Here is a 71,008-nt window from a genome sequence, read left to right on the forward strand (position 1 = left end):
CCTGAAACTCAATGCTTTGTTGGGGATTAGGACTGATGTTTAAGCACTTTGTGACATCTGCTGATGTAAAAAGGGCTTTATAAATAAATGTGATTGATTGATTGATGTTTTTCTTCAGAGGAGTCTGATTCAAGCAGAATATGAATCTCCACTGGGATTCTCTGCCTCTAACCCTATTACGGGGGCTGAGTCACTGGCTTACTGGTGCTCTTCCATGCCGTCCCTAGGAGGGGTGCGTCACTTGAGTGGGTTGAGTCACTGACGTGATCTTCCTGTCTGGGTTGGCGCCCCCCCTTGGGTTGTGCCGTGGCGGAGATCTTTGTGGGCTATACTCGGCCTTGTGGTGGTTGAAGTTGGTGGTTGAAGATATCCCTCTAGTGGTGTGGGGGCTGTGCTTTGGCAAAGTGGGTGGGGTTATATCCTACCTGTTTGGCCCTGTCCTGGGGTATCGTCGGATGGAGCCACAGTGTCTCCCGACCCCTCCTGTCTCAGCCTCCAGTATTTATGCTGCAGTAGTTTATGTGTCGGGGGGCTAGGGTCAGTCTGTTATATCTGGAGTATTTCTCCTGTCTTATCCAATGTCCTGTGTGAATTTAAGTATGCTCTCTCTAATTCTCTCTCTCTTTCTTTCTTTCTTTCTTTCTTTCTTTCTTTCTTTCTTTCTTTCTTTCTTTCTTTCTTTCTTTCTTTCTCTCTCTCTCTCTCTCTCTCTCTGAGGAGGACCTGAGCCCTAGGACCATGCCTCAGGACTACCTGGCCTGATGACTGCTTGCTGTCCCCAGTCCACCTGGCCGTGCTGTTGCTCCAGGTTCAACTGTTTTGCCTGCGGCTATGGAACCCTGACCTGTTCACCGGACGTGCTACCTGTCCCAGACCTGCTGTTTTCAACTCTCTAGAGACAGCAGGAGCGGTAGAGATACTCTGAATGTGATCGGCTACGAAAAGCCAACTGACATTTACTCCTGAGGTGCTGACCTGTTGCACCCTCAACAACCACTGTGATTATTATTATTTGACCCTGCTGGTCATCTATGAACATTTGAACATCCTGGCCATGTTCTGTTATAATCTCCACCCGGCACAGCCAGAAGAGGACTGGCCACCCCTCATAGCCTGGTTCTTCTCTAGGTTTCTTCCTAGGTTCTGGCCTTTCTAGGTAGTTTTTCCTAGCCACCGTGCTTCTACACCTGCATTGCTTGCTGTTTGGGGTTTTAGGCTGGGTTTCTGTACAGCACTTTGAGATATCAGCTGATGTAAGAAGGGCTTTATAAATAAATGTGATTTGTTATGGTAGCGTTCCTTTGCTCAGGCGTCGCTGACGTATGCCCGATCTTACAACGTCTGGATAGGTATTTTAAGTTTCAGGTAACCACATCATATGGTATGGCAATCTGATAGTCGATGACACAGTTGATGACGTGGCACCCAACCATTGTTTGATGCATGCAATATCTGAGCAAGGGGACCAAAACAAAAAGCTGCAGCTCAATCAGGCAGCTCTGGTGCTGCAGTGACGTCTCACAAGGACAGGTAATTACAATCATCATGATGTGAGTATGGAAGGGGAATGAGATCACCTTAACCCTTACATTAAACATAGGTGTAGGCTACTTGTTTGCCTATTATTATTAAATCCTTACCACTTGGTGTTCAAGCTCATTATACTGTGTGTTACTATGGATTCCATGTCTACTGTAAAGATGATATATCCACCCTTCAGAAATATTGAATACATTTTAATACCTTGTGGAAAAAAGTATTGTGGAAAAAAGTATTGCAGTATGATAATATTAATAGAGTTGATCATGTTATCGTGTAAGTATCCATTCAGATTAATGAATTAAAGAATTAAAGAAAATAAATGTTATTTTTTAGAACACGAATCTAAGATAGTTTATAGGCTATTACTATATTTATTAATGACTTCATTGCTATTCATTAATTTATTTAACGTTACAACAATAGGAAAGGAATAACATCACATATACAGTGCATTCGGAAAGTATTCAGACCCCTTGACTTTTTCCACATTTTGTTACGTTACAGCCTTATTCTAAAATGGATTAAATAAAACATTTTCCTCATCAATCTACACACAATACCCCATAATGACAGTGTAAACAGGTTTCTAGAAATGTTTGCAAATCTATTAAAAACAGAAATACCTTATTTACATAAGTATTCAGATCCTTTGCTACGAGATTCGAAATTGAGCTCAGGTGCATCCTGTTTCCATTGATCATCCTTGAGATGTTTCTACAACTTGATTGGACATGATTTGGAAAGGCCCAGAGTTCCTCTGTGGAGATGGGAGAACTTTCCAAAAGGACAACCATCTCTGCAGCACTCCACCAATCAGTCATTTATGGTAGAGTGACCAGATGGAAGCCACTCCTCAGTAAAAGGCACATGACAGCCTGCTACGGTGAAGCATGGTGGTGGCAGCATCATGCTGTGGGGATGTTTTTCAGCGGCAAGGACTGGGAGCCTAGTCAGGATCGGGTAAAAGATGAATGGAGCAAAATAGAGATCCTTGATGAAAACCTGCTCCAGAGCATTCAAGACTCCAGACTGTGGTGAAGGTTCACCTTCCAACAGGACAACGACCCTAAGCACATAGCCAAGAAAACTTGGCTTCGAGACAAGTCTCTGAATGTCCTTGACTGGCCCAGCCAGAGCCTGGACTTGAACCCGATCAAACATCTCTGGAGAGACCTGAAAATAACTGTGCAGCGACGCTCCCACATCCAACCTGACAGAGCTTGAGAGGATCTGCAGAGACGAATGGAAGAAACTCCCCAAATACAGGTGTGCCAAGCTTGTAGCACCATACCCAAGAAAACTCAAGGCTGTAATCGCTGCCAAAGGTGCTTCAACAAAGTACTGAGTAAAGGGTCTGAATACTTCTGTAAATGTAATTTTTTTTTTTTCTTCATTATTTTATTTTTTTGCCAACATTTCTAAACCTGTTTTTGCTTTGTCATTATGGGGTATTCTGTATAGATTGATAAAGACAAATTACAATTTAATCCATTTTAGAATAAGGCTGAAACGTAACAAAACGTGAAAAAAGTCAAGGGGTCTGAATACTTTCCGAATGCACTGTATGCAGCTTCCATTCTTTATTATAACCCAGGGCTTTCTAAGGGGAGATTTCTCTCATAACTCATTTTGTCCTTATGTTCCTTTTGTCATACCAGGTCCACTGACAGCATATCACACTCAACTGATGATTTATATAAACAACAGCAAGCGTTTCCCAATACGTCCAGAATGTTCTAGAAAGGAGATGAACCAGATCGATCCTTCTAGAACTAGAATGAATATGGTAACGTTCCTTGACTCGACGTTTGTTGTTTTACTCATCGTACTCAACACGAATTAGCCTTTGATTTGCTGAGCTTTCCTCGATTAACTAAGCTGAACCAATCATACACCAGTGCGCATAAAGCCAGAAATATTACTGAACTATATGGGTAAGCACTGGGGTTGCCATGTATGCATGCGGAGCTTAGAGTAACACACAGTTTGGTTATAAATCAACTTTATAACCACTTTTATATTGATCAATTATCTAATACACAGATCTGTATTTAACAAACAATAGAAAACATTCTAAAGTAAACTGCCACAAAACATTTTTGATCTCAGGTCTTAGCTTTCCTTGAACATAATCTGGCAACCTAGCTCCATATTGTGCAGGGGCGGTGCTCTCGTCTCACAGTAGTTTCTGGAACCTCATGGTTATACCATGGACAAAGTGAGTAACAACTGTCATAAATATTCCGGTCAAAAACTGTATTTATTCTGCAATATTTACAGTATTGTCGCACTGTTTGTGTATGGTGGTCAATTGTAACGCGTTTGTCCTATTTGAAGATTGATAGCTAGCTAGCAAACTAGTTAAATGTTTCTATCTCGTTTTACTCAATGCGGACTTCATTGTTACTAGCTCGCCATGTAACGGTAGCTAGTTGGCTGGCTAGCTAGCTAACCGGTAATGTTAGCGTATTAACTATCTAGCTAACCGGTAATGTTAGCACATTAGTTAACAAAATAGCTTTCAATTGTAGTTGGCTAATTTGCCGGCAAATATGTTTGGTCCAGAACCGTGTGTATTAGTAGCCAGGCGATTAGTTAACTACCGGTAGTTAGCTAGCTAATCAACTATTATAGCTAGCTAGTTACCTAGCTAATATTACATACGCATGGTCTGTCGATCATCAGAAAAAAACAAAGTTCCGTCACGAATGACTTCATGCTGTGAAATGACTAACATTGCTGCTAGTTAACTTTTTCACGTTTACTAACATGACTATCTAGCTAGCTTTTCCAATTAGCTAGCTAGCGTACTAGTTAGTTATCTAACGAACTACTAAGGACGTGACTGGCAAGTTAAGTTAAGCGTTGGGCAGGACTACAAGTCAGTCAGCAATCAAACTTGCTAGCTATCATATAGCAGTAGTTAGTTCAACTCAGTTAACCACCTTGAAAATCTTAGTGGTTCAGCTAGCAGTCTATATCCGTTTAGCTGAAACATGGCCAGGTTCTGCAATATGTAATGGCCTCATAGCATGTAGGTGTCTAGGCTTGTTTGGTTTAACCTGACTGCTGGCTCCTAACGTTAGACCATGGCTGCTTTAGGAATCAGATTGTTGTTTATAGAAGTCAAATTGGCCAAATCAAGATGGCAGTATTTCTTTACTTGTCAGTTTAGTAAAAAATCAATATCATGGAAAATCAATATATTTAAACAGATTTGATTACAGTGAATTTATTCAGGTCCCTCTTTCCCCTCAGGTGTCACAGTTGAAGGATCAGGGCAACAAGGCACTGAGTGCCGGGAAGATCGACGAGGCCATACGCTGCTACACAGAAGCGTTGGCCCTCGATCCCTCAAACCATGTCCTCTTCAGCAACCGCTCGGCTGCCTATGCCAAGAAGGGCAACTACGAGAGTGCTCTGGAGGACGCCTGTCAGACCATCAAGATTAAACCTGACTGGGGAAAGGTGAGACGATGTCACAGCGCAGTTGTCCAGAAAGGGTGGCTTGTATTTGCACTAGCTATTGTCAAAAGTGACAAGCCTCATCACCATGATTTGTGCTTGCACAGGGCTACTCAAGGAAAGCGGCAGCCCAGGAGTTCCTTGGACGGTTTGAGGATGCAAAATTGACGTACCAAGAGGGATTCAGACAGGAGCCCACTAATCAGCAGCTCAAGGAGGGGCTGCAGAACATAGAAGCCCGGCTAGCAGGTAGAAATATTTGAACCTGTCACACTTTCACTTACATTATAAACACAACAATGGGATTTTGTTTGCTCATGTTTTGTTTTCTCTGTGTTTTGAATTTCACCTCTTGCCTCACCAGAAAAAAAGATGATGAACCCCTTCTCCATGCCCAACATGTTTGAAAAGCTGGAGAGTGACTCTCGAACCCATGCCCTGATGAAAGATCCAGAGTACAGAGCGCTTTTGGAGCAGCTCAGGGACAAACCGTCTATGCTTGGCTCGTGAGTATGTTTCTGTGGACGCCATTTGTCTTGTTGCACCGCACCTGTACATTTAGAAATTTACTGCATTCTTTCAGTTTTCAGTCCCCTTTCAAATGCAAAATGAATTCAACACCAAGATCATCTTGTCTGACTGTAGTAATAAGTACCAGAACACAACATTCCTTTGTAGCGGTTGTGAATTTCCTGTGATCTATTTCAAGTACACTATGTCTGTCATTCTACCTGTAGGAAGCTCCAGGACCCTAGAGTAATGACCACCCTGTCGGTCCTGCTGGGGTTAGACTTGGCTGGCATGGATGAAGAGGAAGAGCCTACTCCTCCCCCACCTCGCAAACCCAAAGAGACTCAGCCACCCCCTTCCAAGGAGGAAGACTTACCTGAGAACAAGAGACAAGTAAATATATTGCATTATAAGTAATCCTATAGTCCTTCACAATCTGGGACAATGGTAATTTGTGCATGCATCTCCTCTCAGCACCCACACCGATTTGTGGGATTTCTTGCCCTCTCAGCACTGTTTTTAACAGCTTAAATGTCCATTGTGCTTCCATAGGCTCTAAAGGAGAAGGAGCTGGGCAACGATGCGTACAAGAAGAAAGACTTTACCACTGCACTGAAACATTATGAAGAAGCCCTCAAGCATGACCCAACCAACATGACATATCTTTCTAACCAAGCAGGTATACAATCATCATTGTGTATACACACAGAGACAGATAATATTGTGTAAAACAGAGTCTGGTGCTCTCTGTGTGGATAGTCCACTGGGAGTAAATGGATACCAGACTGCAATCTGGTCAGAGTGATGACAGACACAGAAGTTTAATGATGAAACGGAGTATACATGTTTTTTTTGCCAGGTAAGTTGACTGAGAACACATTCTCATTTACAGCAACGACCTGGGGATTAGTTACAGGGGAGAGGAAGGGGATGAATTGTAAGCTGGGGATGATTAGGTGACCATGATGGTATGAGGGACAGCTTGGGAATTTAGCCAGGACACCAGGGTTAACACCCCTACTTTTAAATAAGTGCCATGGTATCTTTTTAATGACCACAGAGAGTCAGGACACCCGTTTAACATCCCATCCAAAAGACAGCACCCTACACAGGGCAGTGGCATGTTTTTTTTTTTAGACCTGAGGAAAGAGTGCTTCCTACTGGCCCTCCAACACCACTTCCAGCAGCATCTGGTCTCCCATCTAGTGATTGACCAAGAACAACCCCGCTTAGCTTCAGAAACAAGCCAGCAGTGGGATGCAGGGTGGTATGCTGCTGTAGTCTGTGTACAGAGGGAAACGGGATAAAATAAATAGAAAATTACTATAATGGAAATCCAATAAACAATATTACATTAAACAGTCATGTCAGCAATTTCTATACGCAAGTTACAATAAGAGAAAATTTAACACACCATAATTCCTCTCGAGAATTAACATTACAGTTACACCAACTGGTAGGCTAATCACATAATTGTACAAAATGGTAAGAGAATTGGTGAAGAAACTTATCCATCTACATACACATTTATTGTATTTACATATAACAATAGCAACAGGAATATTATATAAGTGAAATAAGTATTTTTTTTCTGAATTACATTTGGTCAAAAACAAATATCCCTGCAAATTAAAATGTTTGATCTCCAACAAAGCCAACGAACTGAGAAATGTTTTGTTTTTATGCTAACGAGTGGTTGCTATGGTGAATAATCCAATAATAATTGGTAGGACACATGAAAGGTGCTTCCGAGTGGCGCAGTGGTCTAAGGCACTGCATTTCAGTGCTAGAGGCGTCACTACAGACCCTGGTTCGATTCCAGGCTGTATCACAACCAGCCGTGATTGGGAGTCCCATAGGGCAGCGCACAAATGGCACAAATGGCCCTGCGTCGTTAGGGTTTGGCTGGGTAGGCCGTCATTGTAAATAAGAATTTATTCTTAACTGACTTGCCTAGTTAAAAAAAATTTAAGGATCTCTAAATGAAAAATACTGTTAGATCGATAAAATGTCCTTGTAGATCTAATTAAATTTAGAGGATTCTAAATTAATATCTAAAGGGCTATTATACATTGTGAGTGAATTCTAGAATCTTCCCAACTCAAAGTACCTTGTTGGACTCCCATTTACAGTTGTCTTTAATATGTTAATAGGAGAGGTTAATATTTAATGAGTTAAACTTGTAGTTTTCCTCCATTTAACAAATTATCAAGTTGTATTTATCTCTGAAGTATGTATATGGAAAAAATTGTCATATTTTCTCCATGATAGAACTAATTGGCTTGATCAGAATCATATGAGATTAACTGAGTGAATATCTCTACCCCCTAATCCTGGGTACAATTTTCTATTTCCATACGATTAAGGGCAGATAAAGCAGCATAGCATTTGACCAATTTGTGTGGGTCCTCAGCAAGTCATTTTACAGAATAGATTTGTCCTGCTTTTAAGAATAATTGTTGTCAAAATGATCCATGGAGGTCTTATCTCCCCAGGAAGAGGAGCAGCTACCATAGCAGTAGTTTATGGGGATCTAATAAAATACTATCTCAGCTTACCATCATGCAGACAATGTCATATGATTTTTATATGCGTAGTTTTTATGATCTGTAAAATTTGATTGGATAATGAGGTGGTTTCTAAGGTGTCTGCATTTGTCCGTTTTCCCATCCCAGCTGTGTTCTTTGAGAAGGCTGAGTATGAGATGTGCAGGGAGCTGTGTGACAAGGCCATCGAGGTGGGCAGAGAGAACCGGGAGGACTACAGACACATTGCCAAGTGAGTTCCTCGTCAATTCACTGAAAATAATTACACGTGAGTCACCCTCTAGGGTATAAACTGCTGGGAGTCTGAAGGGGACTGTTGCATACGGTGTGTCCATCAAGGGAGGAGGAGAGATTAGGTCTCCTGAATAAGCAGCCAATTAAATCCTTGTATTCACCATTGCCAGGACACATTTCGGTAACGGTGGGCTCTGCTACAAACCGGGGAAATGGAATGTCAGAGCTTGAGTCATCTGTGCTTAATGTCTCTATCCCTATCCTCCTTTTTCAGGGCCTTGGCTAGGGTTGGCAACTCGTACTTCAAGCAGGAGAAATACAAAGAAGCAGTCCAGTTTTACAACAAGAGTCTGACAGAGCATCGCACCCCTGATGTCCTTAAGAAGTGCCAGCAGGTACAGAGCGTGTTGACCCTATTGAATGAGGACTCAGGGTAGACTATGCTGGGTGCGATAACGGCTCTTTAACCAGTCTGTTAATCATCGTCCTGTCACTCTCACCATCCCTTCTGTCTGCAGGCGGAGAAGGTATTGAAGGAGCAGGATAAGCTGGCCTACATCAACCCAGAGCAGGCCTTGGAAGAGAAGAACAAGGGCAACGAGTCCTTCCAGAAAGGTGTGTGTCTGTGAAATGGAGGATCTACAGCGGTTGAAAGTATTAATTGTTATGTGTCATGCCTATTTGTACTCTTAGTGGTAAGGTTTCTCTAGTTGTCTGCATACCATTTTAGATTCTGGTAGTGTTAGGATATCTGACATGCTGTGTTTATTCTCTGTTCTACAGGAGACTATCCTTCAGCCACGAGACATTACTCTGAGGCCATCAAGAGGAACCCCAATGACGCCAAGCTCTTCAGCAACAGAGCTGCCTGCTACACGAAGCTGCTGGAGTTCCAGCTTGCCCTAAAGGTACAGCACACCTGACTACTGTGGTGCCATGCATGTACATGAGCTTTATCCTCATTACTAACTAATAAAGTGGATATCATCACGTGTTTATCAGTCAAAGGACTAGGACTGATATATTTTTTTCTCTTTTTAGGATTGCGAGGACTGTATCAAACTTGATCCTACCTTCAGTACGTATTGAACTTTAAAACCTTTTTTACTTTAAAAATGAAATGGTCAGTCCACCATTTAATTGATTTAGCACACACAGGCCTCCTAGCTTTTCTAATAGCAGCCATGTTTACTTTTTGCTCCTACTTGATTTTGGTCATCAGAAAACTGAAGATGAATTGCATCTTAAACTTGACTGCTGATGTGCAATTGTTTGAACTGGATCAAACCTGGGCCCTTTAAAAGCATAGTCTTCATCTAACTTCTCTCCACAGTAAAGGGGTACACGCGCAAGGCAGCTGCTTTGGAGGCCATGAAAGATTTCTCTAAAGCGATGGTTGCCTACGAGAAGGCTCTGGAGCTTGACTCTACTTCCAAGGTACAGTATGACAGATTTACATTGGTGCACTAGCAGGATCTCCTTTACTAACCAACTCTAAAAGAAACTGAAAGTGAAGTTTATTTTGTATGCGGTTTCTATTAAAAATTAAGCCATGGTTTATGGTTCTTCTACCTTGTTTTGTTGGTGTCATTGAGCAGACTGAGGCTAACATTTAAATCATCTCTGTTCCGAGTGCAGGAGGCCACGGAGGGCATCCAGCGCTGCATGATGAGCCAGCACGTGAGGAATGACGACAGTCCAGAGGACGTGAAGAGGAGGGCCATGGCTGACCCGGAGGTGCAGCAGATCATGAGTGACCCAGCCATGCGCATGATCCTAGAGCAGATGCAGAAGGACCCACAGGCACTCAGCGAGTAAGCAGGCCAGCTCCGCAGCTACACATTTTACTCACTATCTACATAATATACAACACATGCACCATAATCACACATTGTAATTGGCCAAATGAACTTGACATTTAGTTGAGTTGTTCTCTCTTTCTCCCTGGACCCTTTCAGTCACCTTAAGAATCCAGGCATTGCTCAGAAGATCCAGAAACTGATAGATGTGGGACTGATAGCCATCCGGTGATGAGTGAGGAGAACAGGGCCAGAACCCATGAAGAACCAACCGCAAGACCACAGAGGATCAAGATGCCATTCCCTTAAGATATAACCCCCCCCTCTCCCTTATACCCTCAAAATGATACTGTATGCCATCTCACCCAAACTTCAACCAACAAAGGGTTTCATTTTCTTTTTCCATTTTTACGGCCTTAATGAAATTGTACTTAGTGTCTTCCTCATCACAACTCTCTGAAACAAATAATTTGATTGGGCAAACTTATCAAACACCTATTACTGGAGCAGCAGACCAGGCTAGAGCTTTGGTTGGCACAATGACACTGCATTCATATCAGTGCTGCAGCTTATAACAAAACAAGTAAAGTTCTATTTGTCTGTTGGGTGTTGAACCATGATGTCAAGGTGCAATATGACTGCTTCATTTTTCACTTCCTTTGTTTATTTTAAGACTGCTGAGATCAGATGGTCAGTCAATATCTGTGTAGAGTGCCTGACTATGATTTCTCCCTTTCTGGACAGGATATCTTTCATAAATTCAGGTCAATGTAGTTGTGCTACTGGTGTACAGGCTTACGAGCTCATAATACTGTGCTTTCCAGATCTTTAGAAATGAATGTTGCGTGGTCATGGAAGTACTGATCTTGGGATCGGCATTGGATTACAGCTGTGGAAGTTAAATGGTGATTTAACTTTTTTGAATATCTCTTGTCATTAAACCCCTTTGACTGGTAATACAGAGCAGAGAGAAGTATCATCTCTAGTTGGCGCTTGTATTAAAGCTTTTCTGCTTCACATGGCGCACAAAAAATCTGCCGGCCAACAACTGTGTGATATTGTTTCTTAAGACCTTTAATGTCATACTCAAGGATGTTTTGTTTGTCAGGTTCTTACAGTAATGTGGGAGGTTGTGTTAAAATATGGTGTGTTAAAATGTACTGTTCCCTTCAAGCTTTTTTTTCTTTTTTCCCCACATTTCACCATAGCCTTGCTATGCTAGAGTTCTTCAGGACTCTGGGTGCCAGTAGAATAAACATGGCAGATTTGAGTCTGTGATTACACAACTAGTCCATTATCAGAAGTGGCACCCACACATGCTGTATGTCAAAGACAAATCCCCAGGAGTGTAATGTACAAGTGAAATTAATCCTGTTCTGCAAAATATATCTGAATGTATTTTTAAGTTCATTTGTGTCTGTGGTTATGTCCTTACTCTTTTCCAACTGGGAAACCCCTCAAAGCATATTCAGATTGTGCTAATCTGCATGGATTTGCAGACTGCTTAAAAAAATACATGTCCCACTTTTTAAACTGAACAAAAATATAAATGCAACATACGCCAATTTAAAAGATTTTACTAAGTTACAGTTCGTATAAGGAAATCAATCAATTTAAACACATTCATTAGGCCTAATCTATGGATTTCACGACTGGGCAGGGTATAGGCCCAGCCAATCAGAATTTGTTTTTCCCCACAAAAGGCCTTTTATTACAGACAGAATTAGACCTCAGTTTCATCAGCTGTACGGGTGGCTGGTTTCAGATGATCCTGCAGGTGAAGAGGGCGGATGTGGAGGTCCTGGACTGGCGTGGTTACACGTGGTCTGAGGTCATGAGACCGTTTGGACATACTGACAAATACTCTAAAATGACATTGGAGGCTGCTTACGATAGAGAAATTAACATTCAATTCTCTGACAACAGCTGTGGTGGACATTCTTGCAGTCAGCATGCCAATTGCACACTCCCTCAACTTGAGACATCTGCACGTTTTTAGATTGGCCTTTTATTGTCCCCAGCAAAAGGGGCACCTGTGTAATTATCATGCTGTTTAATCAGCTTCTTCATATGCCACACCTGTCAGGTATTATCTTGGCAAAGGAGAAAGGTTCACTAACGGACTGAAACAAATGTGTGGCCAAAATCTGAGAGAAATAAGATTTTTGTTAATATGGAAAATGTCCAGGGTCTTTTATTTCAGCTCATGAAACATTACATGTGTTTATATTTTTGTTCAGTATAAATGTATGAGAAGTATTTATCCAATGCCCTGAAAACAAACCTTGACCTTATGACAAGACTTGACATTTTTATGCATCTTAATCTTGATCTATTTTGATCGTAATCTCATGATTTGCCTCTAATTAACCACTAGAGGGCATTACTCACCAAGCCCTCAGGAGTGTCTCAAATTCACCCTACCTACCCGTTCACAAACTAGCCAAGTTCTCATCAAGATATAAAAAAATGGTAGCATACATATTTTAGATGGCAACTAATCAAGTTGTTCTAACTATCCCAATTCCAATATGTGTTTACTAGTTGATTTTATTTGTACAGCCTATGCAAAACGATTGTCTCACATGTTTCTCAGAAACAATATCTGATGATAAACTCCCCCTTAAAGAAAAATGGCATGCAAAAGCGGAACAGTTATCGCTCTCTTGACATTTGCTCACACACAGGATGAGACCGCAGCAACTAAGACGTTGTGAGAGAGACGGGAGGAAGTAACAGGCAGATTTCACAAGCTGCAAAGAAAGGCAGAGGCAGAGGGCACCTGTTTGACTGAAGAAAATTAGTTTGGGACTACAACTAGGTAAGGGAACAACAATTTCCTGTCAGGGCAGAGAGTAGAAATATGCTATAGGAAATTAAGACAGGGTGATGTTGAGGAACAGACTGAATAGTTAATTACTGATGTAACATTATATTATGCCTATGATAGCCTAAAAGTAAAGAAAGGACAGATAGAAAAGATTGGATAGGAGTATGGGTGTTATTGAACAGATGATTGAGAAAGGGGTCATTCATTTACAGGAAGTAATACGGTTTTGGTTTCCTATCTTATAATTACAACATAATGAGGTTTATGCTAGTACTTCATTTCAATATATTTTAATGTGGGGGTTTGCTAAGAGGGTCACGTGCAGAGCAGACAAGATTTTTCCTGTAGTTTTATTCACTGTATTACCTGATCTCACCCTTTTTTGTCTGATCTAATAACCATACATTGTCTATCAATGTTCAGTATTTCACTTGCAATGAGAAAACAATAATTTTAGCTTTAATTGAAAAGTATTTTAATAATGGGTGTTTCTGTCTTAAATGTGTTAATGCAGATGGATTTATTACCACTATAATACAGCACCTTAAAAATGAGAGTTGATCGTTAGTTCTATGATGTAACATCAGCTATCACAATTAACACCTGATAATTGAGTGATAATTGTTCACTGTGCTGATGAGTGCTATATTTTCCCTCTCTGTAAGTATGGCTGCCTGGGATCTGTCTGTGACAGTGGAGGAGCTTGGCCCAGAGGCCCCACCCCTCAAAGTTAGCGTGACCTCAGACCTGCACATTGGTGGCGTCATTCTCAAAATTGTTGAGAAGACACGTGAGTTCCCTACCAATATACACTTCAACTTCCATCCATCTTGGTAGTATATTAAAGAGAATAGTATATTTAAGCAACAAGGCCCGAGGGGGTGTGTTATATGACCAATATACCACAGCTAAGGGCTGTTCTTAGGCATGACGCAAGTGCCTGGACACAGCTCTTAGCTGTGTTATATTGGCCATATATCCCAAACCCCTGCGGTGCCTTATTGCTATTATAAACTGGTTACCAACGTAATTAGAGCAGTAAAAATTAATGTTTTGTCATACCCGTAGTACATGGTCTGATATACCACGGCTGTCAGCCAATCAGCATTCAGGGCTTGAACCACCCAGTTTATAACTTCAGATTGCATATGAACATCTATTTCATATACAACCGTGGGGTGTAGAGTATTAAGTTATTATTCCTTCATACTCCACAACATCTGTAAGTCAGACAAAACAACATTCAAAATATCTATGCAAATGAAAACAACAGACTGTACTGTATTTGGCTGAGAGTCAAATATGATCACCACCAGGCACCATAGATGTGTTTATATACATCATTGCCAGACACCTCTCTGTCCACTCCAGAGATAAAGAAGGATTGGTCAGACCATGCCCTGTGGTGGGAGCAGAAGCAGCAGTGGCTGCTCCGACCATCTTGGACCCTTGAGAAGTATGAGATCCATGCCGACGCTCGCCTGAGCCTCACCCCCCAGCACAAGCCTCTAAGACTGGGCCTACCCAATGGGACAACCCTGAGGCTTCAGGCCTGCTTCTCTCGTCCAGTCTTCCAAACGGTCATTGGGGTCTGTCATCTGCTGAGTAAGTAAATATATGAAGAAGAGTTCCCACCTAAATAAAGTAAGAGATTCTTCTTATTGTTGCAGATGTTAATCCGTATCCCCTTACACTGCTTCCCTCTGGTCATCCTCAGACCTGCGTCACCCAGAGGAGCTGTCGTTGTTACGGCCAATGGAGGTGAAGAAAAAGAAAAAAGACAAGGAGGCAGAAGAGGAAGTAGTATACGATCTAACAGGCCTTCGGACCTCATCAGGTAGGTCCAGTCGAATTGGAGGTACACTTCAAATTTCTAAATGGCTGTGTAACATTCCATACAGTATCTTTCACTGTACAGCACATACCAAATACTGTGTAACATATCTTAACTGCATGTGTAATAACGACAGGTCCAGCTCACACCCTGTCCAATGGCATGCCTATGCACTTTGCTGACTCACTGCAGACTGAGGCTGTGTATAAGATGTTGTCTGTCAGCCTACCTGCACCTGCTCCTGAGACTATCACCAAGATGCCCCGTCCCACCAGCCTTATGGACAAGGCACAAGTTCACAGCAGGTGCGTGTCTTGTTTATGTGGGCACAGCACACATAGATATGTTTATGTAGGTTACTCTGTGCGATAGAGGGTGTAATTAAATCTGTGTTTTCTTATTTTCTTTAGATGGCTGGATTCGTCTCGTTCTCTGCTCCAACAGGGAGTGCAGGAGCATGACAGGCTGCTACTACGCTTCAAATACTACTGCTTCCATGACCTGGATCCCAAGGTAGGCCTGCACCACACTTTCTGAGGGGCTATCGATTATTTCCTTTGTTTACCTCATGGTGGCCATGAATTTGAATTTGAATCTGTCACTTTATCTACCTTGTCTCCGTCTCCAGTATGATGCGGTACGTCTGACCCAGCTGTATGAGCAGGCTCGCTGGGCCATCTTGCTGGAGGATGTTGACTGCACAGAGGAAGAGATGATGCTCTTTGCTGCCCTTCAGGTAAACAACGACTGATTGAAATGTCACCAAAGGTTTTTCCCTGTCTGTGACACATTGCTTCCCTTCTCTTTCACAATGTTATACGTTTGTGTATGTGCTTTGTGTGTGTACACTATCCTCAGTACCACATTGGTAAGGTGTCTCTGTCAGAGCCCCAGCCGATGACATCATGTCCTGCCATGGATGATCTTGACTCTGCCCTTCAGTGTTTGGAGGTGAAGATGGAAGCGGAGGAGAGCATCACTGCGGACATGCTGGTTAGTGCCTCTGAGTCGGAAAAGGCTATACGGACACTCCTGACCTGCAAACCAATTTTTCATCTCAGAATTGGTTAAAATTAGGTTAGAGTTAAGGTTAAGGGTTTGGTTAAGGTTAGGGTTAGGGTTAAAGGAAAATTCCACTCAAAAACTATCTTTTGGTATTTGTTTCATTAGTCCATTGTTGATATAGTCCCAAAATGTTTTGCATGTCAACGATCAAGTTTTCAAGATATATAACTTTCAAAATGCAGAAATACAGCGGTATGATGCATTTAGTCGGTATGATGCATTTAGCATCATATTGCATCATATGATGCAAAATGCAACCAACCGGCTGTATTTCAGTATTTTTAAAGTGATATATCTTGAAAACTTGATTGCTGACATGCAAAACACTATACTGTAACGGTCTGTAGCTGTGACCATAGCTCATTTGTAAGGCAGCAGGAAAGAAGTTGAATTGCAACTTCACATGAAAACACAAAATAGACACGTGATTTTATCTCTACACAGGAAACAATGACGGTAGCACCAGAGCTGCAGGACTACTTGAAAATCTTCAGGTAAGATGGGTTGACAATGTACATCATTGCTGGCTGGCTGAATGCCCTCTGATTTCAGATCCATCTTTCTGCCGGTGACAACCTTTTCCTGCCTTGGATTTTAGATTGGATATCGATCACGCAAGATATATGAGACTTTCGGATAGTCTTGAGGAGTTTTTATGAGACATACTCACCCACACACTCCCAAGCAAACACACACTCCGATGCAGCCACAGTTATATTGACATGCACACTCACACACATTCAACTGCATACCCTTTCCAAAGTTGCAGAAAAACGTTAGCGTTTTAGTAATACTTGGTTTTATCTCACTTTCTCCGACCTAGACCAAAAAGACTGACACTAAAGGGCTATAAGCAGTTCTGGTTCGCATTCAACAACACATCCATCTCCTACTACAAGAGTAAAGAGGAGAGCCTCAAGGAACCCATTCAGCAGATGAACCTCAAAGGTAAAATGCACTGACATACGCTGTTGGGAAACTGCACACCTAGCTACATGCACATACACTCAGCCCACATTTTCACATACGACCACAACCACACAAGCTGTTACCACTGCAAAGATGTGTACATACAGCATCCATTCTAGTACATAGAGCTTCAGAAATGACATTCGACACAAGATTTCACTTCTGGGTCAATCAATATTATTCTAGATATAATGAATCGCTGATGACTTCAATAAGCCAAGTGAGTCTAACCTGGCCACTTAAGACACTGTTGTGCTCCCCAGGCTGTGAGGTGGCCCCAGACGTTAGTGTGGCTGGTCAGAAGTTCTGCATCAGACTGCTGATCCCTGGGGCTGAGGGCATGAACGAAGTCTACCTACGCTGTGAGAATGTAAGGAACTCAACTCTCAGCTCACTCGGTTTAGAGAATTCTTCCCATGAATGAGAAGCTATTCATATCATCCTATGCAACCTTTTCCTAGGAATAGACTCAACAGCTACATATCAATGTACTAAGTCCTGCTATGTCATGCTCGGCTGTGGTATATTTCCATCTTATGTCCATTAATCTCCTGTCACTAGGAGCTGCAATACAGCAGGTGGATGGCAGCTTGCCGTTTAGCCTCCAAAGGGAAGACACTAGCAGACAGCTCTTTCTCTAGTGAGGTGCAGAATATCCAGTCCTTCTTGGCCATGCAGCGAACCAACCCTGGGGCCAATACTGCTCAGACTGATGACAGCATCAACACATACAGCCTTGTATCCCCACGCTACCACAAAAAGTACAAAGCCAAACAGGTAAGAGTCATGACGATCTGGGGGAAACTCGCATAATATTACAGAATGTATGATAATAGAAGCAACCATAACGTTCAAACTTGACTCCAGTGATTCTAACCATTCCTCTGTTCTGTCAGCTAACTCCGCGCATCCTGGAAGCCTATCAGAATGTGGCCCAGCTCCCTCTAACAGATGCCCTCCTCAGGTTTCTTCAAATCTGGCAGGGTCTACCTGACTTTGGGGTGTCCTATTTTGTGGTGAGGTGAGTACTTGTCCTTTTGTCAAATATTTTCCATCTATCCGCCTTGTCAGCATAGCACTAAATCTTTTCTCACTTAAAATGACCCAAGTTCTACACATTTCCTGTATAATCACAGGTTTAAGGGATGCCGTAAAGATGAAGTCCTTGGGGTCACCAACAACCGTCTCATCCGCATTGACCTCAGCATAGGAGATGTGGTGAAGACATGGAGATACAACACCATGAGGCAGTGGAATGTCAACTGGGATATTCAACAGGTAAGACTGTCTGTCTAATGTGTCTTCATCTATATCTTACTAGGTCTGTCTACTGTGTTGTATCAAATATGTACCAACTAATTATGACTTAAATGTTTATCTGAAGAAGACCTATAAGTGGAATCGAAACCTCTTTTCTTTATTCCAGATGGCCATTGAGTTCAATGGCAATGTGAACATTGCCTTTAGCTGTGTGACTGCAACCTGCAAGATTGTGCACGAGTACATTGGGGGCTACATCTTCATGGCCACACGCACCAAAGAGCAGGCCGAGGTGTTGAACCAGGAGCTCTTCTTCAAGCTGACTGGTGGTCATGAAGCCATCTAAACATCCATGAATATCTGTATCTCAGAATGAATCTCTTCAAGGTTTTATGTTACATGGACATGCAGTATTAGAACAGGTTGTCAGAGTGACCAAGACTTTCAATGGGAAAGTGGTCAGTTGAACACGTTCTGCATAGGCTACCATTTCCACAACTCAGAATTGTATTGTTATTACTCGACCATACAATATGTTTTTCTGACTTTATAAAAGTCAATTTCATTTTTAAATGTTTGTGTGTTCTTGTATTGAAATGTATTCAATAGGCTACATAGATAATATTAAATGAATGGCAAGCAAAAAAAAATAGCTTATTATTTGCTCTGTTGTTGTTAAAAATAATAAGATGTAAAAGGTGCACATTTATCACCAAGGCATAAAGCCTAATGGAAGGATTGAGGCAGGCCATAGAAGTCAGATTTTTTTTGTGGCCGACGGGGGAAACTTTTATCCCGCACTGCAGATGGCTATATCGGTTTTGTTGTTGTTATTATTCCGATTTTTCAGGGGGTTGCTGCAGCACCCTCAGCACCCCTACTTTCCATGGCTATGAGGCAGACCTACATTCACAGTCAGTCACAAAGGCTGTTTTAGGCTTATCTCACAGGAAACCACATAGGTCTCCTGCTACAGTGCATACTGCCTAAAGACCTAAGAGAAACTAAAGTATATGGCAGCTATAGTCTTCTGTAGTGCATTTCATATAGACTGTAGTAGAAGAACACTTTGGAAGAAGACCAACAGCTGCAGAATTTGTGTTTAGGACTGAATAATTCAGCTTTATTAGTTTCAATTTTTATTAGTCGTACATTGAGCTCCAAAGTATGTTTTGTTGTGGTTTTGGCTCTGTACTCCCACACTTTGGATTTGAAATGATACAAGTACTTTGAGGTTAAAGTGCAGACTGTCAGCTTTAAATTGAGGGTATTTTCATTCAAATCTGGTGAACCGTTTAGAAATGAAAGCACTTTTTGTACATAGTTCCCCCCATTTTAGGGGACTAAAAGTATTGGGACAAATTCCCTTATATGTGTAGTAAAAAGTGAAGTATTGTTAACAAACATGCCCCCATAAAGAAAATGAAGATTAAAATAGGTTCAGCCCCTGGTTCGACCGTGATCTTGCAGAGTTACTCCACCTCAAGAATTGCATTTGGCAAAAGGCTTGGCACACGCATACTTAGGCTGACTGGCTCTCGTTCAGGCAAATAAGAAATAAGTGCACTCAGGCTATCTGGAAGGCCAAAGTTAGTTACTTTAAGGAGCAGTTCTCTCTCTGTGGGTCTAACCCCAAGAAGATCTGAAGAACGGTTAAAGACCTGGAGAATAAACCCTCCTCCTCACAGCTTCCCATGTCCCTTAATGTTAATGATGTTGTTATTACTGACATGAAGCACATGGCTGAGCTCTTTAATCACCACTTCATTAAGTCATTTGACTCAGCCATGCCTCCTTGCCCGTCCAACATTTCCTCATCTCCCACCCCTTCTAATGCGGCTATCCCCACTGCTTCTCCCTCTTTTTCCCCTACCCCGCTACAAAGTTTCTCCCTGCAGACAGTCACTGAGTCCGAGGTGCTAAAGGAGCTCCTTAAACTTGACACCCAAAAAACATCTGGGTCAGATGGTTTAGACCCTTTCTTCTTTAAGGTTGCTGCCCTTATCATCGCCAAGCCTATCTCCGACCTTTTTAACCTGTCTCTCCTTTCTGGGGAGGTTCCCATTGCTTGGAAGGCAGCCACGGTTCGTACTTTATTTAAAGGGGGAGATCAAGCTGATCCTATTTCTATTTTGCCCTGTTTATCAAAAGTGTTGGAAAAACTTGTCAGTAATCAACTGACTGGCTTTCTTGATGTCTATAGTATTCTCTCTGGTATGCAATCTGATTTCCGCTCAGGTTATGGATGTGTCATTGCAACCTTAAAGGTCCTCAATGATGTCACCATTGCCCTTGATTCTAAGCAATATTGTGCTGCTATTTTTATTGACTTGGCCAAAGCTTTTGATATGGTAGACCATTCCATTCTTGTCGGCCGGCTAAGGAGTATTGGTGTCTCTGAGGGGTCTTTGGCCTGGTTTGCTAACTACCTCTCTCAAAGAGTGCAGTGTATAAAGTCAGAAAATCTGCTGTCTCAGCCACCGCTTTTCACAGATGGAGTACCCCAAGGCTCAATCCTAGGCCCCACCCTCTTCTCAATTTACATCAACAATATAGCTCAGGCAGTAGGAAGCTCTCTCATCCATTTATATGCAGATGATACAGTCTTATACTCATCTGGCCCCTCCCAGGATATTGTGTTAAATGCTCTACAACAAAGCTTTTTTAGTGTCCAAAAAGCTTTCTCTATCCTTAACCTTGTTCTGAACACCTCCAAAACAAAGGTCATGTGGTTTGGTAAGAAGAATGCCTCTCTCCCCACAGGTGTGATTACTACCTCTGAGGGTTTAGAGCTTGAGGTAGTTACCTCATACAAGTACTTGGGAGTATGGCTAGAAAGTACACTGTCCTTCTCTCAGCACATATCTAGACTTGATTTCCTCTATCGTAATCACTCCTCTTTCAGCCCAGGTGCCAAACTAACCCTGATTCAGATTACCACCCTACCCATGCTAGATTACAGAGACATAATTTGTATAGGTAAGGTAAGGGCAGGTAAGGGTTCTCTCGAACGGCTAGATGTTCTTTACCATTCGGCCATCAGATTTGCCACCAATGCTCCTTATAGGACACATCACTGCCCTCTGTACTCCTCTGTAAACTGGTCATCTCTGTATACCTGTTGCAAGACCCACTGGTTGGATGCTTATTTATAAAACCCTCTTAGGCCTCACTCCCCCCTATCTGAGATATCTACTGCAGCCCTCATCCTCCACATACAACACCTGCTCTGCCAGTCACATTCTGTTAAAGGTCCCCAAAGCGCACACACATCCCTGGGTTTTCAGTTCACTGCAGCTAGCGACTGGAACAAGCTGCAACAAACACTCAAACTGGACAGTTTTATCTCAATCTCTTCATTCAAAGACTCAATCATGGACACTCTTACTGACAGCCGTGGCTACTTTGCGTGATGTATTGTTGTCTCTACCTTCTTGCCCTTTGTGCTGTTGTCTGTGCCCAAAAATGTTAGTACCATGTTTTGTATTGCTACCATGTTGTGTTGCTACCATGTTGTTGTTATGTTGTTACCATGCTGTGTTGTTGTCTTAGGTCTCTCTTTATGTAGTGTTGTGTTGTCTCTCTTGCCATGATATGTGTTTTGTCCTATATTTACATTTTATTTATTTTTAATTTTGAATCCCAGCCCCTGTCCCCGCAGGAGGCCTTTTGGTAGGCCTTCGTTGTAAATAAGAATTTGTTCTTAACTGACTTGCCTAGTTAAATACAGGTTCAATAAATAACATATAAATAAAAAGTTAACATGACCTTTATGAATTATGATGCATGTATGTGGTTCATGTTTTTTTTTTTTTATTACATACTGTTTCAAAATTCTAAAAAAGTGACGTTAGTTGATGAAGATTATCTCATAGAACAAAACGTCTCCTACGCCTGTGTTCAACACAGACCTTATTGTCGTCATTTATAACATAAAACTACAAAAACGCCATTAATTTCTACATAGGTTTTATCTAAAGAACCATGACTGAAGTAGAGCCTACAAAAAGACGCCATTAACATATATCTCTATAATGGCACAGATACAAAGATGAGTCCTCTATCTATGTCCATTCCCCCATAACTCCTTGCGCGCTTCTATGTTCACAGATGACCAAAATGGCGGATTTGTCGGTGGGTACTCGATAATCCCAAATTGTTATACAATTACAACGTTTATATGTAGATGTGTGCCCTCGACTTTCATTAATATACATTTTCAATATATTTTCTTTCGACAGGTCGATGTTATCGAGGGCTGTCGGCTCCCTGTTCTCCGAAAAAATCAGGAAAACGAAGACGAGTGGCGTGAGTTGTCTCTTGGCTACCGCTAGTAGTGTAGCTAGCGCTACGCTAGCTGCATAATAAAACAACTGTCATGGCTGAATGTTTGAAAACACAAGCGGCTAGCTACGGCTAGTGGCAGATTGGAAACAAATGCGCTGGTTGTTTTACGGGGATTTAAAAATGCTTTCTACTTGTGTGTGAACGCTAGCTAGTTAGCTAACTACGTATTTTGATAGCGTGTGAATGCTGAAGTTACAGTTAGCTAGCTAACGTTATATTCACATGTGTGCGCTGTTCGTATTTACAATTTAAAGTTACCAACGTTAGCTAGATGGCGTACTTGGCTATCTAGCTAGTTTCCTACCTAATGTATAAATTGGGACAGCGAAGATGCTCATTGCTTGGATAGGTATCGATATCTGTCATGTCGTGTGATGTTTTTCTTTGCAGCCCTGGCTGAAATTCTCAGTGTGAAAGAGATCCCTGGGAGAAAACTCTACTATGTCCACTATATTGACTGTGAGTAGCCTATGCTTCATGTAATTCAGAGTGAATGTGATTGTAATGTTCTGACATTGCCATCGGTGATCTTCACAGTAGAAGCACATGTACCAGTATGTCTAAATGTGGAAAACATTTGACTAGATGTATACGTGTTTGTGTCTCTGCTTGTGTTTAAAGTCAACAAGCGTCTGGATGAGTGGGTTACTCCGGAAAGGCTTGACATGAAGAAGCTACAGTTCCCTAAGAAAGAGGCTAAAACACCTACTAAGAACGGGCTTCCGGGTTCACGGCCCAGCTCCCCAGAGAGAGAAGTGGTAAGAGCGGCCGGAACTGGCCCCCAACATCCCCCCAGCCGGCCCCCCCAGCCGCAAGCCCAGCAGAAGTCTCTACCCACCAAGACTTCTATACCAGACTTTCAAGTGCTGCAACAACAAGTTCAGGTTTGGCAGTAGTGTCTTAAGCCCAGTCCTGGGAATTGTACCCTGATACTGACAACTAACATTGTCATTGTAACCTAGATGTTTTTAGTTTTTTTGCAGTTGTGCTTAATACTGAGATTTTGGACAGCCATCTTGTTTAAACCTGTACACTAAAGTACAACCTATTTTGTGAATACCATCATTTGGTATATAGTCTTTTGAAGCTATGATAATTTATTGAAATTAGACAGTTTGAAATTATTTATAGACCTTTGTTAAATGAAAATGCCACAATTGGTGCTTCATAAATTATTTCAAAGATCTTATAAAATGAAACGTCAAGTGGCTTCATTCAAGATTTCTGGTCTTGGCTCTGTGAGGAGACAGAAGTGGCAAAATGAAGCACCAGGGGGATGTATTTCTTCTGTTTTATGATATATACATGCATTTTAGCCAAAAATAATAATAATGTAACTACATATTTGTACTCCGATAATGGTTGTTGACCTTTATATGGTCATTCATTTTTTTATTTTTATACACTGGCTTATAAAGTAATTCTCAGGCATGTGCAAACCACATGTTTATTTTCAACTGCTTGAATATATGCTGTCTTGACTGATTATGCTTCTATTACAATATTTAATGGAAAACATGATTAGTTCAGGTGAAAAACACAACTCAATGCTTGTGGAGTTTTGTGTGACTGTCAGTTAATCCCCTTCCTCTCTTCCTTTCTGTTCAAAATCAGAGGAAGAGTCTTGATCTCAACCTTCAGACTGCCACAGCACCTTCCAGAGGCAAAACCCTGCCCACACCGGTACAGCTTCAACTTACCCATTCTACATAGATCCATGATTAACTACTGTTTTGTCCACAAAGTCAGAATGGGTTCATAGCTAAATTTGAATAGTAACAACAACCAAATTTAGACTCACTCCAGCTATTTTTGAACTTACAGATGTATACTTCTAAAATCAAGGAAAAACATATTGCGAGTAGATCAGTGCTCAGACTGGTCGATCTCCAACACATTCCTAGTCGATCACCAAACATTCTGTAAAAAAAACAACGATCAAGCCTTGCGTTCCTATTATTTTTATTTTTTCCCACACTGATTGCACTAGGTGCACTTGATTCAGCAGCCCTAGCGAAGGTAGAACCTACCGGGTAGGTCCAGAGAGAAAATCAAGTGTACCTATAGGCCTACCGCTGGCCAAACAGAACTCAGATCATGTCTGCACAGTTTCCTCGAGCCATAGTCTAAAAAGAAGCCTCGAACGCACAGCAAAGTTGATACTGTGAGATTTCAAAACTTTTAAAACCTTGACAAGAGAGACGAATACAGCAAAGAGCTGCTGTTTTTGAGTAAGTTGTTGTTCAGCACTGTCAACACTTTTATAAGCCATAATGCGTATTCTCCCTACTTCCACTCACGCTACAACCAGCACTGCAGCTGCAATGAATGAGTACAGTAAAGTGTTCCGATAAGCTTGCGTTATTATTAGCGGCTTGTCTTTTTTTATTTTTTATTGTGGAATATTTCACTTTTTCTGGTCATAGGAGTAACAACATTAATTGGTGCATGAGGCAGAAATAATGCAGTGTGACTTGAGTATCGCCATCAGCTGGAAGACCATGTCCCTTTTCTCAGCAGAGGGAGGGAGAGAGGAGGGAAGGTGGGTCAGGTAAGGCAGCCTCACCGCTCCTCCCTCCCGTCAGACTGAACATCAGATGCAGGCCATCAGTCCAGTAAAAAAAAAAAAAAGCTAATTATTATGCTCACTCAACTTGTTGTGTTACTTGTGAGACTAAGCTATCTATTACCAGTGTTTAAATGTAATTTCAAAATGGTCTGGGAAGAGCATTGGTAGGGCAAATGAAGCATAGCCAATATGCGGTGGTAAAGGAATTGGGCCTATAGCCTACTGCACTAACATCATTGCTACAGAACTGTTTTTAATTGGTTAATGTTGCATAGGCTTTAAAAAAATCTGAGTGGTGATCTCGGCTTGCATTTTGACTCAAAGGTTTGTGACCTCTGGATAATATGATAAATGATATTGTTGACTGGGGTTTTCCCTCCGGCCCTAGAATATGACTGGTAATGTAAAAGATGGCTATAACACCTTGGTTATGCTTGTGGTGTGGTTGGCATTTGAAATTCCATCAACATAATCTTAAGAGATTAATTCAATGTCTTGGGCAGACATGAAAAAAACCCATTCCATGTTTCGCCTCTCATACAGAAGAGGAAAGCAGAGTCTGTGTCCCTGGCAACACAGGTGTCCCCGGCAACCCCCGTGCCATCCTTGCCAGGTTTGGCTGAAGCCTCCCAGGTGTCAGTTTACCCTGCTGTGAGGGACACCAACACTTTCAACCTCAAATCTAATGCCCACGATGATCACGAGCAGCTTACCTCACTCACCACGGTACACCAACATTTTATAACTTTGCCCTTCTGTAATGATCAATCTCTAGCCTCCCACTATTACTGTGTGTCTGTGTTTTGACTTCTTATCCCCTCTTTTCAAATCTTCCCAGAATGGTACTGCCCGTCGCCCCATGCCCAATCAACCAGGCAGGAAGAGGAAGCAGCCCCCCAACTGTGGGGGAACCGATGAGGTATGGAACACTTAAGGGATGATGACCATTTGTTTCTCTAATCGACTCATTAGTTGCTCTTGTTTCAACTGTAGACCATCTCTTCTCCCATCATTCACATTTATAGATTAACACACTTTAGCATTATACTGGCATCAACAATGAATTCTTATGTTTTTGGAAATTGCATCAGCTTCCTTTTTTAGCTGAAACGCATAAAAAAATAAATCAGATTTTCACACAGGATAAAGCACAATAATATCCAGTTAGGGCTAGGGCCCTTACTACATTGACAAGTCTGAGCCGGGATACTGGACTAGTGTTGACTCTTACTGTCCTTGACCTATATGTCTATCTTTCATGGTTATATGGTTTCAGTTAGACAGTCGTCTGTTTCAGAAGCCTGTGATGGCATCAGGACAAGCACATTTTCAACAATTTTACTTGCAGCATTGTAGTGATCGTGTGAGGAAGCAAAATTGGGTTTTACATAATTATTTGTATGAACTCAGGAATGATCAACTATTGTGATTTATTGCCTTCCCCTTTCCGTTTAATGTTAAGATATCCCTCCCCAAATTAACAAGGAACGAAAGAACAGGTCAATATAATTTATGAAGAAATCTCCATGTTGACCTTTAACCATTGAGTTGTCCTGTATTGGTATTATTAGTATAAACGTGAATAATTTTCCGTCCCTCTTAAATCCGTTTCCAAAATCCTTCTAATCTGCTTGTTTTTCTGCTAGATAATTAAGGTTTTCCAGTATAACAACAGCCCTCGATGTGCCAATGTCTATCTGCCGCCAGGAGAGGTCCGTCTCATTTCCTTCTCATTGCCTGTGTGTCTTTGTTTCTGGAATTATTTTAAAGGTTATGGCCTTCGATCAGACCTTTATTTCATATGAGAGCTATTTCTCAGTGTCTGGTTTTGTTTAGCTGTAAAAACTGCCTATGTTTAATCAAGGTTCTAACACAATGCATCAGATATGGAATACTATTGTTCTCTTCCCTTTCCTACTATTTTGTATCAGGACTCGCAGGACAGCTCCGATGGCATCCCCTCTGCCCCTCGCATGACCGGCAGTCTGGTGTCGGACCGTAGCCATGACGACATTGTCACGCGTATGAAGAACATTGACTGCATTGAACTGGGCCGCCACAGGCTGAAGCCCTGGTACTTCTCCCCCTACCCACAGGAACTGACCACATTGCCTATTCTCTACCTCTGCGAGTTCTGCCTCAAGTACCTCAAGAGCCTTAAGTGTCTGCAGAGGCATCTGGTGAGATGCTACATAAGAATATCTCAATGTAATGTGTGTAATACCATCACAAGAGACAGGGTTGATGTGCAGTCATGGTATTGTTTGAGCTACAGAAGACCAGGGGTCAACCAACTAGCTAGGCTGAGCTAAGGGATATAGCTACACTGAGTATACAAAACATGAATGTTCTTTCCATGACATAGACTGACCAGGTGAATCCAGGTGAAAGGTATAATCACTTATTGATGTCACTTGTTAAATCTACTTCTATCAGTGTAGATGAAGGGGAGGAGACAGGTTAAAGATGGATTTTTAAGCATTGACACTATTAAGACATGGATTGTGTATGTGTGCCATTCAGAGGGTGAATGGGCAAGACAAAAAAAATGTAAGTGCCATTGAACACGGTATGGTAGTAGGCCCCAGGCGCACCGGTTTGTGTCAAGAACTGCAACGCTGGTGGGGTTTTCACGCTCAATAGTTTCCTGTGTGTATCAAGAATGGTCCTCCAGCCAACTTGGCACAACTGTGGAAGGCATTGGTGTCAACATGGGCCAGCATCCACTTGACACCTTGTAGAGTCCATCCCCTGACAAATTGAGGCTGTTCTGAGGGCAAAAGGGGGCACAGCTCAACATTAGAAATGTGTTCCTAATGTTTGGTATACTCCGTGTATATGTCCACTACGGGCTTGGATACAGATCCACCATGTTTATGCATGTGATCCCATATTATTCTCCTGCTCTCTCATCTAGACCAAGTGTAATCTTCGGCATCCCCCTGGCAATGAGATCTACCGCAAGGGCACCATCTCCTTTTTTGAAATAGACGGCAGAAAAAACAAAGTGAGTAAAGTCCATGATCCTCCCAGCTGCATGGTTATCCCTTGTTATTCTGAGATTCATTGAGATTCTCGCTTCACAACTCGTTTCTCCCATGTTTGCCAGACATACTCTCAGAACCTGTGTTTACTGGCCAAGTGTTTCCTGGACCACAAGACGCTGTACTATGACACAGACCCCTTCCTCTTCTACGTCATGACAGAGTACGACTCCAAGGGCTTCCACATAGTGGGCTACTTCTCCAAGGTACACTGAACTCCCTTATATCCTGGTATTAGCAGGTAAATATCCACTGCTCACGAATATCAGCAATAATCCTATGAAATAATTCTATAGACATGTTGAAAATACATAAACTTTTTGCAGCTGACTTACCCATGCTTTCTGTGCGCAGGAGAAAGAGTCGACAGAAGATTACAACGTGGCTTGTATCCTCACCTTACCTCCCTACCAGAGGAGAGGCTACGGCAAATTGCTCATTGAGTTCAGTAAGTGACATAACTGACTTTTTAAATATTGGATCTTGGTGTAAATGTGTACAACCATTGTACTTCTACCTCAGTGTCAAAATGATCTGTCGGAGTGTTGAAATGTGGCCATTCGGTATGCTGTAACTAAGGGTCTTATTTCTGTTGGTCTTCAGGTTATGAGCTGTCTAAGGTAGAGGGGAAGACGGGCACACCAGAGAAGCCTCTGTCTGACCTGGGGCTGCTCTCCTACCGCTCCTACTGGTCCCAGACGATCCTGGAGATACTCATGGACCTCAAGCCTGACAACGGGGAGAGGCCTCAGATCACAATCAAGTATGACTGTCCTGTTTGTTTTCTTTTATAGCTCAAGTTGCTTCTGTAACCTAATATCACATTGTCTTGTATATTTCCAGTGAGATCAGCGAGATCACCAGTGTGAAGAAAGAGGATGTCATATCTACACTTCAGTACCTAAACCTAATAAACTACTATAAGGTGAGTGATACTAGAGTGCAGGGGACAGCACTTCAGCACTGTACTTTTAGCTGTTAAGGGAACAATCTTGATCAGCATATTTGAACCTCTTCTCTCCCTATGGTTTCTCAGGGCCAGTATATTCTGACTCTTTCAGAGGACATAGTGGAGGGGCATGAGAGAGCAATGCAGAAGCGTCATCTGCCCATCGACCCCAAATGCCTTCACTTCACCCCCAAGGACTGGAGCAAGAGGGGCAAGTGGTAGAACCCTGTCTGGTTCTCCTGGCCCCACTCTCCCTCTTACCACAGACTTTCCTGAAGCAATCAGGATGGAGAGCACCACAGATCTCCTCAGAGGGAGCTTCAATAGATTTATTTTTTCTTTCCCCTAATTGTCATCTGACCCTTTTTGTTGAAGATTTAAAAATGAACAAGAACTGTTTATTACCCATGTTTCATCTCATTGTTCTGTCTTTGAATGGTCCTAATTTCAGATTGAGGACTGAAACCCTTGGTTTCTTCACCTTCCTGGCACACTGTTGAAGGCACTCTTGGACTAGTCAGAATATGTGCTCATGTTAGTGAAAATCACTCCGTTATTGTTTTGGATGTAATCCTGGATTTTGACTACACGTCCAGTTTCATTGATCCAACACACAATGAGAACTACAGATCTAACTGTGCTTGTAATTGTATATACACTATCCTGTTTTATAAATGATTTTTAAAGTGGTGAAGCATTTCTGTATGTCAAATGTAATGTGCGGGATGCTCAGTACAGAAAATAAGCCATGTCGAACTGTTACAAGAATGTAAATGTGGATACATGTACAGTTCTGTCCTTTTTTTAAACTTGAATGTAAATGAACATGTTTGGCACTGTGTGTGTCATTTAATTTAATTACTATTTGCTGTACATTTGTGTGTATTAGGAATTTGTAACGAATGATTCATACTTTTTTTTTGTGTTGTCGCTAATATTTAGTTATTTCCCTTAATATTTAAGTGCAAATTCAACATTGATTTGTTTTCTCAATTGTATTATCTGAACAGTGTATGGGTTTGTGAGTGGGGGAATGGGTGATAAAAAAAAATTGGGAACACTGAAAGGTTATAAATCTAACAAACATGAGCTTTATATAAAAGCCTCGAGATGGATTTACACATATCTAATAAACTAGGACACTTTTACTGGGTTTCATGACTTTAATGAGTTCTCAAAGGATCAAATCTGAGTTGCCATCACTGATCTGGAGAAAGAAATAAGGGTTTCTTTACTAAGTTTGACCCTTGTTATTTCCCTATTCGTGGTCATTCCCCTGACTGTCCTCCTCTGTTGCCTGAAAAGGACATCAATACAATGGTTTAGGAGCTGAATCAGAAGCCTTATTCCTTGGCTGTTTACACATTTCCAGGTATCTATGGCTGCAGTTACACAGGCAGCCCAATTAGTTGACCTGATTGGTCAAGAGACCAATTTCCTGGTAAAAAGATCAGAATTGGGCTGCCTGTGTACACGCAGCCTTAGGCAGCAGACATCAATTTATATGTACAGTTGAAGTCGGAAGTTTACATACACCTTAGCCAAATACATTTAAACTCAGTTTTTCACAATTCCTGTCATTTAATCCTAGTAAAAATTCCCTGTCTTAGGTCAGTTAGGATCACCACTTTATTTTAAGAATGTGAAATGTCAGAATAATAGTAGAGAGAATGATTTCAGCTTTTATTTCTTTCATCACATTCCCAGTGGGTCAGAAGTTTACATACACTCAATTAGTATTTGGTAGCATTGCCTTTAAATTGTTGAACTTGGGTCAAATGTTTAGGGTAGCCTTCCACAAGCTTCCCACAATAAGTTGGGTGAATTTCGGCCCATTCCTCCTGACAGAATTGGTGTAACTGAGTCAGGTTTGTAGGCCTCCTTGCTCGCACACGCTTTTTCAATTCTGCCCACACAGTTTCTATAGGATTGAGGTCAGAGCTTAGTGGTGGCCACTCCAATACCTTGACTTTGTTGCCATTTTGCCACAACTTTGGAAGTATGCTTGGGGTCATTGTCCATTTGGAAAACCCATTTGCGACCAAGCTTTAACTTCCTGACTGATGTCTTTAGATGTTGCTTCAATATATCCGCATAATTTTCCAACCTCATTATGCCATCTATTTTGTGAAGTGCACCAGTCCCTCCTGCAGCAAAGCACCCCCACAACATGATGCTGCCACCCCCGTGCTTCACGGTTGGGATGGTGTTCTTCGGCTTGCAAGCCTCCCCCTTTTTCCTCCACACATAACAATGGTCATTATGGCCAAACAGTTCTATATTTGTTTCATCAGACCAGAGGACATTTCTCCAAAAAAGTGTGATCTTTGTCCCCATGTGCATTTGCAAACCATAGTCTGACTTTTTTATGGCGGTTTTGGAGCAGTGGCTTCTTCCTTGCTGAGCGGCCTTTCAGGTTATGTCGATATTGGACTCGTTTTACTGTGGATATAGAGACTTTTGTACCCGTTTCCTCCAGCATCTTCACAAGGTCCTTTGCTGTTGTTCTGGGATTGATTTGCACTTTTCGCACCAAAGTACATTCATCTCTAGGAGACAGAACGCGTCTCCTTCCTGAGCGGTATGACGGCTGCGTGGTCCCATGGTGTTTATACTTGTGTACTATTGTTTGTACAGATGAACGTGGTACCTTCAGGCGTTTGGAAATTGCTCCCAAGGATGAACCAGACTTGTGGTCTACAATTTTTTTTCTGAGGTCTTGGCTGATTTCTTTTGATTTTCCCATGATGTCAAGCAAAGAGGCACTGAGTTGGAAGGTAGGCCTTGAAATACATCCACAGGTACACCTCCAATTGACTCAAATGATGTCAATTAGCCTATCAGAAGCTTCTAAAGCCATGACATCATTTTCTGGAATTTTCCAAGCTGTTTAAAGGCACAGTCAACTTAGTGTATGTAAACTTCTGACCCACTGGAATTGTGATACAGTGAATTATAAGTGAAATAATCTGTCTGTAAACAATTGTTGTAAAAATTACTTGTGTCATGCAACGACTTCCCAAAACTATAGTTTGTTAACAAGAAATTTGTGGAGTGGTTGAAAAATTAGTTTTAATGACTCCAACCTAAGTGTATGTAAACTTCCGACTTCAACTGTAAGTCATTTAGGTCTTCAATGTTTTGGGATCTCCACTTATTAAACCGGCAAAGGACAAACATGTAACAGCTCCTTTACATTGTGGTGGAATACTTCACTTTCCTCAAGTGAGTAGGTTTGAAAATGTTGCAACAAAGACACTCCAATGCATGTCTGATACTCCTACTATGTTCTTCAAGAGCAAACACCCTTTTAATTGTACATCTTTGACGCCAATTGTGATACAATTCCAATGGGTCAGACGTTTACATACACTAGTTGACTGTTGAAAAACGAGTTTTAATGACTCCAACCTAAGTGTATGTAAACTTCCGACTTCAACTGTAAGTAAAATGGAGCTATGTTGTACTCCACTCCAGAAGTTTCTGTCTACAGAGAGAATGTCTACAGAGAGAAATGCTCTCACCTCAAAGAAGGTGTCAATGAGGCGCTCCAGAACACAGCCCTGGGAGCGGAACGTCTGCTGGTTCTGATCTATGGATGCCAGCAGTCTGAGGTAGCTGGTGATCAGCTCTATCTCCCTATGGACCAGTCATGTTGGGGCTCTTGTTAGATTGCGACTACAGCACATAGACTAGTTTGTAAAATGGCTTGGCAAAACAGGCTTTTCTGTTTGCATTGTGAACCAAATTGACAGCTGGCTTTTCTCCTGTTTTGTGTTCGACATACTTTCTTACCTCTTTCCATACTTATTTTCACTATAGGTCAATTTCAGGGCCTCTTCATAGAACTCCTCATCGGTCTGTGGTTCAATGGGCTGGGGCTCTACAGACAGGAGGAGAGGAGACTGGTTCAGTCCTGTCTTTATGCTGCTTATTGTTTGTATTTTGCCTCACCCACAAGTACATGTGGTAGCCTTTTGAAAAATGTAGGACCGACCGACCGACCAACCAACCAACCTAACTTCTTCATTGACTGCATCTCACTCTCATATATATCCTGGAACTAAAGTAGAACAGAATGCAGTGGTATGTTCAGCAAAATCTACTCCAGTATCTGTCTTTTTTGCCTTGTTGTTTGTCATGGTCGGAATACCTTTTGGATCTTTGACGCCATCCGTCTCTTGATTGTCATCTGGAAGTTGTCGACGAGGACAGCAATGAATAGACTATGCAGAGAAAATTACAATGTACAATTAAAAGGGTGTTTGCTCTTGAAGAACATAGTAGGAGTATCAGACATGCATTGGAGTGTCTTTGTTGCAACATTTTCAAACCTACTCACTTGAGGAAAGTGAAGTATTCCACCACAATGTACAGGACAAGGAAGATGATAATATGAGGTGCACCTGTCATTTATAGAAAGTTATTTATAGAAAGTCTTGACCACAAATAGTTACATCATGTGATGATTGATGATGCCCAACTTCTAGACCATGCATGACACACACACTGTAGTGTTCCCTCCCTCACCGTTGTCCCGGCTGGTAGAGTAGATGAAAGCCCAGTCATCCAGCGTGAGTAGCTGGAACAGAGTGAAAATTGTCCGAAACATGGTGCCAAAGCGATGCGGGTCAGACTCGTTGAACATCTCTCGGAAAATGACAGCAAACATGAAGAGGAATGTGAACATGAGGATGATGATGGCCCCCATTGACTGGAGAGACTGGAGACAGGTGGACACAATGGACTGGAGATTTTGGAGAAAGCTGTCAAGGAAAGGATGACATGTTACTGAACCATGATGAAAGATATTAGATGTTGATGTATTAATATAGGTTATGTACTTGGGGTGTCAGAGTTCATCCATTGAAGTGCTATCAAAGGAAATCAAACAGAGGGGTGGTCGGTCTGAATAATGAGTTAATGCTGAAAAACACTCATGCATCCTACCGGATGGTACGCAAGACCCGGAACGCTCGGATGGCCCGGACCCCTTTGAAGAGCTTGAGGATGCGGAAGATTGTGGATGCCTGACCTCCACTGAAGTTCCCTGTAGACTCAATGAGTGGCAGCAGGAAGTCAATGAGGCTCATCGTAATGATGAAAAAGTCTGAGACAGGCAGAGAACAGAGGGGAAAAATAGAAATGAGATGAAACAGTAGGAAACTGATCCCAAGCCAATGCAAACAGCTACCTACCCAGGTCATTCCAGGGGTTTTTGAAGTAGAGTCGACCCCAGACAAGCAATTTCAGCACACATTCCATTAAATAGATTGCCAGAAAAGCGGAATCCAAAGCTGAGAAGAACCACCCTGGCATTGGGAAACAAAACAGATGTCATTAACACACTTCAACCCATGCATGAGCTCTTTATGCAGGAGAATAGAGAACTTACTAAAAGTAGATTTTAAAAAGTCAATGTATTTTCCCTGTTTCTCACACCTCCTCTCACAGTCACACTTTCAAATGTCTGGGCCACCAGGGTCCCTGTGTTGAGCACCACCACAAACAGGATGAACTTGTCAAACATGGGGTCTTCTGTGAAGGCCACAATGATCCTGAACAGCTGATGCATCCAGTCCTGCAGAGCACCCCATGCCCTCAGCCAACCTTTTCTAGAGTTTCGCTGCTCCTGGATCCTCCGCTGCTCATCTGAGAGAAAGAGAGAGAGAGGAGATGGGGGAGAGATGGAGGGAGGGGTGGATGCACACACCACAGGAGATTGGTGGCACCTTAATTGGGGAGGATGGGCACGTGGTAATGACTGGACGGAATGGGTAGAATGGTTTCAAACACATCAAACATGTTTGACTCTTCTATTTATTCCATTGCAGCCATTACAATGAGTATGCTCTCCTATAGCTCCTCCCATCAGCCTCCTCTAGCACACACATAATTAAAGTGGCCGTTGAGAATTGTAACTTTTCCGGAACAGTTTGCCCCTATGACGATAGTAGTCAGTATACCATACTTCACATACCTTTTTGGATGAGCCTCTTCAACATTTCACCATCTAAGGCCGCACATGTTGAGAACACTCGCTTCTTGTGTGGCTGCTTGGCGGCTACAGATGACTTGTGGTGGCTGGTTGAGCCTGCATAATAGATAACGAATGATGATGCTCATAGACATACAAATACACAGAAGTACAGAGAGATTTGATGACAGTGTGGATTATAAATATTGGATTCTGAAGTCCTTCTTCCATGTAAAAGTAAATCGTTGTGATTGGGCGGGGGGGGGGGGGGTCTTGCCCTTTCCAGCCACTGTCTGCCTGTATGATGGTCGATTTTCCATCTTGCACTCCAGGCTAAACACACACTGCAGAGAAGAGTACCAGAGAAGTATAATGAAAACATGTAACATCAAACCTGTAATCTCTTATTGTAACAACCTGTAAAGCTACTGACCACCAAAATGGTCATAGTGGAGAACCTTGAGCACGTTCTGATGGCAGCACAATGATTTATTGTATTGTTAGACTTAGAGGAACTTTAGTTTTCCAAAGGAACATTACTTCATGCCATCACTACTTTATCTTCACAACAATTCCCAGTGTCATTAGCTACAAACACTTCTAATTAAGGCATCTGTCAAATATTCATCAATACAAACAAGTCGCTTAGCATTTACCGGATTGTCTCTGGAAAAATAAAACCTTCGGCATGGAGGAATGGTACAGAATGCCACCGGAATACATCTGTGCGTCATAAGGACTTCTTTATTCTCAACGCTTCCTTGACCATTCTATTCCATCCATTCTATTCTATTCTAGTCTACTGTGGTATTATTTTTGTTTTTTTTCTCTCTCCACACGGGATGATAACAGTGTAGCTTACAACAATTGTTTCCATTTGATGTGAGAGGATATCTTGCATCAAAAATAAATGAAGGACTCTTCCTTGGCTTGTTATAATAAGTCCTTTCAATTTGAACAATTTCAATTTATTTTGGAATAGTGGTGAAAAAACAGACCGTAGCCTACTTATATTTTGTCCGATTTCTAATACATTTTGAAATAGTAATATGGTTACATTTTGAAATGTAGTTCGTCATTTTAATAAGAACGTTCTTAACTGTCTTACCTGTATAAATAAAGGTGACACGAATCATTTTTTTAATAGGCTATTCACTACGTTTTATGAAAACAACGATACGTGCATAATTTCGTAAATATAGGCAAAATTGTTATTCCGGATTTTTTTTTACCCGTAAGAAATCGAAAACAACATCCTGTCTGTGGAATTTAAGACTGATAACCGTTATCCTACTTCCGGCAGTCACGGAGTACCCCCAACAGTACACATTTTTGATGTGACCCTGGATACCTAATTCAACTTGTCAATTTATCATCAAGCCCTCAATGAGTTGAATCAGGTGAGTTTGTCAGGGGCAACAACCAAAATGTGTGCTGTTGGGGGTACTCGATGACTAGAGTTGGAAAACAGTCCTACTGCACCCTTCCCCTGAAGTTGTACCTAATGACCACTGTCAAGGTCGATGCGTAAAGTTGGAAAAATTCTACATCAAATGGGGACATGGAATAGTCCATGTTTTTTAATAGTCTATTTGCTCTACATAAAGAGCATACTTTTAGAATTGGTGTTGGAGATTATATGGTATTGTAACGACCCTGGGTTTATAAGCGCGGAAATCGACTCTGCCGCACGAGCATGCTTTTGCAGTCGATAGCGCGCCGGACCTCGGGCTAGAAAGTCGAGGGTTCGAGACCTGCTCCCTGCCTGTTTCATTGCAGTATGTATGGTAAGTAGATGTTGCAGAAAATGGATCTAACCTAACAAAAAGTAAAAACACCATGACATATTTTCTATAATAAATACACAATTGCATAGTAGATTTATACTCCCTTTATTATTTTAGGAAGAAGTTGGCATGGTAATATTGTTTCAACGAAAAATATGACATTAATTTGGTCAGAGGTAATTAGAGGCAATGCGAAATTGCTTTTTTGTCATTACATACAAATCATTAAAATCCAGACGGAAAATATTTACACAAGATAACATGCTAACATAAAGCATTGCTTGTGGTACAGTAATGCTAACATGCTAACATCACAGTCAAAAGCAACATGATTAATACAAATGTGGGCAGATAAATAAACAAACACATACATTATTAAATAAACAAATAAATAAATATCAAATAAATAATTGATTAGATAGATAGATAAATATAACTTTGCAGAAAACAAAACTAATTTACACAAAACTATAGCCTACTATTCAGGAGAAACATTTCTGATTTCACAACAATTGTTTACAAGAACTCTGTCCAAACATGGAATTCAGTCATAATGCCGAAGCAAACAGTCTGAGTTTATTAAATCGTTTGAGACAAAACGATGACCTGTCTGCTCTCCGTTGGGTGATATTTGTTTATGTGTCTGGTGAGGCCAGAGGAGGAGAATACACTTTCACTACAAAATCGACACGGAAACACCTCTCCTGTAACCTTTGTGATGCACTCAGTCCCTGCGTATTTGGAGGAGGGCTCGGGTGTTTCTGGGCCGGACTCGAGCAGGTTGCTGGGTTGTTGGTCGGAGACTTTGGCCGAATGAGACTGATTCTGAGGATGACTAGCTGCTTTCCTATTGTGCAAGGCCAAGTGTTTCCTTAGGTACGCTTGTTTTCTGAATTTCTTTGAGCACTGTGGGCAGCTGAACATCATTTCTTCATCAGAGCCCGAGTCTGAGGGTGGCGGGGAGGGTGGTAGCGCCTCTCTGGCTGTTGGTGTGTCAGGTCGGCTCTCCTCTCTCTGTGATGAGACTCTCTCCACTTGAAAACCCTTTGGCTTGTGCCAACGTCGGTGGGAGGCCAGGTTAGCGGGACAACTAAAAACTTTGTCACATTCGTCGCAGCGATATTCGACTCGGACGATGCGAGAGCACTTGTGGAAGGCCAAAGTGAGAGGGTCTGCATACCGCTCATTGCAAAGCTGACAGATGAATTCTCCAAGCGGACTGCCGGTGTTGGAGCGCTGCTTCACCTCATCCTTTGCCTCCTCTGTAATGCGCAGTCCGAGGACGGGAGATGTGGTTACCTCATCCCGGAGGCTGGACTTCTTCTCTTGGTTTTGGGAGCTTGAGGACTTAAGATTTTTAGAATTAGTATGGGGATATTTAGCGTTGGAGGAGGCAGGCCGCTTCACTGCTGCATATTTAGCATTCCCGCACATGGTGTCCAGTCTGGTGGTCATCTCCTGAAGAGACGACGACACTGGGGAACCATCAATGGTGAAGCTTCCCAAATTTGCCTCGGGGAAGGTATCTGCTGGAGCAGGAGAAAGAGAGCTTAGCATTTGATGAGCGATGTCCACGGGTGTGTATTGATATCCCTCGCTGTCAGGCCGGGTCGGGCTCAGTGAAGGCGCACAGTGAGACTCTGGAATTCCACCGAAAATACCCCGGCTGGGAACTCTGATAAAGTTGTGGCACACGGAAGGCAGTGCATGAGCCGGGGCATTCTCGACCAATGAAGAACAGTTGGCGTCCAGCGCCAAGTCCTCCTCGCGTATCCTGTATGAAACAGGACCAGCCTTTTTAGAACGTTTTATAAGGAAACCCTTTGGCATGGTGACTGTCAGGAAGCACACACGACGCGTTATAAACAACCTCAATAAGATTTTGCTGTCGAGGCCAGGAATTGGAAAGAGGCGTGCGTAATCGTAGTGCGCCCTATTCGCTCTGCGGTACTTGTCGACACTGGCCCTCTGTCGTTTGTCTCGGTCTTTATAAAGGCCCCGAGCGGTCATTGTGCGTCAGTTAGGACGCAGATGGCAGCAGTCCAGCCGTCAATAGAAAGGCCCGGCAACATGATCCACCGGGAGTCTCTGAGGAGCACAGCGGCAGATGTCAGCCTCCCCCATTGCGGAGTCCCCCCCAGACCACTTGTCCCGTCCTTGACGGTCCCTAGCCATTATGCAGATTACACAGAGCCACACAACACTTATCCAGCCTTTATCCTCCCATGTCCTCTGAGACTATTCAACACACACGTACCGCAGCCGTCCATCCATTCATCAAAACGCATGATTCAAAAGGAAGGGGGGGGGGGGGGGGTGAGTCAGTCTTGTGCCAGTTTGGGGGTAAAGAAACAGAGAGAAGAGGCAGAGAGAAGAGGCACAGCACCAGTTCATCTATGCAGGTCAGTGCTCAATGCGCTGCTCAAATGCACCTTAAACATTGGTGTCCAGGGGCATTCAACCCGTTGAACAATTTTATTTAATTGAATGTGATTTCAACATCAAGAGAATAAAAATCACATAAAAAGTAACTCCATATGTGGAGTTATTTTAAGTTTTGGAAATGCAGGCCCTGATGTGAAGGGGATCCCAATTATTTTATCATCAACGTTTAAATAAATTCTGCTCCCTAGTTGTGGAAAACATTGAATACCGCCAACGTCAAACGTCTCAACTCAACAATAGAAACAGTCTGTCATGTCATTGTCAGTGAAATTAACCATTTTCATCACACGTCTACAATCTGGCGAATAAAAAACACATTACATATACAGACCCAACCCCCAACTTAACAAAATACATATTATTAGCAGCAAAGCTATCTGAATCAGGGCTGTCTTGTAAAGGGCAACAAAAACGTTTGAAATCAATAAATGGTAAAGGTCACAGATCAGACATCTTCCATATGTAACAGGTTTGGTTATGTTTCCACTTGCCTCTAAAGAAATGTGTATTTAATGTTCAAGCATTCTTATTGGTTAGTTTAACTCTGATGACAATAAGGTGTGTTGTGATTGGCCCCGCTTGCAGATAGGGGGAGATCGCGAACGTCAGGTCTTCCCAGTAGGAAAATGTGATGCAAGGGGTAGGTCACGTTCTGAATACTGTTTTCTATTTTACAATGTGTACAAGTTTGCTGTACGTTACTGATTTACACATGTGTGGGTATATGGTAACTGTTAGGGATTGAGGGGCTTTCTGGGATGTGCTTTGGCATATGATTGCTGTAAATAAGTGTGTTAGCTAGCATACACCGATGTCATGGTCACATAAGCCACTGCTAACACAGTTGTCTTCATGCTACAGATTTTGCCATCGACAGCCATCAATACTGTTAAGCCCTGCACAACTAACGTGCTGTTTCCCATTTAACAACAGGTATTTACACATGTTATATTTTGTATTGTATTTTTGTATTTTGTTCGCCCAGTAGGAAAATGTGATGCAAGGGATTTTGCCATCGACAGCCATCAATACTGTTAAGCCCTGCACAACTAACGTGCTGTTTCGCATTTAACAACAGAAATAAATGATGCTCAACTGGGACCACTGGCCGAAGTGATTTATTTTGAGAAAACACGACGCATGGAGAGTACATTATACATCTGTTACACATAGCCTAACTGTAAAGCCATGAAACGTGACAGGTTTACCTATAAACTAAATGTCAGTGTTTAAAACTTAAACATAAGGCATTTAGATTTGCCAATTAATGTTCTCATCTTAAACACAGGTTGTTTAGTATGCAAGATTAAACATGATAGTCAGCTTTTTTCCAGTCACTTCTTTCCAACCAGGAGAACACCTATATCTCCTGTGTTCAGATTTTAAACACTAGTGTTTACTTTCCCATCATCCTGTTTAGAGTGCATTGTCACTAGAAATTGATGTGACTTTCCATGCCTTTTATTCAGATCAGTATTAGGAATCTGTCATGTTACTTACACTGAACAAAAATATAAATGCGGCATTTAAAGTGTTGGTCCCATGTTTCATGAGATTAAATAAAAGATCCCAGACATTTTCCATATTTCCAAAAGGCTTATTTCTCTAAAATGTTGTGCAGAAATGTGTTTACTTCCATGCTAGTGCGCATTTCTACTTTACCAAGATAATCCATCCACCTGACAGGTGTGGCATATCAAGAAGATGATTAAACAACATGATCATTACACAGGTGCACCTTGTGCTGGGGACAAAAAAGGCCAATCTAAAATGTGCAGTTTTGTCACACAACACAATGCCACAGATGTCTCAAATTTTGAGGGAGTGTACAATTGGCATGCAGACTGGAGGAATGTCCACCAGAGCTGTTGCCAGATAATTGAATGTTCATTTCTCTACCATAAGCCTCCTCCAATGTAATTTAAGAGAATTTGGCAGTACGTCCAACCGGCCTCACAACCATAGACCACGTGTATGGCGTTGTGTGGGCGAGCGGTTTGCTGATGTCAACGTTATGAACAGAGTGCCCCATGGTGTCGGTGGGGTTATAGTATGGGCAGGCATAATTTACGGACAATGAACACAATTGCATTTTATTTATGGAAATTTGCATGCACAGAGATACAATGAAAAGATCCTGAGGCCCATTGACGTGCCATTCCTCTGCTGTTATCACTTCATGTTTAACCATGATGATGCCTGGCCCCATGTTGCAAGGATCTGTACACAATTCCTGTAAACTGAAAATGTTCCAGTTCTTCCATGGCCTGCGTACATCAGACATGTCACCCATTGAACATGTTTGGGATGCTCTGGGTCGACGTGTACGACAGCGTGTTCCAGTTCCCGTCAATATCCAGCAACTTCGCACAGCCATTGAAGAGGAGTGGGTAAACATTCTACAGGCCACAATCAACAGCCTGATCCACTCTGTGCGAAGGAAGGATGTGTTGCGCTGCATGAGGCAAAATGGTGCTCAAACGCCGAAGTCGTCTCAAAACAAAAGTGACGTTATTAAGCATGTGCAGTAAAAAGTAGGATTCTGTTTTTACATGCAAAAGTGATTGCTTTTGATAAAAACGCTTTATCTGCCTCCCCAATGAAAACTAGTTTGAAAATTCTGACATATTTTATGGAAAATATATGTATGTTTCTGGACGGTGCACCATGCTTCCTTGTTGACAACATAACCGAGCGGCGCAGATTACTGTTCCATTTGAGAAGGGCACTCATCCCTCACCGTTTTTGCCTGTTCACATCACGGGCCATCAAGGTTGTGTAGGTTACTTTCTAAATGTAATTACAGTTACTAGTTACCTGTCCACAATTGTAATCAGTAAAGTAACTTTTGGATTACCCAAACTCAGTGATGTAATCTGATTACATTCAGTTACTTTTTGATTATTTTCCCCTTAAGAGGCATGAGAAGAAGACAAAAATATATGTTACCAACTGAACAACATCTATTGCAGGATAAATAAATGTTAAAGTTTACATAGCAGGCCATGTATGGATGTTAAATTTGACTTTATGGGTTGGTTATGTAGGCTTCTTGAAACCCATCGCTTTCTACTACATATAATAATATGATTAAATTATATCTTTACATTAAAACCAAAGTCAATCAGAATTCCAGTCATTCCAATAAATGTTATACCCCTTGATCTTCAAGTATAGGACTTGGAAATATGAAAGTATAGATTAGCCAAATTGTTTTACCTGAGTATAACCCCAAAACTAAGGATTTATTAGCCAGCCGTACTCTGTTGTTTATGATTATTTTGATGTCATGGAGGACTGACTGGGCTCATTGATTCGAGTTGAAAAATAAATGTTGCACTCATGGAATGGCATGCTTTGAGCGGTACTGAAATGTGCATTTTACATGTGAAAAATTAATGCCATATGCTGCATTTGCTATAGGTCAATTGTTTACCTTTTTGTTGGTGACACTTTGATATCTTGATAATATGCAGCAGTTTAAAGGGCAAATCCAGAGATGAAACAATAACAAAACGGTCATCCCACCTCTGTTTTGGTAAAAAGCTGAGGGATAGGAATGGAGAAATGCAACCACTCTCAGATTAATAGACAGAGCTATGGATGCAAGTACTGACCATCCATGATATCAAAATTATTGTTTTAACCATGTTATGAGGCTATACAGTGTTTGTTTACATTTACAAAGATACACTTACATTTTGGGTTCTCATGGAGTGTGACAGTTGAACTATGACCATGAGGCATTTATAAGTTATATTCTTTAAGAATCAATGGATATACAGTACCAGTCAAAAGTTTGGACACATCTTCTCATTCAAGGGTTTTTCTTTATTATTACTATTTTCTATATTGTAGAATAATAGTGAAGACATTAAAACTATAAAATAACACATATGGAATCATGTAGTAACCAAAAAAGTGTGAAACAAATCAAAATATATTTTATATTTTAAATTCTTCAAAGTAACCAACCTTTGCCTTGATGACAGCTTTGCACAAGCTTGGCATTCTCTCAACCAGCTTCATGAGGCAGTCACCTGGAATGCTTTTCAATTAACAGGTGTGCATTGTTAAAAGTTAATTTTGGGAATTTCTTTCCTTCTTAATGCATTTGAGCCAATCAGTTATGTTGTGACAAGGTAGGGGTGGTATACAGAAAATAGCCCTATTTGGTAAAAGACCAAGTCCATATTATAGCAAGAACAGCTCAAATAAGCAAAGAGAAACGACAGTCCATCATTACTTTAAGACACGAAGGTCAGTCAATCCGGGAAATTTCAGTCGCAAAAACTATCAAGAGCTATGATGAAACTAACTCTTATGAGGACCGGCACAGGTAAGGAAGACCCAGAGTTACCTCTGCTGCAGAGGATAAGTTCTTTAGAGTTACCAGCCTCAGAAATTGCAGCCCAAATAAAAGCTTCACAGAGTTCAAGTAACATCTCAACATCAACTGTTCAGAGGAGACTGCATGAATCAGGCCTTCATGGTCGAATTTCTGCAAAGAAACCACTACTAAAGGACACCAATAAAAATAAGAGACTTGCTTGGGCCAAGAAACACGAGCAATGGACATTAGACCGGTGGAAATCTGTCCTTTGGTCTGATGAGTCCAAATTTGAGATTTTTGGTACCAACCGCCATGTCATTGTGAGAAGAGTAGGTGAATGGATGATCTCCGCATATGTGGTTCCCACTGTAAAGCATGGAGGAGGAGGTGTGATTGGTGCTTTGCTGGTGACACTGTCAGTGATTTATTTAGAATTTAAGGCGCACTTAAACAGCATGGCTACCACAGCATTCAGCAGCGATACGCCATCCCATCTGGTTTGCGCTTAGTGGGTCTATCATTTGTTTTTCAACAGAAAAATGACCCAACACAACTCCAGGCTGTGTAAGGGCTATTTGACCAAGAAGGAGAGTGATGGAGTGCTGCATCAGATGACCTGGCATCCACAATCACCCAACCTCAACCCAATTGACATTGTTTGGGATGAGATGGACCGCAGAGCGAAGGGAAAGCAGCCAACAAGTGCTCAGCATATGTGGGAACTCCTTCAAGACATTTGGAAAAGCATTCCTCATGAAGCTGGTTGAGAGAATGCCAAGAGTGTGCAAAGCTGTCATCAAGGCAAAGGTTGGCTACTTTGAATAATCTCAAATATAAAATAAACTCAGATAATTTGTAAAAATCCAAATAACTTCACAGATCTTCATTGTAAAGGGTTTAACACAGTTTCCCATGCTTGTTCAATGAACCATAAACAATTAATGAACATGCACCTGTGGAACGATTGTTAAGACACTAACAGCTTACAGACGGTAGGCAATTAAGGTCACAGTTATGAAAACTTAGGACACTAAAAAGAGGCCTTTCTACTGACTCTGAAAAACACCAAAAGAAAGATGCCCAGGGTCCCTGCTCATCTGCGTGAACATGCCTTAGGCATGCTGCAAGGAGGCATGAGGACAGCCTAGGAACAGTGGGTTAACTGCCTTGTTCAGGGGCAGAACGACAGATTTGTACCTTGTCAGCTCGGGGATTTGATCTTGCAACCTTTCAGTTACTAGTCCAACATTCTAACCACTAGGCTACGCTGCCACCTGTAATATTTACATTCACTTAAGCAATCACTTTGGTGAAAGTGACAGCAATAAAGCAACAACCGTGTCTCAGTTAATAACAAACACAGTACTGGGTGGGTATCTCTCACATTCACTCGAAAGGCATGCTGGGAAATAAGCAAATATCTCTTTACACCCTACAGTGTTAAAACAACACCCCCATTGTTTAGTGTTTAAAATCTAAACCCCTTGTTCTGAAAAAAATGTGTTACAGCGAATAAGCATGTTCCGATGTTTATAATTTTTCTTTGAAATTCTAATTCCTTGACACATTTAAAAAGTGTTACAGAAAAGTGTTTAGTTATGTGTTCAGATCCTAAGCACTTTGTTTTACAGTGTAAGGACCCAAAGGGCGGTGCACAGTTGGCCCAGTGTCGTCCGGATTAGGGTTTGGCCGGGGTAGGCCGTCATTGTAAATAAGAATTTGTTCTTAAGTGACTTGACTAGTTAATATATATATAGGAGGAGGAGGATTGCACTATATATATATATATATATATATATATATATATATATATATATATATATATATAATATTGATAATGTTAATTAATCTAAGCAGTCAGTTGCATTGATTAATGTTTTTAGCCTCTTTTGTGCTTAACATCAAAATGACGTGTAGGCCTATGGCATATTGTTGCAATTCTATAAGTTCCTGTATGAAATAGGCCTGTGGATAATGCGTTATTGTGTATTGAAATAAAATACAAATAAAAGACAACATCCCCAATTCCTGTTTTGATAGAGAAATTATATATTAGGGCTATTAACCCAGACAAAATCATTACCTTTAGCCTGTTTCCTTATGCCTTTCCTTTTAACTTGTCAACATTGATTTAAAATAGGCATCAGATAATGTTGTTATGAAGAATAAGCATGTCCCACAATAGGAGAAACCGACGCTGTCCTCAGCAGCAATCTAGTTTGGAATATGCTCAGGGCGCACACGCACAAACGCACGGCCAAACACACCCCAGCCTTTGTGTGGTGTCTCCCAACCGGTCTGTTGTCTCGGGAGCTTTGATTGTTATTGGATTTTTTTTTCATCCTTTGGGGATAGTAGACAAAAAAAGTTGGCGCGCGAGGAGGATTGCACTACGGAGAGGCGAAGAGCATGTATTTAAATAGGCCTATGTGTTCGGGGTTGAAGGGGGGACTTCCCCCATTATTTTACTTTCCGCCTTTGTTGGAATTGGAAGTTTGAAGCGTGTGCCTTTGGAGGCACAAGCCACGCGCCTGCCCTGACCTCTGTGACACCCTATTTGCATAAAGCTGGAGAATTGAATTCGGTCCTATTCTTTGATGTGACCTGCTTGACTTAGTCAATTACTGGCGGCTCAGACACACAATTCAGCCGTGGCATAATTAAACGGAATCACAAATGTGGCGCTTTTAAACTAACGGAATACCTATCTCCACTGAGGCCTATAAGGGAAAACTAGTTTTAAAAAATGCGCCACCCGCAATATACACTGGTCAACACGTTCAAACTAATGTCATTAACCTCAAAATCTAATTTTAGATGTTATCGCAGGTGCAGAGAAATGCTTATGTTTCTACCTCCAACGGTGCAGTAAAATCTAGCAATATGTTAAATCCACCGAATACAACTACAATGTTAGCCTACACAATGTTGTTTCAAAAGGAGCATTGCTGCATGGGCCCTCGGGGTGTTTATGAGCCTGTTCTACATTTGACATTTTAATTCAGCCTCAGTAGGTAAGGGTTATTATATTTTTTTTTAAGTAACTTTGAAAATGTAAAAAGAGCATAATCACAACCAGGCAATTAAATATGGCTTCCACAGTTTTAGACATGAGTCAAGGGGGATGAGAGCAGCAGCTTTTGAGAAACATAAAGTATGAAAATAATGAATAACCACACGCTTCCAAACACCTCGGAAATGTCAATCGTGGTTAAACCTTGGTCTATAGCCTATTAAGTGACCCACTATGCCTACAATGATATCATCATCATCATCATCACGCACATCATTGATGATTCGTCATAGTCTTAGCAATTGCTTGAAAATGTACTTAGAAGAATCCTCAATGCCTGGCCCTAGAGCAGCCTATGGGCTATACAGAGGCACCGCCAACTTCGGCCTACACTGCCTTTGTTCAGCACACAGCCTGGGCAGGAGGAATTCGGAATGTGTAATCTTGTTGCTACGAGAAAGGATGTAGGAACGCCAGCGATTGGCCCGTGGCACTCGTGGGCCATGTGCAGTTCATGCTGTCTTATTTACATACAGCTGTACAGTTTGCTGAGGACATGAATACACAGCCCTCCAACAACAATAGAATCAACTAAAATGCAGCTACAGCACCATGACTCTCCAATTCCTTTTCAACCATTCAGTCAGATGAAATATGGTAAAGGCAGGGGGGTAATCTAAAGACAGAAATTGTGATACATTAGGAGGAGGTAGCAGTGATAACACAGATGTGTTCATAACCCCTCTTGTGGAATTTTTAATCTGAATTCCTTCAAAATAGAAACCCTTATTTTTTAAATATGTTTTTGTGTCAATTTATAACAAATAAGGCAAGAGGTTGCAGTATCATGTCGTCCCCCACGAATGATGCAGCACCCCTTGGGCCAATTGAGATATTGCATATGACTAACACATTTCAGTTAATTACTACAGCTCCCGCCTAGGGCCAATCAGTGTCATTTTGTAAATCCCTGATCTCTATGGCAAGACGCATCATTCACTATCAAGTTACATCAAAATCATCCCAGTGCTGTCTGAGATATTGCGTATGACTAATGTACAAAGGAACGTACTGATGGACTGAGAAAAATGCACAGTCCCCTCCCCGATTTAATAGTGGGACAAATATAATGTATGCTAGGTATAGGCCTATTCGACTTTTATGTCATTTTTGCAGGTTAGCATTTTTTTTCATGCATCTTGTTCTGGAGGCTGCTCTTCAGAGTGTTCTCTAGCTGGCACAGGCACAAAGTCAAACCTAACCTTAACCCTAACTGTAACGTCCTGACCAGAGTTCTTATGTGTTTTGCTTGTTTAGTGTTGGTCAGGACGTGAGCTGGGTGGGAATTCTATGTTGTGTGTCTAGTTCGTCTGTTTCTGTGTTCAGCCTAATATGGTTCTCAATCAGAGACAGCTGTCAATCGTTGTCCCTGATTGAGAATCATATATAGGTGGCTTGTTTTGTGTTGGGGATTGTGGGTGGTTGTTTCCTGTCTTTGTGTTTTGTCTGCACCAGCTAGGACTGTGACGGTTAGTTTGTTTTGTCATTTTGTATAGTGTCTTGTTTTGTGTGAATTAAATAATGGAAAATTACCACGCTGCACATTGGTCCTCAGATCCTTCTCGCCTCTCCTCGTCTGAGGAGGAGGACGACTTAGACTGCCGTTACAGAACCACCCACCAAACTCGGACCAAGCAGCGTGAGTACGAGCAGCAGCGGCCCACTACACAGGAATCCTGGACATGGGAGGAAATTCTGGAGGGTAAAGGACACTGGGCTCACATTGGAGAATATCGCCGCTCTTGGGAAGAAATGGAGGCAGCTAAAGCCCAGGAGCGGTGGTATGAGGAGGCAGCACGGAAGCGTGGCTGGAAGCCCGTGAAGAAACCCAAAAAATTTATTGGGGGGGGCTAAAGGGTAGTGTGGCGAAGGTAGGTAGGAAACCTGCGCCCACTTCCCATGCTTACCGTGGAGAGCGGGAGTACGGGCAGACACCGTGTTATGCGGAAGAGCGCACGGTGTCTTCTGTACGTGTGCATAGCCCGGTGCGGGTTATTCCACCTCCCCGCACTGGGCGGGCTAGATTGAGCATTGAGCCAAGTGCCATGAAGCCGGCTCAACATATCTGGCCTCTAGTACGTCTCCTCGGGCCGGTGTACATGGCACCAGCCTTACGTATGGTGTCCCCGGTTCGCCAACACAGCCCAGTGCGGGTTATTCCACCTCCCCGCACTGGACGGGCTACGGGGAGCATTCAACCAGGTAAGGTTGGGCAGGCTCGGTGCTCAAGGGAGCCAGTACGCCTGCACGGTCCGGTATATCCGGCGCCACCTTCCCGCCCCAGCCCAGTACCACCAGTGCCTACACCACGCACCAGGCTTCTAGTGCGTCTCCAGAGCCCTGTTCCTCCTCCACGCACTCTCCCTGTGGTGCGTGTCTCCAGCCCAGTGCCTCCAGTTCCGGCACCACGCATCAAGCCTCCTGTGTGTCTCCAGAGCCCTGTACGCACTGTTCCTTCTCCCCGCACTCGCACTCCCCGCACTCGCCCTCAGCATGGTACCACCAGTGCTGGTACCACGCACCAGGCCTATAGTGCGCTTTGAGAGTCCAGTGTGCCCTGTTCCTGCTCCCCGCACTAGCCTTGAGGTGCGTGTCTCCAGTCCGGTACCACCAGTTCCGGCACCACGCACCAGGCCTACTGTGCGCCTCAGCAGGTCAGAGTCGGCCGTCTGCCCAACGCCGCCTGCACTGCTCGTCTGCCCAGCGCCGTCTGAGCCATCCGTCTGCCCAGCGCCATCTGAGCCATCCGTCTGCCCAGCGCCATCTGAGCCATCCGTCTGCCCAGCGCCATCTGAGCCGTCCGTCTGTCCCGAGCCATTAGAGCCGTCCGTCAGTCAGGAGCTGCCAGAGCCGCCAGCCAGTCAGGAGCTGCCAGAGCCGCCAGCCAGTCAGGAGCTGCCAGAGCCGCCAGCCAGTCAGGAGCTGCCAGAGCCGCCAGCCAGTCATGAGCTGCCCTACAGTCATGAGCTGCCTTCCAGTCATGAGCTGCCTTCCAGTCATGAGCTGCCTTCCAGTCATGAGCTGCCCTACAGTCATGAGCTGCCCTACAGTCATGAGCTGCCCTACAGTCATGAGCGGCCCTACAGTCATGAGCTGCCACTCAGTCATGAGCTGCCACTCAGTCATGAGCTGCCACTCAGTCATGAGCTGCCACTCAGTCCGGAGCTGCCACTCAGTCCGGAGCTGCCACTCAGTCCGGAGCTGCCATTCAGTCCGGAGCTGCCACTCAGTCCGGAGCTGCCATTCAGTCCGGAGCTGCCACTCAGTCCGGAGCTGCCATTCAGTCCGGAGCTGCCATTCAGTCCGGAGCTGCCCCTCTGTCCGGAGTTGCCCCTCTGTCTTGAGCTACCTCTCTGTCCTGAGCTACCTCTCTGTCCTGAGCTACCTCTCTGTCCTGAGCTACCTCCTAAATCATGTGGGGGCCTTGGGGAGGATTCTTAGGCCGAGGTCGTGGGCGAGGGTCGCCACTCAAAGGACGCTAAGGAGGGGGACAAAGACAGTGGTGGTGTCCTCATCCTGCGCCGGAGCCGCCACCGCGGACAGATGCCCACCCAGGCCCTCCTCTTGAGTTTTAGGGGTGCGTTCGGAGTCCGCACCTCAGGAGGGGGGTACTGTAACGTCCTGACCAGAGTTCTTATGTGTTTTGCTTGTTTAGTGTTGGTCAGGACGTGAGCTGGGTGGGAATTCTATGTTGTGTGTCTAGTTCGTCTGTTTCTGTGTTCAGCCTAATATGGTTCTCAATCAGAGACAGCTGTCAATCGTTGTCCCTGATTGAGAATCATATATAGGTGGCTTGTTTTGTGTTGGGGATTGTGGGTGGTTGTTTCCTGTCTTTGTGTTTTGTCTGCACCAGCTAGGACTGTGACGGTTAGTTTGTTTTGTCATTTTGTATAGTGTCTTGTTTTGTGTGAATTAAATAATGGAAAATTACCACACTGCACATTGGTCCTCAGATCCTTCTCGCCTCTCCTCATCTGAGGACGACTTAGACTGCCGTTACACTAACCTTAACCACACTGCTAAACCTAATGCCTAACCTTACATTTTTTCATTTTTTCATGAATTTTTACAATATAGCCAATTTTGACTTTGCAGCTGGTCCATCTAGCGGAAAAAGCTCAAATCTTTTTCATGTCCTAAAATCATATAGGCCTACACCTCACCTCAACCAACCATGTTCAACTTTCAGTTAGGCGGGCCTAGGCGGCGCTGTTGTATTTTTGGTAATTTATTAGAATCCCCATTAGCTGTTGCAAAAGCCGCTGCTACTCTTCCTGCCGCTACTACTCTTCCACACAGAACATGATAGACAAGAACAGCTCAAAGACAGAACTACATATATTTAAAAACAGCACACAGCCTACATATCAATACATACACACAAAATATCTAGGTCAAATAGGGGAGAGGCATTGTGACGGGAGTTGTTTTTGTTCATCTGAAGTGCTGATTGGAATGATCGAAAATTACTCATTCGTTCGTTTAACCCATTCTAGCACACTTGAAATCGTTGTTTGTGTTTGTTATTTAGTCGGTTTAACCAAAGAGGAAAAGTAGGTTGAGTGTTGAAAGAAGTAGGTCAAACTTGAAACATATATTTGATTATTAACAAACCTATTAATCATTGAATAATATATTTGGTTTCAACAAATGTTTTATTTGTTTCAATTGAAAAAACCTTGAAGTTTTTTTTTTAGGTTGATCCAAAGGGTAATTTCTTACAGTGTAGGGCTATAGCCTACCCTTATTTCAAGCAAATAGGGGACATTATTGTCTCCCATACTCTCAAAACAATGTAAAACAAACAAACAACAGCAATTCTTGGACATGATATATTTTTGTTATATTTAATAGCTAATAGTCAATTCAGAAGGTTCTCAAAATGGAACTTCACAAATTGACTTTCCTATTTTTTTTAAACAAATATGTGTTTTTCTGTTAATATATTTCAGGACATATGCTACAAACAAGCAAAAAAACGGATAAACAATCAAAAACGGAATAATTAGGCAGCAGTACACTTAAAGCTACAGCCTCCGATTCTAAGAAAAATGTAACGGCCCTCTGCAACTTGTTTTGTTAAACAGCAGAGAAATGTAACCCCTCTCAAATTCATAGACATGGCTATGGAGGCAAGGATTGATCATGCGCGCATTGTTTTTTAGTTATACAGTGTGTGTGTACAATTAGGCTACATTGTTTACACACATTGGAGTAAAACAAGCTTATATCATGGGATCTGATGGGGTATTGTCACGCCCTGACCTTAGAGATCCTTTGTATGTCTCTATTTGGTTTGGTCAGGGTGTGATTTAGAGTGTCTATGTGTAGTTGCCTGTCAGCACTCGTTTGTATAGCGCCATGTTTCGTTTTGTTATTTTGTTAGTTTGTTCAGTGTTCATTCAGTTGATTAAAATAAGAATGTACGCATACCACGCTGCACCTTGGTCTCCTTCATATGACGAACTTGACAGAACCTCCCACCACAAAAGGACCAAGCAGCGTGGTAAGGGGGACTCATGAACTTCGGAGGAAATCCTGGATGGTAAAGGACACTGGAGGCAGGATGGGGAATATCGTCATCCCAAGGAGGAGCTGGAGGCAGCAAAGGCGGAACGGCATCGTTACGAGGGAACGCGGCTAGCAAGGAAACCTGAGAGGCAGCCCCCAAATCTTTTTTTGGGGGGGCACACGAGGAGATTGGCTGAGCCAAGGACAAGGCCTCCTGTATGTCTCTCCAGCCTGGTGAGTCCTGAGCCAACTCCTCGTGCTTACCGTGGCGAGCGTCGTACTGGTAAGGCACCGTGTTATGCGGTGGAGCGCACGGTGTCTCCAGTGCGCGTTCACAGCCCGGTGCGATACATCCCAGCTCCCCGCATCTGCCGGGCTAGGGTGAGCATCCAGCCAGGACGGGTTGTGCCAGCCCTGCTCTCCAGACCTCCAGTGCGCCTCCTCGGCCCAGTATATCCTGCGCCGGTTCTACGCACAGTGTCTCCGGTGCGTCTGTACAGCCCAGTGCGTCCTGTGCCAGCGCCCCGCATTTGCAGGGTGAAGATAACCACCCAGCCAGGACGGGTTGTGCAGGCTCTAAGCTCGAGACCTCCAGTGCGCATCCACGGCCCAGTGTATCCGGTGCCTCTGCCAAGGACAATGCCTCCTGTATGTCTCTCCAGCCTGGTGAGTCCTGTGCCTGCGCCCAGAACTAAGCCTCCTGTATGTCTCCCCAGCCTGGTGAGCCCTGTGGCAGTTCCACGTACCAGACTGCCCATACGTCTCCTCACACCAGTGATGATCCATGGCACGAAGCCTCCAGTGATGATCCATGGCAAGAAGCCTCCAGTGATGATCCATGGCACGAAGCCTCCAGTGATGATCCATGGCACGAAGCCTCCAGTGATGATCCATGGCACGAAGCCTCCAGTGATGATCCATGGCAAGAAGCCTCCAGTGATGATCCATGGCACGAAGCCTCCAGTGATGATCCATGGCAAGAAGCCTCCAGTGATGATCCACGGCACGAAGCCTCCCACGACGGCCTACAGTCCGGAGCCTCCAGCGACGGCCTACAGTCCGGAGCCTCCAGCGACGTTCTCCAGTCCGGAGCCTCCAGCGACGGTCTCCAGTCCGGAGCCTCCAGCGACGGTCTCCAGTCTGGAGCCTCCAACGACAGTGCACAGTCCGGGGCCCGCAACGAGGGTGCCCAGTCCGGGGCCCGCAACGAGGGTGCCCAGTCCGGGGCCCGCTACGAGGGTCCCCAGTCCGGGGTCGGCGACGAGGGTCCCCAGTCCGGGGTCGGCGACGAGGGTCTCCGCACCAGAGGTGCCACCAAAGTGAGTTCAGCCAGTGATGGAGCGGGGTCTGCGTCCCACACCTGAGCCGCCACCGCGGATAGATGCACACCCAGACCCTCCCCTATAGGTTCAGGTTTTGCGGCCGGAGTCCGCACCTTTGGGGGGGGGGGGGGGTACTGTCACGCCCTGACCTTAGAGATCCTTTTTATGTCCCTTTTTGGTTTGGTCAGGGTGTGATTTGGGGTGGGTATTCTATGTTCGTTAGTTCTATTATTTGTATTTCTATGTTTTGGCCGGGTAGGGTTCTCAATCAGAGACAGCTATCTATCTTTATCTCTGATTGAGAACCATACTTAGGTAGCCCTTTTTCCTACCTGTCTTTGTGGGAGGTTAACTTTGTTTGTGGCACATAGCCCTTTAGCTTCACGGTTGTTTTGGATTGCTTATTGTTTTTGTCGGCGTCATATAAATAAAGGAATATACCACGCTGCACCTTGGTCTACTTCTGTTGACGGCCGTGACAGGTATGACAGTTGAACTAAGCTCATCAAGCATTTATAAGTTATATTATTCTAGAATCAATGGCTATATATCAGAAGCCCTTTCCTGCAGTCAAATGACTAGTGGCCTCATCTGACATGGTACAGGTATCCTCTTTTTGTTAGGCCCATAACCATGTGTGTGAGGTGTATACGTTTGTTTCAAAGTATATTTGTTTAAGACTACAAAGAAACACGGTTAGGGTTGTGGTTGAGGCTAGGGTTGAACCGGGATGTGGACATGAGGCTAGGGTTAGGGTTGAACTGGGATGTGGACATGAGGCTAGGGTTGAACTGGGATGTGGACATGAGGCTAGGGTTAGGGTTGAACCGGGATGTGGACATGAAGCTAGGGTTAGGGTTGAACCGGGATGTGGACATGAAGCTAGGGTTAGGGTTGAACCGGGATGTGGACATGAAGCTAGGGTTAGGGTTGAACCGGGATGTGGACATGAAGCTAGGGTTAGGGTTGAACCGGGATGTGGACATGAGGCTAGGGTTAGGGTTGAACCGGGATGTGGACATGAGGCTAGGGTTAGGGTTGAACCGGGATGTGGACATGAGGCTAGGGTTAGGGTTGAACCGGGATGTGGACATGAGGCTAGGGTTAGGGTTGAACCGGGATGTGGACATGAAGCTAGGGTTAGGGTTGTGGTTGAGGCTAGGGTTGAACCAGGATGTGGACATGAAGCTAGGGTTAGGGTTGAACCGGGATGTGGACATGAAGCTAGGGTTAGGGTTGTGGTTGAGGCTAGGGTTAGGGTTGAACCGGGATGTGGACAAGAAGCTAGGGTTAGGGTTGAACCGGGATGTGGACATGAGGCTAGGGTTGAACTGGGATGTGGACATGAGGCTAGGGTTAGGGTTGAACCGGGATGTGGACATGAAGCTAGGGTTAGGGTTGAACCGGGATGTGGACATGAAGCTAGGGTTAGGGTTGAACCGGGATGTGGACATGAAGCTAGGGTTAGGGTTGTGGTTGAGGCTAGAGTTAGGGTTGTGGTTGAGGGTTAGGTTTGAACCGGGATGTGGACAAGAAGCTCGGGTTAGGGTTCAGGTTGTTGTTGAGGCTAGTGTTAATTAGGGTTGAACCAGGATGTGGACAAGGTGGAGTTGGCGTGGGTACATTAATCTTGGGTTAGGTTTATCATTTCTATAGCAGTTGTTACCGTTGTTACAATATTCTTATGTTATAAATAACAATTTAAACTTACAATACCATACCATTTCTTTAAGACAGCTGAAGCAAGCATACACATTTTCTTCAGGAAATGTACCTTTTCTAGTCGTGCACTCTTCTCCCACAAACCTTCAGTGACTCATCATAATACCAACTTAACCTCTGCATAAGAAATCTTATTTGTCCTTGACTAGAGAGTTAATGTACATGTTTAATCTTGATAAAAGAGCCCTGGTGTTGTTTCTTGAAACCACATTCTGTAGGCCTATGCATCGCTGGTCATGGTCTTAGCACTCTCAGAGTTTTATTTAGCAGCTGGTAAATATGATTTAGTAAGAAGTCATAGTGACCATCTATCTCCATACTCAAAATAAATAGCCTGATGTATTTATGTACTTGTTATTATGAGAAGGAAATTAACAATGTAAATTAAGGATCAGAGAAGGTGTAAGATGTAAGATATATCAAACACACCTTCTTTTCCCTTTTTGTCCCTTCTGAAAATAACTGGTGCAAAGTCTGGGCCCTGGTCACAATGACACAAGGTTGTCGACACATCACTTTGCCAATAGATGTCGCTGTAGTACTGATTATTGCTGTGAGCTAGTACTGACAATTTAACGGTACACAGGATGTGCGAGATGACAAAGGATGTGGAAACCTTGTGTCACTGTCAACATGTATTCACATGAAATGGGTAACAACAACCATGGAATTTAGTTAATTTCCAGATCTCACTTTGTTTGGGCCTATAAGAGAATGTTTATTCAGGAACTTGATTTCTCTGTATAGGGTGGAATGTAATTATGTTAGGCCTATATCAATGCCAACACAACCACTCTACCTTTTCCTGTTAATAAAACACACTGGCCAGGCAGCTAGACTTGCTAAATATGGTAGATGCAGTAGGTTCTAGCATGATGGTCTTGGTTGGATAATGTAACAGCAGTAGAATTCCATTCAGTCATTGTTTCTAATAGAGATATAAAGTGAATTAGTCAGCTTCTCGTTTCATTGGGCCACATTTCCTGATTTTCTAACAAAATAGGAAGGGGAAGTAGTGCCCAGAGTAAATGAGCTGTGGGTAGTCTTTGACAAAACTAACACCACTCAGGTAGCTTAGTGGTTAGAGCGTTTGACTAGTAACCAAAAGGTTGCAAGATCGAATCCCTGAGCTGACAAGGTAAAAATCTGTCATTCTGCCCCTTAACAAGGCAGTTAACCCACTGTTCCTAGTTTGCCATTGAAAATAAGAATTTGTTCTTAACTGACTTGCCTAGTTAAATAAAGGTATAAATAGAAAATAATATTTATCTGATCCACAATCAATACTTACAAACTATTTTCTGTTTAAATGGTTGGACCCATATATGGTAACACTTATTTGAAAGAGACATTTCATCTACATGATGTTAAATAAACAAGTTGTTGATGAAAAGTATATATTTTACTCATGGAGTTTGCATTGCCATGTGTGAATGGTATATTGAACACATTTCAAATGCAATATAATAATAGTGAATGTACAATTTTTTTTACATCAGGTGTCATTCGATGATATACACCAATATCATTCTAGTGCCATCACTAAAATACTTGTCTTGTGTATGCTAAACTATGATTATTGTTCCTTTGTTGTAATCCGTTGAAGACTCACTACCCCCAACACCGTCCTCCTATCCCCACCCCACCCCCACACCCAGCTCTGTTGTGGGCTTGGCCAGAGCTGGTGACCTCCTAACAAGGCCACATGGTCAGGCGAGGGGGGGGGATTTCATACAGTAATTAGGGGATGGAGTCGGGCCCCAGCTACAGTGCCACATAAGCTAAAGGGTTGTTTAAAGCTGGACTTTTAAGGCTATTAGTTAGTGAGGGTAAAGAAGCACCTAACTGAGTATAGAAACCATGTACTAATGCTTACAATATACACATATTTGTGACTATATTACGCACATATTGGATATGCCTGTAATGTTATGAGTCAAGCAGCATACATTACGTGTTGTTTTATGCCCTGTGTTTCCAACATGAGGATGCATTTGAGTGTGATGAGAGGAGGAGCATCTGGGATTAGGGGCCCAGTCTTGTATTCTAAAGTGAGGTACACAGTACTGTAGGCTGTGATTTTCCTTACCCCATAGTGACAAAATCCATCTGAAAAAAGGGAGAAAAATGACCGTGCTGGCACAACACATCGAAGACAAATGGAAAGCACCCTAATCCTCAGTGGTAACACCTTCATTTGACACAGTAAAAGGCTCACAAAGCGCAGCATAATTCTCCCCTCTCATAAACATCTCCCGTGTTCAGTCTGTGACTGATGCCTGTGCTTTGGTAGGATAACATAATCAGAGCACACCATGGCTGGGCTTAGGAAGACAAGGTAATGTCTATGGAAACGCATGCAGGACAAGGTCAGGTGACAGAGCACCTGCTGGGAGGAAAGGCATGGGGAGGGGATAGGATGGGAGGGGGAGGTGAACAGTGATGGTAGTCCTCTTAATGGTCAGTCTAGTAAACAATGTACTGTTATTGTTGGGCAACCATTTCATTGTTTAGTGCGGACTCCATTCCTAAACACACTAGGTCTCCCCTAAACACACACAAACATAAACATGCAAACATATGCTCCTTAAGAATTTGTTCTTAACTGACTTGCCTAGTTAAATGAATGTTAAATAAAAAAAAATACAATTTGCCCCCCAACCCTTCCTCCACCCAAAACACACAAATTTGCTTAGAATAGCACATTGAGGCTGACAGGCTAGATGCACTTAGTCATTGGTCGCTTAATCTAGTCGCCCTAATCATCCAACCATTAATCTAGAAAACAGATTAGACTCAGAGAGAGAGAAAGAGATAGAGAAGAGCACATCCTGCCTATTGCGGTCTATTGCTGCCTCAGCCTCTCTTTGACAGAGCGAAAGAGAGAGAGAGAGGGGGAGGAGAGAGATCGGTGATGTGGTGTGTGTGAGGGGAGGAGAAGGAGGGGGTTGGCTTTAGTGTGATTTGAATGGGCGTGAGAGAGAGCGTGAGGGACTGAGCAAATCAACCTGCCTCTTTTGACTGAACAACGGGATGGAAGAGCTGAGCTCCTAGCCACACTGATCAGAGAGGAGTTTTATTTTGGGAGAGGGGAAGAAGGGAGCAGACAAGGGGAACCGAAGAGGGAGAAGAAGGAGAAAAGGCATCAGAGTGGGGATAGATAGCAGAAAAATGCTGTCATGGGGAGAGGGGGGAGGGAGCCGACAGAAAGGAACAGAATGAGACCAGGCAGGGTGGAGCGGAGCTGAAATGTGGAGGTAAGTCCCGTCTTTCTCTACTCAGACCCTTTAGAATGCACACATTCCAAATTCCCTATGTCCTGTGGTCTGGTGATAATGAATGTGATTGGCTTGATCAGGACAACCTAGATGGCTCGATGTGAGCATACATATGCTCTTATTTCCAGTCAGTTCCACCAGAGATTCACAGAATTCTGCCGTACAAAAGTGAGAGAGCAGAGGATGTGTCAACACAATGAACAAACGTTTTGTCAGGGGTAGGAAAGGATGTCTAAGCAACATTCTGCTATCTTCACGCTCGTTCTCCCCCCTCTCTCGGGTGTTGTGGGCTCGTTTAAAAACGGTGTTCTGACATTGACATGAAGCCACTGCAGACATTGCTGTGTAGGGCGCTCTGGGCTGCAGGACCCAGAGATGTGGGCCAGGTGGAGGAAGGGAGGAAGGGAGCAGAGACAGAAAGAGCGCCAGAAACAGGGAAAATTAAAGAAAGGAAAGGAGCTATAGTGATACAGAAACAAAAAGACAAGATAAATAGGATTTAATTTTTTTAATTTATTTATTTATTTACAAACAAAGGTCTGCAGCCCCTGCCTGTTTTGTGTGGGGGATATGGATGATGAAGAGGATTGAGAGGGTACTGCATGTAACGTGCACAGACAATGATAGAATGGAGAACCAGAGCTGGGATCAGGGTGTTGTTTTCAAGGTGGCAAAGAAAAGAAGGGATGCAGGAGATTTTTTTTCTTCTCAATTTGGCTGTGAGGGGGGTTGTGTTTTTTGGAGTCGGGGATGCAAGGGATGGTGAGGTCTGGTAGAGAAAGAGAATGGGCGAATTATTGAGGGAGATGAAGAAGAGAGGGTTGAGGGACAGCTTACATAAGCCAGGGCACTAAAAGGACGGACCATTTAATTTATTTTGCACCACATGAGTCCTCATCATATGTGGTTTTCACTGTGGTTGTCAGTAGCGGACAATCTCATTCCATATGATGATGAATGCATTGAGACTTGACATGGTGAAGTCCTCGCTCTTTCCTGAGGAGTGCGGCAGGCCGTGTGCTTGTCTAAATTTGATGACAGAGCCCTGTTTATACCTGGATCTAACATGCGGCCTTTGTCCTTATCTTGTCCACATTCTGATTTTGGCTACATTTTAGACAAGTGTAGACAATTAAAAGACTCATTGTGATCTGACTGTGAACAGATCTTATAAGTGTAAACAGACAAGATCAGGTCAAGATCAGGATAAGATAAGGATGAAGGACACATGTTAACAGCAGGTATAAACAGGGCTATTGACTTGGTCGTGGTCTTTGTGCGTTCGTGGCCAGATTGGCAGAGGGTGTGACGTTATCCATCCGAGACTGCTAATCTCCATGGTTGGCCAATGTGCCCATGGATATGTGTGTGTGTGTGTGTGTGTGTGTGTGTGTGTGTGTGTGTGTGTGTGTGTGTGTGTGTGTGTGTGTGTGTGTGTGTGTGTGTGTGTGTGTGTGTGTGTGTGTGTGTGTGTGTGTGTGTGTGTGTGTGTGTGTGTGTGAAAGCCCCTCTGCTCTCCAATCATAGACTCACTTTGACAGCGACACATCTGACAAATGCATCTAAAATACAGAACATAGCTTGTTTTCAGAAGATTAACATTGCCTATCTGAGAATGAATATATATGTGACAGCGGGTAACTGAGCCCAGATGCAAACAGCAGATTTGTTGGGTGACTATGACACACAACCACTGTGGCATTGCACACAAGGCGTAAGGGTACAAGAGTCTAGGGATGCTTTGAGGTCACAGTGCCAATGATGGGGACAGATGCCAGTGTAACTGAGGAAAATGGACCTTACCATGGTGCTTAAATTGTCATGAAATGCTACTCAAATTCTACAAAATCATTGATGATGTAATAATATCAGAATACTAATGTAGTAATTAGAAAATAGAGTTGCAAAGGGGCATTCAATTTAGGATCAAATGTATTGTTAACTTGAGTATACTTTGATTAGGTTAATTAAGCCAAATGAATGTGTCAACTCTAAACAGACATACAATTATTCAATGCAGCAATCTCAACCCAACAGTCATTTATTTGTCAGTAAAATTAAGGTTAATGGATGTACCCGCCTGTATTTTAGGATAAAGTAGACTACAACATTTCTCTATTATTTGACAACATAACAGAAAAAAGCTTTCCCCTCAGCCTTTAACAGTTTGTGGACAGTAGGTAGATGTTTCTATAGCTACAATAATATAATGATCAGATGTGTGTGTGTCAGTGACAGAAATATTCCTGTTCTAGCTGGTGTTGAAGCACTCAGGCGCTCTAAAGAAGAAAACCTTTTCATAGAACATGTTAAAAATGTTGCTCTTTAAATATGCTGTTTTGACCCAAATGATGGGAACTAGCAATTGGCGTCAGAGCTTGTAGGCGTCTATATTTGTTCATCTAGTGAGGACTCATAGTATCGTCACAGTATGGAGCTATAAAAACCTGTGGGTGTCTGGGACTCTTTTTAAATATGAGAGGCTCTCTGTCAGTCAGCAGGGACATGTGTGGCACACATTCTTCAGCTGAGTGGGAGGAGAGAAGGAGAGGGGATCAGAGGAGAAGGGAGAAGAGGTGAGGCAGAGCAGCTAATCTCTGTGATTGATCAGGCCCACTTGTATTTCCTGCATAATCAAACTGCTCCACATCACTGTCCATTCCTACACCAGCCCCTGGCCACAGAGAACAGATCTATCCAACTAAAATGAGTTACTATAGTATGAAGCATTTGATTAGACAAATCAAGGCTGTAAGTACAGAACCACTTGTTGTCTTTAATAGATATCTTAAATGTAAAGGAGCTGTTACATGTTTGTCCTTTGCCGGTTTAATAAGTGGAGATCCCAAAACATTGAAGACCTAAATGACTTACAGTTGAAGTCGGAAGTTTACATACACTTAGGTTGGAGTCATTAAAACTCATTTTTCAACCACTCCACAAATTTCTTGTTAACAAACTATAGTTTTGGTAAGTCGTTGCATGACACAAGTAATTTTTCCAACAATTGTTTACAGACAGATTATTTCACTTATAATTCACTGTATCACAATTCCAGTGGGTCAGAAGTTTACATACACTAAGTTGACTGTGCCTTTAAAGAGCTTGTAAAATTCCAGAAAATGATGTCATGGCTTTAGAAGCTTCTGATAGGCTAATTGACATAATTTGAGTCAATTGGAGATGTACCTGTGGATGTATTTCAAGGCCACCTTCAAACTCAGTGCCTCTTTGCTTGACATCATGGGAAAATCAAAAGAAATGAGCCAAGACCTCAGAAGACAAAAATTGTAGACCTCCACAAGTCTGGTTCAATTTCCAAATGCCTGAAGGTACCACGTTCATCTGTACAAACAATAGTACACAAGTATAAACACCATGGAACAACGCAGCCATCATACCGCTCAGGAAGGAGATATGAACGTACTTTGGTGCGAAAAGTGCAAATCAATCCCAGAACAACAGCAAAGGACCTTATGAAGATGCTGGAGGAAACAGGTACAAAAGTCTCTATATCCACAGTAAAACGAGTCCTATATCGACATAACCTGAAAGGCCGCTCAGCAAGGAAGAAGCCACTGCTCCAAAAGCAGCACAAAAAAGCCAGACTACGGTTTGCAACTGCACATGGGGACGAAGATCGTACTTTTTGGAGAAATATCCTCTGGTCTGATGAAACAACAATAGAACTGTTTGTCCATAATGACCATTGTTATGTTTGGAGGAAAAAGGGGGAGAATTGCAAGCCGAAGAACACCATCCCAACCATGAAGCACGGGGGTGGCAGCATCATGTTGTGGTGGTGCTTTTCTGCAGGAGGGACTGGTGCACTTCACAAAATAGATGGCATCATGAGGTTGGAAAATTATGTGGATATATTGAAAATTTGTGGGCAGAACTGAAAAAGTGTGTGCGAGCAAGGAGGCCTACAAACCTGACTCAGTTACACCAGCTCTGTCAGTAGGAATTGGCCAAAATTCACCCAACTTATTGTGGGAAGCTTGTGGAAGGCTACCCTAAACATTTGACCCAAGTTAAACAATTTAAAGGCAATGCTACCAAATACAAATTTAGTGTATGTAAACTTCTGACCCACTGGGAATGTGATGAAATAAATAAAATCTGAAATAAATAATTATCTACTATTATTCTGACATTTCACATTCTTAAAATAAAGTGGTGATCCTAACTGACTTAAGACAGGGAATTTTTCTAGGATTAAATGTCAGGAATTGTGAAAAACTGAGTTTAAATGTATTTGGCTAAGGTGTATGTAAACTTCCGACTTCAACTGTAAATGATGGAAATAATAGTGAGAGCAGCAGTGTTACACATCTGTGGCGCAGGATGCTAACAGAGCCACAGGGCTAACAGATCCTGCCTGCCTCAGATGTACTAAAGCTGTGTGTCACCCAGGATTTCAACTCCAGCTTACACTGCTGCCCTCTTTGCATACCAAATTATATTTCCATGCCAAAAGCAACTCCTCTCCATAGGGCCGCTGCAGAAAATTGCCTCTCAACAGTCAACCAACTGTCTTTACATAACACAACGTGGACAGGAGACTATCTGACAACAACCTGAGGCAGAAAGACGATCTGAAAAGGCTATTCAATCTATGTTTAGGCCTACTGTGCTCCACGAGAGAGGACATTTACCATGGTGCTCCCACACTGTGCCGTGCCAAACTGATATATTTTAACTGACCAATAAGGGCGAAAATTACAACCAGACATATATAATATGGCAAATACAATAGTTAATTGATTTCAGTGGCGTCTCAAGAGAAATCATCAATTTGTCCAGTCAATGATACCTCATCAACATGGATCAAATTTTTCGAAGGTTACGAGGCAGATTATCCTCTCCACTGAAACATGAGTCAGCAGAACTACACCGTCTCCCTCAGTTGGAGCCATTTTGCGTTACTAGGCCTAGCCAGACTGTGTCTCTCTATCTCTCCCAGTGAGCAGTGTGTCTGTGTGACTGAGGGAGCCTGGTGGACAGAGCAGAGGATGGTAGGATGGCAGATAGCAGTGGAAGCCACTGGGTGTATCCTCTAATCGGATTGTGCTCTCCTTTGTCACCTGTCCTCTGTGGCCATGCTCTTAATGGGAGCTCAGCCCTCTCTGGAGTGGAGTCACCCTCAGATTTCTGTCCCTGGGTTCTAGCCGGCTCAGCTCTGCTCTGCCACACAGGGCCTGACTGCACAATGAGCAGGACTAGAGAGGAGAGACATAGGAGAGCGAGAGTGATGGTAGGGAAGGAAGGAAGGAAAGGGGAGAGTGGCAGAGGGGATAGAGAGATGAGAAATGTTCATGGGGAAATAGAAAGAGAGGCAAGGAGGAGTATTAAAAAGATAGTGAGAAGTAGAAAATGAGCCAAATAAAGGTACTACATACTACTATACTACTATACTACAATACTACTACACTATTATACCACTATACCACTATACTACATACTACTATACTACATACTACTATACTACTACATTTGTGTAACTGGAAAGAACACGTTTTGACCTGTATAGGTTTATGTGTTTGTCATTTCAGCTAAATTAAGTCTTAAAGTGCATTAGGATTATGATAATAAAACATCTGCTGAATATTTGAATAAATTCACAGTAGGGAGGTTCACTTGCTCATCACAGATTTGCACTCTGTAAATAACCCACTAGTCAGAAATACTGTAGGCAGTGGGTGTGTGGAGTTTGCTGTCGTCAATGTTGTTAATCAACCAGTTATATCATACATACACTGACTGAACAACACACACACACAAACACACACCTATTCTCGTTATTCCAATTCCCATTATAGGAGAAGTGCCCTCAGTGACATTCAGTGGTGCTGAAAGAAGATCTAACTCAATACACTCCCACGACATCACTACTTCCCCATCCTGAGCAAAGTCTGATCAAAAAGGCAGAAAACAAGAAAAAAAAAGACCTCAACACACAATATCACATTAATCGGCAGATACATACAACACAGTGAAAATCATTACTGCTCTAGCCATGTGGGAAAAGCACTTCGTGTCCATTCTATTACAGTCAATAAGGGTGGAAAGAGTCACTGTGCAACTGGCTGCATTTTCAATTTAAAGGCGTTGGCGGTAAAAAGAGCATTACAAAAAAACAGAGTTACTAATTAGAAGCGCTTAGCTGTAGCACTGGTAGATCGTTCCTGCCTGTGTGTCCCTGAGAGGCTCCTCTCAGACAGCTGCCGCACATAGGAAACACGCAGACAGGATGTACCTCACAGACCAAGGTGGAGAGCCGCACAGCTGGGTCAGGATCAGAAACACTGAGCAGCACAGTGCACTAGCACCGATACTCTTCTTTCCTCATTATCATCACTTAGTTACTAAACTGGTGTTATACCCATGATCCACTCCCAGTATTATCCTAAATACAATACACACACACACACACACACACACACACACACACACACACACACACACACACACACACACACACACACACACACACACACACACACACACACACATTACTAACAGAGCTCAGAGAACCAGATATAGCTTTGTATATAGCCAAGGTATCATTTATTTTAACTTTTTATTTTATTTAACCTTTATTTAACTAGGCAAGTCAGTTAAGAACAAATTCTTATTTACAATGATGGCCTACCCCAGCCAAACCCAGACGACGCTGGGCAAATTGTTCACCGCCCTATGGGACTCCCAATCACGGCCAGTTGTGATACAGCCTAGAATCAAACCAGGGTCTGGTGGGACGCCTCTAGCACTGAGATGCAGTGCTTTAGATCGCTGCACCACTCAGGAGCCCGTTACTCATTGTGTATGTATTATTACTTCTATTTCATGTTTTACTTTCTATTATTTCTCTATTTTCTTTCTCTCTGCATTGTTGGGAAAGGCCCGTAAGTAAGCATTTCACTGTTAGTCCATACCTGTTGTTTACGAAGCATGTGACCATTTTTTAAAATTTGATTTGAGATCCCAGGGTACTAGCATATGTGTCACTACATTATCATACCTTACAAAGCCACTTGCCATTGATTTCAACTAAATCAATGTGCTTGTGTTACAGTCTCCTTCTCACACTCCACTCCATTAAAGTGACACTCGTGGCGAGGTGATACTCTGATGGTTGAACTATACTGAACAAAAATATAAATGCAACATGTGAAGCATTGGCCCCATGTTTCATAACTTGAAATAAAAGATCCCAGAAATGTTCCATACGCACAAAAAGCTTATTTCTCTAAAATGTTGTGCACACATTTGTTTATATCCCAGTTAGTGAGTATTTCTCCTTTGCCAAGATAATCCATCCACCTGACAGGTGTGGCGTATCAAGAAGCTGATTAAACATCAAGATCATTACACAGGTGCACCTTCTGCTGGGGACAATAAAAGGCCACTCTAAAATGTGCAGTTGTGGAGCGTGCAGTTGGCATTTTGACTGCAGGAATGTCCACCAGAGCTATTGCCAGAGAATTTAATGTTAATTTCTCTAACATAAGCCACCTCCAACATTGTTTTAGAAAACTTGGCAGTACGTCCAACCGGCCTCACAACCGCACAACACGTGTAAACACCCCAGCCCAGGACCTCCACTTCCGGCTTCTTCACCTGCGGGATCATCTGAGACCAGGATGCTTGTCGTCCCACAGATGGCAGACAGTGTGTATGGCGTCGTGTGGGCGGGCGGTTTGCTGTATCAACGTTGTGAACAGAGTGCCCCATTGTGGCGGTGGGGTTATGCTATGGGCTAGCAACAGACAACAAACACAATTGCATTTTATCAATGGCAATTTGAATGCAGAGATACCATGACAAGATCCTGAGGCCCATTGTTGTGCCATTCATCCACCACCATCACCAAATGTTTCAGCATGATAATGCACGGCCAGTGTTGCAAGGATCTGTACACAATTCCTTTAAAGCTGAAAATGTCCCAGTTCTTCCATGGCCTGCATACTCACCAGACATGTCACCCATTGAACATGTGTGGGATCCACTGAATAGACATGTTCCAATTCCCACCAATATCCAGCAACTTCGCATCAGCCATTAAAGAGGAGTGGGACAACATTCCACAGCCCACAATCAACAGCCTGATCAACTCTATGCGAAGGAGATGTGTCACGCTCCATGAGGCAAATGGTGGTCACACCAGATACTGACTGGTTTTCTGATCCACACCCCTACCTTTTTTTTAAGGTATCTGTGACCAACTTATCCATATCTGTATTCACCGTCATGTGAAATCCATAGATTAGAGCCTAATGAATTCATTTCAATTGACTGATTTCCTTATATGAACTGTAACTCAGTCAAATCTTTGAAATTGTTGCATGTTGCGTTTATATTTTTGTTCAGTGTTTAAAGCATGATGCAAGACTCACGCAAACACACAGATGTAGCCTACACACGGAAAGGAGCAAAATCAGCTTGTATCACCAGGCACAGTTATTATATTGGCTTGTATCACCAGGCAGTTAGCATATCGGCTTGTATCACCAGGTACAGTTAGCATATCGGCTTGTATCACCAGACACAGTTAGCATATTGGCTTGTATCACCAGACACAGTTAGCATATTGGCGTGTATCACCAGGCACAGTTAGCATATTGGCTTGTATCACCAGGCACAGTTAGCATATTGGCTTGTATCACCAGGCACAGTTAGCATATTGGCATGTGGTTCCAGGGCAATGCACTATTATATTTAAGTCATGAGGTACAGAGCACATAGAGCAGATGTGACAGAGCAACAGGCGGTGTAGAGGCCCGTGCTGCTAGAGTCTAGAGACATCAGGTGGTGTAGAGGCCAGTGCTGCTAGAGACTAGAGACAGAGCCATCAGGTGGTGTAGAGGCCAGTGCTGCTAGAGACAAGAGACAGAGCCATCAGGCAGTGTAGAGGCCAGTGCTGCTAGAACCTAGAGACAGAGCAACAGGCGGTGTAAAGGCCAGTGCTGCTAGAGACTAGAGACAGAGCAACAGGCGGTGTAGAGGCCAGCGCTGCTAGAGACTAGAGACAGAGCAACAGGCGGTGTAGAGGCCAGCGCAGCTAGAGATTAGAGACAGAGCAACAGGAAGCCTGACTGGAGCAAGGTGTCTGACTGCCTAGAATGTGGAAGACAGCAACTGTAACCACTGCCCTCTCAGTCATCAATGTCATGCAGAAAATGGTATGCAAGAGGACAGATGCTGTTGCAGTTGATGTTGTTTCAGACTTTTACAGCAAAGCATAAGTTAAATTAAACCAATGTCTTTAATAGCCAGATCTGAGATTCATGATGAAAGAATGTGTGGTAATACATAGAGCCTATCTGGGTGAGTGTGTGTGTGAGAGAGTGTGTGTGGGCGGTGCAGCCGTTTCAGGGGCACCAGGATTCATTTCGAAGCACAATAGCGGGGATAGTGAGGAAGTGAGGGAGGCCAGTGTCTCTTCCTCTCTGAGCAGACAGGGTAGGGGTACCAGTTCAGACTGCTATAAATGCTAGTGTGGGCAGTGTTTCTGCCTCGGCCTCAGAGCCAGCTGCACGTATGGAAGAGGAACCACAGTGTGCAGTTCAGCTCCACATAATAGCAGCAGTGATGGAGTGAGGGTCAGTTCCTCTCTCGTTCCGGTCACACACACACACACACACACACACACACACACACACACACACACACACACACACACACACACACACACACACACACACACACACACACACACACACACACACACACACACACACACACACACACATGGGCTGAATCACACACAGTGCCGTTGCAGAGGGACAGCTGTTCTTCCTGCCACTGTGGGCAGTGTGCCAGATTCAGACAGACAGACACATTCACTCTGACTAACTCTTCCACGCATGCCATGTACTCCCATATAACCTCACAATATAGTTCTTTGAGCATGCACATTACCAATACCTTAGTCAAAATGTTAATAGGCTTTCTCACAGTGGTGATGGATGGACATAGTAATGTAAGATGGAGAGACAGAGATGTATCATCCCTCTTTTAGCTGGTAGTATTCAGTAAAATAGGAAGTCAGGGTTAGACGCAGAAAACACAGACGATGCCATAGAAAGAGCCTTTTCTAAGCCAGCTTCCTCTTTCTGGCCTGCATTTACTGAAATAGGAGGTAACACCAGATTTAAACATGCTCATTTCATAACATATTATACATTTACAGTACCAGTCAAAAGTTTGGACACACCTACTCATTCCAGGGTTTTTCTTTATTTTACATTGTACAATAATAGTGAAGACATCAAAACTATGAAATAACACATATGGAATCATGTAGTAACCAAAAAAGTATTAAACAAATTAATTTTATATTTGAGATTATTCAAAGTAGCCACCCTTTGCCTTGATGACAGCTTTGCACAGTCTTGCCATTCTCTCAACCAGCTTCATGAGGAATGCTTTTCCAACAGTCTTGAAGGAGTTACCACATATGCTGAGCACTTGTTGTCTGCTTTTCCTTCACTCTGCGGTCCAACTCATCCCAAACCATCTCAATTGGGTTGAGGTCGGGTGATTGTGGAGGCCAGGTCATCTGATACAGCACACGATCACTATCCTTGGTCAAATAACCCTTACACAGCCTGGAGGTGTGTTGGGTCATTGTCCTGTTGAAAAACAAATGATAGTCCCACTAAGCGCAAACCAGATGGGATGGCGTATCGCTGCAGAATGCTGTGGTAGCCATACTAGTTAAGTGTGCCTTGAATTCGAAATAAATCACAGACAGTGCAACCAGCAAAGCACTCCCACATCATCACACCTCTTCCTCCATGCTTCACAGTGGGAACCACACATGCAGAGATCATCCGTTCACCTACTCTGCATTTCACAAAGAAACAGCGGTTGGAAAAAAAAACTCAAATGTGGACTCATCAGACCAAAGGACAGATTTCCACCGGTCTAATGTCCATTTCTCGTGTTTCTTGGCCCAAGCAAGTCTCTTCTTCTTATTGGTGTCCTTTAGCAGTGGCTTCTTTGCAGAAATTCGACCATGGAGTGCCTGATTCACGCAGTCTCCTCTGAACAATTGATGTTGAGATGTGTCTGTTACTTCAACTCTGTGAAGCATTTATTTGGGCTGCAATTTCTGAGGCTGGTAACTCTAATGAATGTATCCTCTGCAGCAGAGGTAACTCTGGGTCTTCCTTTCCTGTGGCGGTCCTCAGGAGAGCCAGTTTCATCATAGGGCTTGATGGTTTTTGTGACTGCACTTGAAGAAACTTTCAAAGTTCTTGAAATTTTCCAGATTGACTGACCATGTCTTAAGGTAATGATGGACTGTCATTTCTCTTTGCTTATTTGAGCTGTTCTTGCTATAATATGGACTTGGTCTTTTACCAAATAGGGCTATTCTCTGTATACCACCACTACCTTGTCACAACACAATTGATTGGCTCAAACGCATTAAGGAAATACATTCCACAAAATAACTTTTAACAAGGCACACCTGTTAATTTAAATGCATTCCAGGTGACTACCTCATGATGCTGGTTGAGAGAATGCCAAGAGTGTGCAAAGCTGTCATCAAGGCAAAGGGTGGCTACTTTGAATAATCTAAAATAATCTCACTTTTTTGGTTACTACATGATTGTGACGGGTGTCGTCGTCGGAAGAGACCAAGGCGCAGCGTTCTTTGAGTTCCACATAATTTAATAACGAAGTGAAACTTTGAAAGGACAAAACAATAACGAATACAACGACCGAACAGCTTCGATGTGCAAACTACCTGCACACAAAGAACAAGATCCCACACAGAAGGAGGGAAAAGGGCTGCCTAAGTATGATCCCCAATCAGAGACAACGATAGACAGCTGCCTCTGATTGGGAACCACACTGGCCAGAAACAAAGAAATAAAGAACATAGAATGCCCACCCAAATCACACCCTGACCAAACCAAAATAGAGACCGAAAAAGGCTCTCTAAGGTCAGGGCGTGACAATGATTCCATATGTGTTATTTTATAGTTTTGATGTCTTCACTATTATTATACAATATAGAAAATAGTAAAAATAAAGAAAAACCCTGGAATGAGAAGGTGTGTCCACACTTTAGACTGGTACTGTATATGTTTCAATAAGCATGTTAAAACATAGACACAGTCTGTTTTATCAATGATTAGAATAACTGAAAAATACTTTGGTGTCTTTTTCATACACGAGTGAACACACAAATATGCACTTATGTACACAAACATGCACACACACCAGCCCATTCTCTTATTTATGAATTATTAACCCTTATTTTATCAAGTAAATTCACCGAGAACACGTTCTCATGTACAGCAACAACCTGGGGAATAGTTACAGGGGAGAGGAGGGGGATGAATGAGCCAATTGGAAGCTGGAGAGGATTAGGTGACCGCGATGGTATGAGGGCCTCTTATGGAACACGACAAAAGGTGCCGAATTCTGCAGGTACCATATTACGTTTGGACCTGGCGAAATGTGGAAGCATAACCATCCGCTAGAGGCAATGTGAGTGCCTATTACCTTCTAGTAGGCTGGGGGCTTGCTAGAGTGTTGTGGATGAGGATGATGGATGCACAATTAAAGCTTCCTACAAGG

The 71,008-nt window shown here is 42.9% G+C and overlaps 5 protein-coding genes across 12 annotated transcripts; 3 read left to right on the forward strand and 2 right to left on the reverse strand.

Annotated features, from left to right (window-relative positions):
• The first annotated feature begins 3,497 nt into the window (after positions 1-3,497).
• On the forward strand, positions 3,498-11,506 carry LOC120021367 (stress-induced-phosphoprotein 1-like). The gene is made up of 14 exons (XM_038965100.1): positions 3,498-3,760; positions 4,801-5,010; positions 5,115-5,256; positions 5,372-5,513; positions 5,745-5,910; positions 6,070-6,196; positions 8,193-8,295; positions 8,572-8,692; positions 8,816-8,912; positions 9,081-9,205; positions 9,339-9,375; positions 9,631-9,734; positions 9,936-10,111; positions 10,256-11,506. Exons 1-14 carry the CDS (start codon positions 3,752-3,754, stop codon positions 10,326-10,328), a joined length of 1,632 nt encoding a protein of 543 aa, XP_038821028.1. The 5' UTR covers positions 3,498-3,751; the 3' UTR covers positions 10,329-11,506.
• A 618-nt stretch (positions 11,507-12,124) lies between these two features.
• On the forward strand, positions 12,125-19,279 carry LOC120021739 (fermitin family homolog 3-like). 2 transcript variants are annotated; one of them, XM_038965586.1, is made up of 15 exons: positions 12,125-12,917; positions 13,592-13,716; positions 14,298-14,531; positions 14,644-14,763; positions 14,897-15,065; positions 15,171-15,273; positions 15,389-15,496; positions 15,619-15,753; positions 16,270-16,319; positions 16,649-16,773; positions 17,058-17,164; positions 17,356-17,571; positions 17,691-17,815; positions 17,931-18,072; positions 18,221-19,279. In XM_038965586.1, exons 2-15 carry the CDS (start codon positions 13,593-13,595, stop codon positions 18,398-18,400), a joined length of 1,938 nt encoding a protein of 645 aa, XP_038821514.1. In that variant the 5' UTR covers positions 12,125-12,917; position 13,592; the 3' UTR covers positions 18,401-19,279. The 2 variants fall into 2 exon arrangements, with proteins under 2 accessions (XP_038821514.1, XP_038821513.1); XM_038965585.1 differs by having other exon boundaries at positions 12,125-13,716.
• A 2,877-nt stretch (positions 19,280-22,156) lies between these two features.
• On the forward strand, positions 22,157-30,116 carry LOC120021369 (histone acetyltransferase KAT5-like). Of its 6 annotated transcripts, none has more exons than XM_038965104.1 (15): positions 22,157-22,188; positions 22,296-22,362; positions 22,792-22,860; positions 23,023-23,285; positions 24,016-24,084; positions 25,514-25,696; positions 25,809-25,889; positions 26,617-26,682; positions 26,902-27,150; positions 27,888-27,977; positions 28,080-28,220; positions 28,369-28,462; positions 28,618-28,777; positions 28,858-28,939; positions 29,051-30,116. In XM_038965104.1, the coding sequence occupies exons 1-15, from the start codon at positions 22,165-22,167 to the stop codon at positions 29,183-29,185; spliced, it is 1,773 nt and encodes a 590-aa protein (XP_038821032.1). In that variant the 5' UTR covers positions 22,157-22,164; the 3' UTR covers positions 29,186-30,116. The 6 variants fall into 6 exon arrangements, with proteins under 6 accessions (XP_038821032.1, XP_038821035.1, XP_038821036.1 ...); XM_038965107.1 differs by having other exon boundaries at positions 23,023-23,159; XM_038965108.1 differs by having other exon boundaries at positions 29,076-29,177.
• A 2-nt stretch (positions 30,117-30,118) lies between these two features.
• Positions 30,119-36,181, reverse strand: LOC120021370 (cation channel sperm-associated protein 1-like). 2 transcript variants are annotated; one of them, XM_038965110.1, is made up of 12 exons: positions 36,049-36,181; positions 34,944-35,057; positions 34,406-34,615; positions 34,162-34,275; positions 33,914-34,073; positions 33,494-33,729; positions 33,306-33,369; positions 33,117-33,189; positions 32,981-33,026; positions 32,759-32,846; positions 32,488-32,602; positions 30,119-30,260 (listed from the first exon to the last, which is right to left on the reverse strand). In XM_038965110.1, the coding sequence occupies exons 1-12, from the start codon at positions 36,074-36,076 to the stop codon at positions 30,222-30,224; spliced, it is 1,287 nt and encodes a 428-aa protein (XP_038821038.1). In that variant the 5' UTR covers positions 36,077-36,181; the 3' UTR covers positions 30,119-30,221. The 2 variants fall into 2 exon arrangements, with proteins under 2 accessions (XP_038821038.1, XP_038821039.1); XM_038965111.1 differs by having other exon boundaries at positions 34,944-35,284.
• A 1,007-nt stretch (positions 36,182-37,188) lies between these two features.
• Positions 37,189-38,557, reverse strand: LOC120021045 (insulinoma-associated protein 1a-like). Its single transcript, XM_038964695.1, has one exon. It carries the CDS (start codon positions 38,555-38,557, stop codon positions 37,307-37,309), a length of 1,251 nt encoding a protein of 416 aa, XP_038820623.1. The 3' UTR covers positions 37,189-37,306.
• Positions 38,558-71,008: the final 32,451 nt, after the last annotated feature.

This window comes from Salvelinus namaycush, chromosome 26 (genome assembly GCF_016432855.1).
Source record: "Salvelinus namaycush isolate Seneca chromosome 26, SaNama_1.0, whole genome shotgun sequence".
Taxonomy (NCBI): domain Eukaryota; kingdom Metazoa; phylum Chordata; class Actinopteri; order Salmoniformes; family Salmonidae; genus Salvelinus; species Salvelinus namaycush.

Coding starts and splice junctions, on each gene's coding strand:
- LOC120021045 (XM_038964695.1), bottom strand. CDS start 38,557: ATGCCAAAGGGTTTCCTTATAAAACGTTCTAAAAAGGCTGGTCCTGTT.
- LOC120021370 (XM_038965110.1), bottom strand. CDS start 36,076: ATGATTCGTGTCACCTTTATTTATACAG. Junction 33,370..33,493: donor CTCTACCAGCCGGGACAACG/GTGAGGGAGGGA, acceptor TATAAATGACAG/GTGCACCTCATATTATCATC. Junction 33,027..33,116: donor TGGCGTCAAAGATCCAAAAG/GTATTCCGACCA, acceptor GTTCTACTTTAG/TTCCAGGATATATATGAGAG.
- LOC120021367 (XM_038965100.1), top strand. Junction 5,257..5,371: donor CATAGAAGCCCGGCTAGCAG/GTAGAAATATTT, acceptor TTGCCTCACCAG/AAAAAAAGATGATGAACCCC. Junction 5,911..6,069: donor TACCTGAGAACAAGAGACAA/GTAAATATATTG, acceptor GTGCTTCCATAG/GCTCTAAAGGAGAAGGAGCT.
- LOC120021739 (XM_038965585.1), top strand. CDS start 13,563: ATGAGTGCTATATTTTCCCTCTCTGTAAGTATGGCTGCCTGGGATCTG. Junction 14,764..14,896: donor AGGCCTTCGGACCTCATCAG/GTAGGTCCAGTC, acceptor TAATAACGACAG/GTCCAGCTCACACCCTGTCC. Junction 17,816..17,930: donor GTGTCCTATTTTGTGGTGAG/GTGAGTACTTGT, acceptor GTATAATCACAG/GTTTAAGGGATGCCGTAAAG.
- LOC120021369 (XM_038965104.1), top strand. CDS start 22,165: ATGACCAAAATGGCGGATTTGTCG. Junction 28,463..28,617: donor CAAATTGCTCATTGAGTTCA/GTAAGTGACATA, acceptor GTTGGTCTTCAG/GTTATGAGCTGTCTAAGGTA. Junction 28,940..29,050: donor ACCTAATAAACTACTATAAG/GTGAGTGATACT, acceptor ATGGTTTCTCAG/GGCCAGTATATTCTGACTCT.